The sequence below is a fragment of the Apteryx rowi genome, unplaced genomic scaffold (genome assembly GCF_003343035.1).
Source record: "Apteryx rowi isolate R43461 unplaced genomic scaffold, aptRow1 scaffold_52, whole genome shotgun sequence".
NCBI lineage: Eukaryota > Metazoa > Chordata > Aves > Apterygiformes > Apterygidae > Apteryx > Apteryx rowi.
Genome location: NW_020450783.1, coordinates 3568100 through 3640188, shown reverse-complemented (window position 1 = coordinate 3640188; position 72089 = coordinate 3568100). Strand labels below are relative to the sequence as shown.

At 41.2% G+C, this 72089-nt stretch overlaps 1 protein-coding gene and 3 long non-coding RNA genes across 6 annotated transcripts in view; all 4 read right to left on the bottom strand.

The window, feature by feature from the left end:
* LOC112973061 overlaps window positions 1–7286 on the bottom strand; it is a 7289-nt gene extending 3 nt beyond the window's left edge. The window contains exons 1-3 of the long non-coding RNA XR_003255874.1: window positions 7088–7286; window positions 6480–6687; window positions 1–621 (exon numbers count right to left, since the gene is read on the bottom strand). The exon at window positions 1–621 is cut by the window's left edge and continues 3 nt beyond it. This is a non-coding gene — a long non-coding RNA (uncharacterized LOC112973061). The remainder of the gene's footprint in view (window positions 622–6479; window positions 6688–7087) is intronic.
* Window positions 7287–13061: 5775 nt separating this feature from the next.
* Window positions 13062–15461, bottom strand: LOC112973059. Its single transcript, XR_003255871.1, has 2 exons — window positions 15379–15461; window positions 13062–15272 (listed from the first exon to the last, which is right to left on the bottom strand). It is a non-coding gene; the product is annotated as an uncharacterized LOC112973059 (long non-coding RNA).
* Window positions 15462–15503: 42 nt separating this feature from the next.
* On the bottom strand, window positions 15504–33218 carry LOC112973060. Its single transcript, XR_003255872.1, has 3 exons — window positions 21787–33218; window positions 18956–19018; window positions 15504–15531 (listed from the first exon to the last, which is right to left on the bottom strand). It is a non-coding gene; the product is annotated as an uncharacterized LOC112973060 (long non-coding RNA).
* A 3279-nt stretch (window positions 33219–36497) lies between these two features.
* GHITM (growth hormone inducible transmembrane protein) lies at window positions 36498–49360 on the bottom strand. Of its 3 annotated transcripts, none has more exons than XM_026080431.1 (9): window positions 49261–49360; window positions 47457–47615; window positions 45672–45771; window positions 44540–44651; window positions 43032–43173; window positions 41158–41266; window positions 39371–39559; window positions 38645–38816; window positions 36498–37800 (listed from the first exon to the last, which is right to left on the bottom strand). In XM_026080431.1, the coding sequence occupies exons 2-9, from the start codon at window positions 47583–47585 to the stop codon at window positions 37713–37715; spliced, it is 1041 nt and encodes a 346-aa protein (XP_025936216.1). In that variant the 5' UTR covers window positions 47586–47615; window positions 49261–49360; the 3' UTR covers window positions 36498–37712. The 3 variants fall into 3 exon arrangements, with proteins under 3 accessions (XP_025936216.1, XP_025936217.1, XP_025936218.1); XM_026080432.1 differs by having other exon boundaries at window positions 49245–49305; XM_026080433.1 differs by lacking the exon at window positions 49261–49360 and adding an exon at window positions 48945–49145.
* Between the last annotated feature and the right edge of the window lie 22729 nt (window positions 49361–72089).

Sequence of the window (72089 nt, the reverse complement as noted above, 5' to 3'; positions counted from 1 at the left end):
AGATTAAAAAAACAGCCACTCTGGGAAAACATTCACATACAAAGCTTTTGGCTGCTTAAAAGGAACCTGATCAGTGGTAATAACTAGACTCTGTAAGGGAGATGTATACACAGTGTTTTAGCTGTTTAAACGTGATCTGAGGCAAAGTAGCACAGGCTACTTAAAGTAGCCTTTAAGGCTGTGCTAATGGAGTTTTCATTTCTGGTTTTAATTAACAGAGTGCACGGAAGAAACATTCAAGAAATCAATCGAAGAAAGAGTTCTCTATTGCAATGCTTTTAAATGGGATAGAAGCTACACTTTCCTCCTGGCAGATATAATCTCTTTACACTGGTGCTGAATGCACACACAGGGGGTGCAGGCGAGATGGGTGCAATTGCCCGGCAGCCCTGCGCTCACACCCAGGCTCCACAGCAYAGAAGGCCTCAGCAGCCAGAACATGGTGCATATTTATAGCATACCTTATCCACCGGTCACCGAAACTGCAGCGTGAATGAATGACGGAGGAGACCATGGGGAGAGAAGTCTTTGCAGCAGACACACTGCTGCGATGCTCCTGCGCATTTCCCGCATCCCTGTAAGCCCCCAGGATCTACGGTGCTCCTGCGTGGATACGTCTGCCTGCAGAACAAGTTAACTGTAAGGCTCCCTGAAGGGGAAAATGCAAAAGTTTTGTGCAAAATATTAAAAAACTCACCATCCACAGCGGAACTTGCCAGAGGATGGCATAGACAGCAAAAGCTTAAAAAGGCTTCAAAAGGGATTAGACAAATTCATGAAGATTATGTCCAKGAGTGACTATCGAACATGATGATGCTGATGCAAACCTGGGCTCAGGAAGGCACTAAATTATTACCTGCTGGAAGCTGGGAAGTTATACCTGGGGAAGGATCACTGTCTTTGCCCTCCTTCTCTTTTTCCAAGCATCTCCTACAAGACCAGGCCTTTAGTGTGACTCTCTCTGACTATTTTTATACAGCAGCATTTGTGAAAACTCCACGTCTTACCAGCACGGTGACTTCAACAGTGCCCTAGAAACCTCAGGGGAATCTGCAGCAGGCAACTAACAAAACTAAACCTACTGTTAACGCCTTTAAATTCACGATACAGCGATCCAAAGCGGAAAACTGGGTGGGGAGGGATTCACAAATAGAAAACAGATATAAACATAAACCGTGATACAGATTTAACCCTGCCACCGCTGTCAACAGTCATGTTGTACAGCTGGTAAAAGCACAGAAATACACCGGCACGGTGCCCAAGAAGCCACGGTGCTTTACTATCAGCCAGAAGAGGCAGCGGAAACATCAGTCACTTGGGAAGCATGAGGCGTGTGCAACACCTACCCTTCAGGAAAAACCATAAACAGCACCTAAACCTCCTCCCACCTGCCTCCCCAAGCCAGAACTGATAACACATTTTTCTACAGGGTATTTTCCTAGAAGCGGTGGGGAGCCAAAGTCAACAGTCAAAGTCAATACCTGCCCGTTCCCCTCGCTGCAGCCCCAAGGGATCTAAATCTCTAGAGTCAGTATCTCCAAGGAAGCAAAATGTCTGACTCCTCCTGGATTTTAATGAGTTTGAGCTCTTAATCCCCCTAGAGCATGAAAATGCAGCTAGTAYGCCTTTGTGCACTTAGTCATACACCCAGTACAGCTGGGCATCAATATTCTGACAGATTTTTTTTTTTTCCTCACAGAAAATACTCCTTCATCAAAGCTAATAGGGTTGATGAAACCCAACTGATTTTTATGATTTTTCCCCCGCCAGCTCCAGCCCTCCTCTCCTCCCTGCACCTTCAAGAATCTTGGAGGAACCTGCACCCAAACATGTTTACTTTTCGTAATCCAAAACCCAGACTTGAGCCTAGAACTAGTCTCCATTAATCAAGCATACCTGACAAAAAAATGGGCTTCCACCAGTACTGACAGCTGCCCTTCTCCTGCCTCTGCCTCCCTGAAGGAATATGGGAATCCTGGGCCCCTCCAAGGCTTAAGTTCAATCCCAAAGCCCAACCCAAAATCTGTGCCAAACAAGACCTGGCAACAGATGCCAACCCTAGAAATAAACACGTGGCCTTGAGCTGTTATCTACACCAGCCCTCACTCAGGCTACCAAGCTTGAATAAAATGCCAGCATTAAAACAGTCATCGGTACAGCACCAGCCCCCCAGGGTTGGGTGCTGAGGTGCAAGACCTGGGAAGGGGCGACAGCGGCACATGACACTGGGAACAGCTGCTCCTGACAGTCTTAGCCTGGAACAAAAAGTACCGTACGACCACAGCCCCTCACGCTATGCAACACGTACAAGGAAGTTCTCGCCAGCAGAAGGGGCAGGTGCACTCCCAAGGGTATCTACCTCTAGGACAGCAATATCAACACTGAGCTCAGTGGTGCCTCCGCGGGGAGAGTTGGAGGAGGCCTGTTCACAGCTGGCAGTTTGCAAATGCCCTTATCCAGTCACCAGCATCCCAGCTGGCACTAATTTCCACCCAGGCTGGCAGTCTGAGCAGAGCGGGTGGACAGAGCAGGCATGGCRATAAACTGTGCTTTCCACAGTGTGGGTGGCCCTTCCACCTCAGAGCAATCATATTAGAGYTGCCTACCTGGGGAGCGCCTGCCTGGCATGTAAATGCCAGATTCTGACTGTGTTGCATTTCAATCAGTTTTCTTACGCTTACATATGCACACAATTTAAAAATAGAGAGCAGAATAAAATTAAAGGAATAACAACAGAGAGATTAAATTATCTTCCACTCTCCTGCTCTGCTTTGTATTTACTAGGTATGCTCTTCAGATCTTATGCCTGTCTCCATTTGAGTTAAAAAACCCCTCTGTTTTAGACTCTGGACAGTTTTGATAAGTAACCAAGTTTACATTCATGTAGTAACAACTCAAGCCATTCTCCTTCCTGTGCTCCTCCTCCTCTGCTGGGTACATATGACATAAAGAGTTATTCTGGAAAAGAATATTCAGCATTTTTCGTGTGCATGTATGTGTGTAAATAAAGTCAATATAAAAAGTGCTCTACACTTCACGGAAACCAGCATGTGCAGAAAGAGTCCAAATCACACTGTGGTTTTCCCTCTCTAAATTACATGCTGACTAAAAGGAGCAGTAAGAGAGGTCAGTGATACCTGGAGGCACTCTGCACAGAGCAATTTACTCAGAATTGCTAGATGCAATAGCCACAAAGGAGAGAACTGGAGTCGGAGTCATTTTTAAGACCCTTCTCCTTCAAATAGGACAGGGGAGTTCCTACTTATGTATAATAAGTAACTTAGAACATAATAAGAACTTAGAACAGAATAAGTAAGAATTTACTTGCTATGGGACGTGGGCAAAGGCAGGGCAGAAGGGTGGGCCCGAGACATGCGTAACAGGTAAGGTAGATGTACGCCCCACATGCCCCGAATTTGATGGAGCTGCGGCTGCAGCCGAGCCGTTCTTTGCCCTCTGGAGTCAGGTCACCAGCAAGTCTCACAGCGTCGCGCAAGCGAGAATTGTTCAAGCTGTTCTCCAAATATTTTATCAGCAGCAGGATGTACGAAAATACAGTAAATGCAACAAATCCACTTTGTTGTTGGATGTTAGCTTTTTGACCAGGACCTGGGCAGGTAATAGTGCTCTTCATTTCAGCAAAGCTGAGCCAGTATAAGCAGACAGTTAAGATAAAGTTAAATGTGCAGTTCCCTTCCAACAAAACCTCATTAAAAAACCTTGCCTGTCCAGCCCACATCATCCCTCCCCCTCAAAATCTCCCCCGCAAGACAGGGAGATGATTTGTACTGGGGCACAGCATCATCACTGTCCACCAACTTCCATTACTACAGAGCATAAATGATGGTGTAAATCCAAGAACAACCGTCAATGACTATTTCAGATGACTGTTTTCACATTTTAATTGTGAAGAATTTTATGCAAAYTTCCCTTTGCATTTTCCTAACACAGCACAACAGAAATACAGTTTCTGTCTGGCTTCTGAGAGCGAGGCGCTGCGCCAATTTGATGGCAGGAGAGCAGAGCCTAAAGTCCCTTAGATCTCGTCACCTTCTGCCACTAGCTCTATGTTTTGAATTGCCACCTATAGGAGGGAGGCAGACTCACAATACAATTTCACAGCAGGAATAGCAAAAGAGAAATAGTCCCGTGTTTATAGTGGTTAAATCTAATCACAGACACAAGCCCGAGACCCTGACAGTTTGAGACCTTGGCCATGATCACCAAACTCTGAATCCTTCCTGCTGCCAGAACAAAAATGCTACCTCCTATACAAAACTGTACGCATTTCTCCAGTCTGCTCCCACTCTTTTTGTGCTATCTGTTAGCTTTTCCACTTAGAACAAACTGATCTATACAGACCTTTTAAGAGGATTATTATCTACTAAACTACATTAGATTCTAGCTGGCATGCAAGCCATTTAGAAATAGGCTAGAGCTCTCTTTGTTTTGTTTGGCAAGCCCTTGGTGAAGGACCTGTGTGCACTGCCTGTATTTAGATTAGACTCTAAATAGCACAAGCAATGCCTGCTCTTTACAGCGGGAAGAACAGAGGAAGTTTTATGACAGATGTATACAGCAGATGAAGGGCCTGGTCCATCGACACAATCAGCAGAACACCTAATCGTTAAGCACGCTGTTGTCCGCTGCGGTGCTTTCTGTCTGAGTTGTTGTGAGGTTGTGATGAGTAGGGCTGACACGAATATGCCAAACTGTTAACATGACTTGGAATTTTTGATAGCCCTGTAAGATTCAAATGTAAGCCAATAAAGACCTCTTTCTCTCTCTCACCACCTTATTCTCTTGGTACTAACTGAATGAGTTTAACACTTTTACATCTGAAAGGTAAAATGATCTCATAGATAGTTTTGACTTCATGGGGTCTAAGTCCAGTTTTCATCTCTACCACCGACAATCTATAAATAATCAGCCCAAGATCATTAAATTCACATTAAAGACATCAAAAGACAGTGACTGTCTGTCATTAATGATCTTGGACAAATTTATAAACCTCTCTCAGCTCAGCAGTAAAAACTGAAAGAAAAGAAAAATTAAGAATGCAGCAACCCACAGAAAGCAATACGTACAGTTTGGTTTGAAAAGTAGAACAACTGGAGTCATAACTCAGTTGTTTACACACCTTTTTTGTATTACAGTTCCACTGGGCAACTACACTAAATCTCAGTAGTATACAGGAGAAAGGTAAAAGCCTGAATAAAACACATATCCTGAAGAAAACTGGTAACTCAACCGATTCAGGAAGCCATTCCCTCCTCTGTGTCCTGTCCCCCCACCCCCCTCCCAAAAAAAAAAGAAAAAAAAGGGCAGAAGAAGAAAAAGTTTATTCGTTCTTGGGAAGAAAACAAAAGATTTTTAGAGGTGACTACAAGGGTCAAGTGTTATTTCTACTTGAACCCCCTTGAAGTGTCCCAGATTGGATAACAAAAATGGGAGCACTCAAAATGGCTGCCTCCTTTACAAATTCTTGGACAAAGTTTGGGCAAAAAAATAATTAAACTCACAATTGAATTGCAATTTCTTCAAAAGGACATAGCCTGTTACCTTCCTCCTTGATACAGAAAATCATGGCAACAAAAGCCACGGCATGAGAAGGCTTAATTTCCTCTCAAAAGCCAGGTTTTCTGGAAGTTGCTTAATTCTTGGTGTCAGAAGTCCTTTGTTTTTTGTCTTTTTCTTTGTTTTTGAGAATTGCATAGACCGTGGTCTACTTTTGATCCATTCTGTCTATTAATAAACCAGAAAGCTTATAAATTAAAAAGACTGGCACATTAAAACTTTTGTCTTGGGCTTTGGCAAAGTGTCTTAACTATTATTACCAGTCAAAAATTTCCAGTCATCATTTGCTTCTTTTTCTAATATGGAAATCACCTTTTGACCTTAAACATGTCTGTCTTCTTTCTTTGGAAAACGTTCATATTGCATTGAAACCATACTGTGATTGGAAATATTTTGGTATTTTACATAAATATTTTGCTGAACATTTTTCCATAAAGAAACTGAAAATTTCAGGGGAAACGCAAACATGGATCCCCTCCAATCCTCCCTAGGGAGAAAAACTTTGTTTTTCATCCTGCTCTACTGACTCTAAAAAAATGAGAGCCCCTGCCCCTGCCCCTGCTCCAGCCATTAGTAAGGAGCGGGCATGCTCTTCGTGCAGCTCTCTTACAGCCCTGACGCAACGCAAGCAGAGGGGGAAGGAGAGAAAGGGATGTCTTTGGTGGGAACAAACAGGAAAGCCAGAGAGATCAAAATTGCAAACCTCCTCCCAGCTCTGCACTGAATTCTGTTTGCTGCACACAAATTTCGCTTTACACACACCCTCCAGCCTCACGGTGCTGATCCCATATCCGATCCAGAGCAAAGTTAGTCTCTCTCATCCTTTGGGATTCACCTTTTTTCCCCCTGGCAAGCACTTCTCATTACCCCTCCGATTACGCACGGTTACAGCCTGGACACACCTGGTCAAGCACAATTATGCGAAAACCTCTTGCAGGAGGGGAGCAGCTCACGAGGCCCCGCGGAGGTCTCGCACCACCGGCATGCCACGGACGTGCAAGGGCAGGCGTGCCTTTCCCAGCCCGCGCAGCCGGCGTTCCCCAGCAGCGCCGTGCCTAGCTCTCCATACGCCGAGAAAGCTTCACGTTGTCAGACACTTGTGAAGGATTGCTGGAATAAATTAATAGAAAGAAAGCATGTCCCTGAATAATCACAGTTCCCCTGCCACCAGCTGTTTCAGAGCAGTCCCACTGTTAAACGTGGGATACCCATGCACAGCTCTAGAGATATGTAAAGTTCCTGTGCTAGGTTTTAAACTTCTTTCAGGTTATTTTTATGTATCCCATATAAGCTTGACAGATATAGCAAAAAATATACGAGGAAACTTCTCATATTTTCCAAATGGATAGTGAGGCTTTCTAAGAGAACAACAAGGTACACAGCCATAGAGCTCCTCTCACACCCAGTGAAAATGTTCTTTATAATCATGACGAACTCTGGGGTAACAGGTTTAAAAAGCAAACAAAAAAAGAACCAAAACTGGAAGTCTACCTGCAGTAAAAACATTCACCTGTGTTGGCTGCCACTGCCATGAAAAGGTAGAAGGAAGCCAGAAGTCTCATTCCAACAACGGCCAGTGAACTGTTCTCGTGAGGTTACAAGCCAGAGCTTGAAGGAGGAAATACTCGCTTTATTGTTTAAACACACAGATCAAGGTCAGGTTATGGAGGTATGTACAGTCAGTATTTCAGAAGGCACAAAATAAAGCTATTTTTTCCTGCTTCTAACTCCTCAAATTGCCTGATGTAGCTGGGTCAGAACAGAATGTTCCCCTGCTGGGGGAATATTTCAAAGGCCAAACTCTACACATATACCTAAATGTAAAACCCATTTTCTTTCTCTGCAGGCCCCAATTTACTGGACTTTTGATAGCATTTCTGCTCGGCACAAACTGAGAGAAATGACTCATCGTACTGCATCAGGAACCAACAGAAGTTACCAGGTAGCAGAGCAAACATGCCAAGGTAATAGTCTAGGAACAGGAGGTACCGGAGGCTCCTTAGGGCAAACTGTCAGTCACCTTGAAAACACAGTATCACTATTTTGCGTGGTCAGATAGCCCCGCTATTTCACAAATTGCACTACAGGCCATGACACAGTTTTAGACAGAGCTGCTGGAGGTCATTAGGGAAGCACAGACGTCATGTCCCTATCTCCAAAGAAACTAAGAAACATCAATGGGAAGAAAACAGAGGGAGAGCAGACAGCAAATACCTAGCAATCTTAGCATTACCCTAGCGACTTTCACACAGACACAGATATCAAAGTGCTTCCCAGCAGACCAGATTTTTTTCCAAGTAGGTGAATTTGGGAAAAAGAGATATTGCATTCTTTCTATTGGAAAAAATGCTAATTTGCGAAACAAAAATCTCAGATTCAGACTTGCCTGCATGATTTATTGTGAATTATACAATCATTTACTGTGGGTGGCAACAAAGAAGGTCTGGGGGAATTCCTGGGAAGGAAAAGAAACTCTCCCAGTGCTTCATCTCAGATATGCCTCCTCCTGATTGCAGCTTGCCAAAGGGTTGCAAAGAGTTTGCAAAACAGGCTCTGTGGGCAATGGGGGAAGGGAGAACATTTGCCAGAGCAGCTCAGTAATGAAAGTTCCTGCCAAGCCACCTTACTAGCTTAGAGAATACTGAAGACCACTGCAAAAATCCACTTACAATTCAGTAACCTTGGTCCTTTGGAAGCTATGTATCATTGACAAAGATGACTCTACTCATTTTGTTTTTTCAGGGAAAATAAACAGAGAACAGTTCCTAGACTATGCTGGTATATTTATACGCCCCATATTCACTCTGGCAGCATGACCACTGATAGATGTGGTGCCACGGAGCACGACACAGACCTGTTTGAAAGAGGCCATTTAACAGCAGACAGACAGTCCAAGGTATTTATGGAAGAACTACTATTACTCATTGTTTTGCCTGTAGAAATAGCACATATATGTCATAGTCCATGCAGTTGGGGTATGAATAATGAACAAATCAAGATTTTATAATTTAGTCAGTGTAGCTGAGAAAAGTAACGGGACTTGTCAAGGCAGGGCAATAAAAAACTTATGTTATCTCTGTAAGTCTTCTGGCTAGTGCACGTGCCATGGACATCACTGTACAGACACTGCTTACAAGGTAGTAATATGATTTGCTGAATGAGAGAATGTATGAAAATTAAACATGCTCCTTTCATTGCCACACATAACCAAGGTCAGCAGTTAAGCACAGGAACGGCACAAATGCAAAGATAACAGGTGAACTACAGCCCTGGCCAGAGGATCAGCTCTAGACAGAAGCACCACTTCAGTCTCAGTGGCGGAGGGAAGGATGTGCAGACCCTGGATTTTATACAGGTAAATGTGTGGCATCATGGTTGCAGAGGGGTCTGCCTATGGCCCCTCTTGCTAAGAACCAAGGCATATGCCTCCACCGTTCTCACCGGGGAGTCCCACCAAGCAACAGCTCTCAGACTGGGCCCCGGGGAACTTACCAAGGTACRTACCTGGTGAGGACCGGGAGGTCCAACCGGCTGAGGTAACCCTCCACCTTTGCTTAGGAACTCAGCAACAAGAGGAAATCTGAGTAACTCGAGAGCCTCTTATACCAAAGTAACGCTTGTCTTTAACCTAGGAAACAAAGTACATTTCAACAAACTTAATTTATAACAAGAGGACTAAATATTCAGTTTTGAAGTAATCCTCAAAAACACATAGGACTATTACCAATACTTTCCAGCAACTATCTAGCCTTTGATTGGACAGACTTTTATAAGATCAATAGTCTGTAAGTATATTGGTTCTCAGAGTTGTCAAAACAAGTAGTTTAACCTGGCTAGAGCCCAAAGCCAACTTCATGCCTACTAGCTCTGCCTATGAGCAGCGTGCCATTACCTTCTCCTCCCCACCCTCTTCACGTACTTATCTCAAGGCACTGTTATCATTTTTTACAACAACTTGTTAATAAAATAAATCAATAGAACTATATAGGAAGAATCCCAACAACATGCGTTAATCTAAGGAATGGATAAAATATCAGGGAACAGCCTTCCACATGCGGTAATTGCAGGATTCAGATTGTGATTACGTGATTTAGCAGATCCGGAAGTTATCACAGTGAAGGCTAAAATCCAGACTAAATGACAGAAAAATCCCTATTCATACTGTGACTTTGAGATGATTATATGGTGCTTTTAAACAGAGATGCTTGCATCCTGTAACTGAAACTGTCCTTAGCACAAAAAAGATGCCTGGAAATAACAAATACAATGCCCCACTATTTTATAACTGGTCTTTCTAACAGTCTGGAGTCTGGTCTGTCTTACAGACTGAAATTCCTGGAGTCAAATTAAAATATTTCAGCACAAGGAGAAAAACTTGAGGAAATTCAGAGAGTAGAGGAATTGCTCTGAGATGGGATCCCATATAGATAAGGAATAGGTGGGGGACAGTGAAGCCAAGAAATGTAAGATGACTTTTCCAGTTGGTGAGAACAGACAATGAGGAAGACCTTGAACCAGAAATTGTAAAAACATGTCAAGAAACAGAAAAAAGCATGTAAAGAAAGTTGGGGAAGGGAGCAGAGAGAAAGCAGTTTTGTGCAATAGACAGAAAAAAGTGCAAAGCGCATTTTAAAATAAAATTACAATGAACCAGTTGACTTAATTTCTCAGACTTCAGGATCTGTTTTCAAAACTGGTCAGTCTTGACTTATCTCTATGGAAGACTAGGGGAGTTCCTTTCAAAGATCATCAAAGACCGAGTTTACAAGGTTAAGGTCAACCTTATACATATTGCTTTGCTAGACATGACTTCATTTCAGATTTTTTTATCTCTTTTCATCTTCCACTCATCTGGAGATTTTTATGGAAGAAATAAGAGGAATTGGTACATGTTTAACTAAGTCAAAGGATAGGGCTTAATTGTTAACCTTGGTAAATTTGAAGAACTTCAAGATAAGAGCCTAGTGACATTGCCATCATTTGTTGTCTCCCAAGTAACGTAAAGTTGACTGAAGAGTTAGTAAGTTAAAAGCATTTTATAGAGGGACTTGCAGACACTACTGCATTATCTTTCATCTCATTCGGAGCTTTGTTTTGTTTCAAACCATCACACTGCTTCTCTAAGAGCATTTGTAAGCTGACGGAGCTCTTCATGCTTTTTTGTATGTAAGCATCTTCCTTCCCAGGCATATTAATCTCCTGTGAAAGCTTCCAAGATGCAAATAGGTTTTAGCATTTCTCAGTGCACACAGCACGCCTGCACCACATCGTCACCACTGATCGTGACACAGGGCTCTGCAACAACGCAAACRAGAACTTTTGGCTCAGGAGCCCATGTAGCAAACATGGTATTTTCCAGTATGCTCCAGGCTTGGGAGCTGATTCTGAAAGCATGTTATAGAGATTGGATTTTCAGAAATCAGGGCAAGCTATATTAGCTGAAGACTAACCAAAAAGCACCTCAAGAATATCTTTCCCCTGCTACAGTTGGGATCACCACTGATGACCAAATGACATCACTGAATCCAGCAGCACTTCACTGAAGGACCTCCAAGTGTCACCTTGCCTGTCAGGTCAGGCAAGCCCTGCCGCTATTTAACTTCYGGACTTAGAGGTCCTACTACCCCAGGAAATATTAGTTACTTTGACTGCACTACACTTATCACAAAGGCATATGCACATTGGTGTTGCTCGTGGACTGTACTTGTGCCTCATGCGCAGCTGATCACAACCAGCCCCTGAGCAGGCATTTTTAGGTGCACTGAACTTCTGAATGTTTGGATTTGGATGTCTCCCATGCAAGCTTTAAGTCTTCTTCTGTGAGCACCTGTGCTGTACTGCCAGCTGAGGCTAACCAGCTCTTGAACTAACATGCCAGGAACACAGTTTGAGTYTCTGACAGAAACTGGGCTTGGTTTGACAATTTCTTGTAATCATAGAAATTTGAGTGTGTCGGGCTGCAAAAGATGGACAAACCACGTTCAGTTTAGCATCTCTCAGACACAGTGACCTGATTTCTCTTATGCTTTGGGAGGCTGGCCAGATGGCATTATGACAGTAAGGAGCTTATCCTACAGCAAATCCCTTTCCTTATCCATTTCCTCATGGAAGAAGCATYAGACTGAAAATGTGGAATTAATCCCCCACACCTGAAGATATTCACAGGCAATGTCTCTGAAACACAGACACATACTGGCATAAGGGATGAGTGATGAATTGGCCAAATACACTTCCAGACAACTGCTCTTTCTGCAGAGAGACTCCTGCCACGAACACACTGAAAACACATAAGTCACTCCTTCTGCGCCCATAGCCTGGTTCCAGGCTCATAGGCCGAAGTATGATGAAACGATTCCAGTGTTTCCAAAATCAGCGTAGCTGGTCAACGAAGCAATGCCTGCCCTCCTATAATACTGAAGGGCTACCGAGAACCAGTGACACAAGTGGACTGGAATTAACACTCTTTCTTGCGTCACTTAATTTGCACAGGCAAGAAGCTCTCTTTGCTTCCCACTAGTACTTAAACAGTTGATGAGCTCTGCAGAAGAACTGGTTGTGATGGAGACAACTGCTCAGATCTAAGGGGAAGAGGTGGCTGCTTTGAGGCAAAAGACTGATCCATAAGAGGGTTTTCCCCTCACCTTCTTCAGGTGAGGAGAGAAAGTCATTGCAAAGCTTTGGACAAATTCTTCTTGGAATAAACTTCAGTCAGGAGTGGACAGGAAATCCAATCTGCATTCACCATCTGGCAATACTTTGCTGTGAAGTGGCAGTTAGCTATAATGACAGATGGGATGGTATCAGACAAGACATCTCCAAACTTGATCCAACGACCACTTAAGTCTCGAGGAGTTTGGAGAGCAACAGTTATCCTGCAAGAGTACTTTCATGAGAAAACTACAACAGAAAGGGTTTAGCCCTCTGCTTTTATGTTTCACATGAACAAGCCTATTATTTGAGATTGGAGGTTGTTTTTCCTTAGCAAATGTAATCACAAGAAGTTGCCATCCTGGCCCACACTTGGGCTTGGCAGAAATTCTCCAGAGAAAATCTTGCATTCTTCAACTGGAGACAGACTTTGACATCATTTGTGGGCCAAAGTCTAGAGGGTTGAACAGATAAGAACCCCATTATAACTGGGCTCATTTTGTACAAAAGAATGGGCAATTATTTCTAATAGCCACTTTGAAGGAATGAAAAACCTCAAAACTGCCCGTGCCCCCAATAGTGCCTGTCAGCAGCAACTGTTCTTCCTGTGCTCCTGACAATTCCCAGTCACAGGGCCATATCAAACAGACTAATTTGGTGCCAGTTGGTGGAATAAGGGTCACATGGCTCACTCAGTTGAAAAGGGCAGATCAGGATCCATCATCTATGCTGGCAGGCACAGAGATGCTTCAAAAATATCTTTATTGGAAGTTGAAAACTGTGCAATTCTCATGCTCAACAGCTGAATGCACACAAGAACACAAGATACAGACAAATGCATCTGTCAGCTTGGACAAGCTTGATTTACTTCTTTATATAAACATACAGCTTTATACTTTGAAAAGCCACTGAGTAAATATATTTTCTCCTCAGGTAGTGCCAGACATACACAGAAGTGAAAGGAAAGCAAAAAGGAAGAACAGGCATGTTTTAAGTGAAGCCATGATCAGACTGTAGCTCTGTTCTACCACATGGGGAAAATACTTCAGGAAATGAGAGTCAAACTTCTGTTGAGGAATCACCTTCAGGTGCTGACACATGAGCTCCAGGTTCCTCCAGGCCAGGCAAAAAGCCTGCTTAAGCAGCAGTCACATCCATGCCGAAATAGCTTGATTGTTCCTGCTTTAGTTTGTTCAGTCAAGACTAGGGCCTCACACAAGTAATATTTTTCATTTGAATAGCCCTTTTACCTTATATTGAGGCTAGTCTGGTAACTAGGTGAGTAAAAATAYGAGTGCATCAGATGATGTCCCTGAATCCAAGAGGCCCAGAGTATTTCTGTAGTACTGCTGATATTCTCTCTCAGATAGCAATAGCATAAGCCCCAGAGAACATTTTGCCTGAAGAAACTGATGTTTGTGGGGCAGGGAGAGAAACATATAGCATTTTTCAGATCTAAAACAAATGTGTTTAACTTCACATTAGAGAAGAGAATCCCCATACCTGTTAGCAATTCTTTATACAGATCTGTAAACACACATGGCCATATCTTATACAGTAAAACCCTGCTCCCAATCCATTTACTACACAAAATACATTCTACATTTACTTGTCATTTGTATTCTACAGATTCCTTCTGTGAACTACAAAAGATGAAACAGAAATAAATGTGTTTGCCYAAAGATCAGCAGCAGAATATTCAAACACAGCTCTTTCACCAACCTCCTGACTGAAATCTTACAAGCACTTGCAGCTCTTTTTTTGATATAAATGCTTTGCAGGGACAGCTCTTCAAAATTAGGAAACTGATGGTCAGATCTAATCTCAAAAGCAATAGAAGTAATAACAAAGGAATAGCAGAGCCAGAAATCGGTGCAATTGCTCACTAAAATAGAAACACTGTCAGTAAGAAAGTGCAGCCACACATAAATGCCCATTAACTTTAGTCTTGGGAATTGCATTTGCCTGTGGGGGTTATAACAGGCCCCTGACTTTCCCCATTTAACTCCCTCAAATTACTGAGGGACACTGAGACCATTGCTATCACACAGGAAATTATCTTAGGGAAACAGCAGTACTCTGAGTACTGAGAGTGCAAAGAGCTTTCCACACCTCAGTCACTACAAGGAAAGCCAGGTTTATTAGCATCCAAATAATTCTGGTTCAGGAACTCACCACAGGCATAGAAGTAGAAGCACATAGAAGGGAAAGGGCAGGAGACATGAATGAAGATCTCTGTGACTGCTTATGATGTTAGCAGAAGGAGCTTCTGTTGCTCTTACTCAGACCTTTGGTATCAGTCTTAGCATTTGTTTTATTTCATGCTCCAGCTTCAGTTTTGTTTACTCTGAGGTGATATCACAATTCAGGTGCCTTAGAAGAACAGATGCCCTCTAGCTTCAGGAGAAGAAAAGATTTAATCTAATAAGCCCTAAGACCTTCTCAGAATGCTGTTTAATAACCACCTGGTAACATTCTTCTGAGAAGCTAAGGACAGACACCCTTGCTTTTAGGGCTTGATTTAAACCCCAGGGCAGATACTGGAAAAAAATTTACCACCATACTTGGATCTGGCCCTCCAACACTATGTTAACTAAATGCTAACCCAGTTTTTTTAGCTCTGTCTAAAGTATGAGCTCTTTCCCACTTCCTAGAATTCCACTTCCAAGTGGATTCCAAGCACTGAGAGCAAAGGATTCAGAAACAAGTTCATCATGCACCTAGCTACAACTAAAATCCTTTTGTCAATATAAAATCATTACAAAGGTTAAATATACATGAAAAAGGTTAGATATACATATATACTGTATATATTGATAACTAGAAACAAAAACATCAGCCCTTTCCACCCTTTAGGCAATCCACAAACACACAAAGCGATTCTGAGGAAAGCTCTTCAGCTACCTTTTCTCTCCCCCTTGTTTGAGGAGCAAAACACCCGACTGATGCAGATGAATGATATGCAACTGACACAAGGTCCAGTGGCAGCCAGACAGCTTTGCCTGACCCTTTAGCTGCCAGGGCTAATGTTAAAAAGATGAAGGCACCTGAGGGAAAGAATAAACATTACACCAACTGAAGCTTTTCCCAAACAAAAATAATATACACTCATGACCAATCTGTGAAAGGAGAACCCTCAACCAAATAAAGCACCGTGAAACGCGTTGGCAAGCAGATGCCCTTCACTCTGCTCTGAGTCTGCTCATTTCAACTGCGGAAGAGGTCCAGGAATCCCTAGAGGGACTGGGTGAGGACAAGGCTTGCAATATTTCCTTATTTCCATCAGAGTCATTTTGGGATTCACACCTGTAAAACAAGGATGGAAAGAAGAGAAAACAAGATGTTTAATCAGGAGTGCTTAGAATGGCACAAAACATCAATACGTGGAGCTGTCCCTTGTTTGTATGGGCAGGCTTAGGTGACTGGTGAGCTGAAAACAAAAGGGATATGAGGCAATCTTCTCTTCATTAGATTGCTGGAGATGACTCAATCCTAGCAGCTTCTCTTCCTGTGCAGAGGATGCACAATCACTGAAGGTACCATGATACTTGCTGCTGCTKTTGGCAGTGTCTACAAGACAGGTGAAGGTCTTCAGACAAAGTGGCAGAACTATACTCTCCCAAGTTCCAGTCTTAGTGTCAAGACTTTACACAGCTAATGTATTACACTACATAGCAGCTTTTCTGGAAAGAAACCATAGGCTGACATTTGCACCAAACATTTGCTTTCTGGGGCAGCAATTATTTTTGCTTYGGAGAAAGAACTAAGTTTTAGGAAACAAGGGTTTTTGTTTCAGAAGTAGTAGCCAGTATGGTTGGATTATCCCTCTCTTTAAGCCACACTGAGTTAACCTTTAAGCAGCTTTGCAACCACTTTTGCATAGGTCTAGCAGGAAGAACAGAGCAACACTTAAAAACATTGTGCTTGCCTACAGAGTGTAGGAAGCAAGTAACACTCCTTCCCCTAGAAAAAGCAGCAACATGGAAATAAACATCACCCAGAATTCTAATACTACTACAAAATGCAAGCCTACATCGTTCAGTTCCARTCCAGAACTGAATATGAAACAAAACACTGCTGTGTTTAGCTTTTGGCAGTTGCTGCATTAGGCCTGTTTTTAGGTCTGTCTCAGTAGAAGTCAAACAGATTCAGATCAAGCATTTTCATATAAGCAGATCTGTAACTGAGGGACGAGCAGTAGCGCGCAGCAGACCAATAGGCACTGTACAGAAGCAAAAAAATGGCAATACTGATTTAGAGAAGACTTGGCTGCATCCGGGGACAAGAGACAGTTATAGGAGGTAGGCTAGGTGCTCACAGGGAACCAGAGAGCAGTCAAACAGGGTACAAAGATCATCAGGTATTATTGCAGCAGAGGACAGCACTTTGGATTCTAAGAGATCTTTGTGGTGAATTTACAGGTTTTAACAGGTTTCTTCACACATTTTTCCCCCACCTCACAAGAGCACTAAACACTGTCCTGGGAGACCAGTGTCATTGTGTTTTACCCATGGGAAACAGCTGGCCTGTTTTCAAGGAGATATTCTAGTTTAGAAGCACTTCTAATCAGGAAGGGCTCACGCCCATTGCACAAGAAGGCCTGAAACACCTGTTACATTGTCGGACAGTGGAAGGTCCCTCAGATCGAAAAGTAATTGCTATGCTTATCTCATGAAAGCTCAGTATTTTGGAAAGGTGATAGGTTCAGCCCAGATAAGACACGGTCTGTCTCCAGCCAAGAGTCACCTCTGTGTATGCAGTATTGTAATCCAGTGACATTGCAGCTGGGTTGGGAATACACTGCCCTTGCTGTAAGACATAATACATAGCTGAATAAGCCCTCAGTTGCTATTCCATCTGCCAAATAAAGAAAAGAGGACAAAACTATACACCCCTGACCACAGGCATAATCCTGTGGAGTGTTCACTGCCCCGATATCAATGGGACTCTGCTTTTCATAAAATAAAGCCCATGATACGGAGAGAAGCACTGGCAGGCTGCAAGGGAATGATCATAGTCACCACCTAAAGGAAGCCTGTAAGAACTTTTTCTGTAGAGAAACGTGGATTTCAGCTAGGTTAGGCAAATACAAAAAGGAATAAAGAACTGAAGGTATTTTAGAACCAAWATTATTTCACTGGAAGTTTCAAAATTAATAGTTCTATGATTAAGGGCTGAAAGAGGGTAAATAAGTCAATGGGAAATAAGCTATTTCCAATCAAATATTATATTTTTAAAGTTTAATAAAAGTTACCAGCTAACTCTTTTTAATGAAGTTAGAAACTTTCTAAAATTTAAAATATTATTACTCTGCAAAACATACATGGTATCCATGTATAAATGCTACTGTAATATTTAATGATATCTAAAGAGCATATCTAATATTTTAATATTAGACTTACTCATGGTTTAGCTTTTTACCAGGGTCACTGAAGCCAGGGAAACTACAGACATACAGAAAGAAGCAATCTGAGTGTTTTCAGACTACTGCAGGTGTTGAATCATCTTGGTAAGATATATGAGAATTAACACTACTTAGGAAACTGTCATTTATTCAGCGGAAGCACTGATGTGATGACAGGAGTTCCAGTAACTGCTTAAAAAAATGCATGCAATTCTTTCTGCAAAGTATTTCTTTTGCTATCAAAAGTAGCCCTAACTAGAAACTGGGCAAGTAGATCTAGTTCTTCTACTGTCCTTCTGAACAAGAAGCTAAGTTAAGTCCCAAATGACTTACCTTGCTTCCTTGCTTTTGCTTTCTACAGAGCCAGGCAAATGGAGCTGTTTGCAGGCCTGTGCAGGTACCCAGAATGTTTTATGTAAACAAAAGAAGGTACACAAAGAGCGAACCCTGAGCCTGTAGTTGGAAGTATTTGCATCAAACTCCCAGCTCTCAGTGAGGCACCAGTCAGGTAGGAAACAAGGAAAAAAGTGAACTATGATCAAGGCTTTATGAAAGCACAAATGCACCATCTGAAGTTCCTACCAAAAATGAGGCTACTTAGAAAGCAAAATACTTTGCCCTCACTTTAAAGACTATGGCTTTTCTGCATTCCCCATTAAGAACAGGTGGTCTTGAAAGACTAGAGGGTGGCCCTTGCCTTTCACTCACTCAAGCCAGGGAACACAGCCTAAAAATAGCTCCAAAGTACTTGAATGCAAGTGTACTCTTACTTGTGTAGTCCTTAGAGTCTGTCCTGAGCAGGGGTGTCTACCTCAGGCAGTTCTTGAACCCTGAACAAACTTTGATTTTTTTTTTTTTCTTTTGAATTTACAGAATCACACTTTGGTTGTTCTCTCATAAGATATGGAGACGGATGCAGTCACAAATAGATGGTGACATAAAGGAGCAAGGAAAGCCACCACAAAGCTCTTCACTTTTGCGGGTTCTCCTTATTCTTTTGAATAAGGAACCACAGTATGATATTATTTTTCCTGCCCTCAAAAGAAAAGCAATATCTTCTACAAAGCAGGAACTGATATGAACAGTATGTTTTCAGACTATCAGGCTTCTCTGATTGTTTTACATGGTGAGCATTAAACGGTTTCCCTACTYGCATTTCTTCCCAATCCAAACACTGATGCATCGGATGATTGAGAAAAAGTTATTTTTGTGGTACAACGAAGGTAATTCTCACCAATGTGGAAAATTCTGTGAAGTTTACAGATGAAAAAACAAAGTAACATCAAATTTTTACCATTATAGATGAATCAAAAATGTGGATATTACCTTTCTGTGCTTTTTTGTTGAGTTTGGTTAGTTTTGAGCAGCAGATTTTTCTAACCTTCCGACCTAAGGGTGAAAAATAATATATTACCAATGGAGACAGAGGATGCAGTTATCTGTGTGCATTCACCAAGCAGGTTAAACTCCTCAGACATTTTGGCTATTGCTTTACATTTGAAATCCTTGAACAGAGATCTGCAAAACAAAGGATCATCATGACTGATTTTTCATTACTGCATATAGCCTTATCCGTAGGACAGAACAGGAATGAATTTTTCTTTCCCATCATTGCTAGTGGATACACTACATTAGACAAATTGTGGAGATTTTCACAGTCGATGAATTTCAACTGCCTTAACCCAATAAACAGACTTTGCACTGTTTTTATAGTTAATTACTTAATGAAAAGTATAAAAATTATTGAGAGAGAGACTGTGTAGCCACATGCACAGGGGTGTAGAATAGGTTACTATCCCCTGCCTACTAGATCTAAATAAGAGACTTTGATTGCATACTGAACGCTGGATACAGAGTGTTGGCTACATTAGAAAAGAAAGGTCAGTTCTAAAGCGACCATGGAGCAGAAAGGACTGCGAGCAGTGAATCCTCACATAGGCTCAGTGTTTCCAGTAATCTTGGTGGCATGGCTCTACAGCTGCRGCTAGCGATGGCAGCTGCTCTAGCATCCTAGGAGGTTGGGGTTTCTTACCAGTGTTGCTTCCTTCCGATCTAACAGGTTTCAAATGACAAGACRCACAGCCAGGCACTTCTACCGCAGCTAGAGCGGGTAACGCTGCACTGAGGCAAGAGAGAACTACACAGACGAGAAGAGAAGGACAGACGCTGGGCAATGCCTTCAACTGCAGGCATAAGTAGGTTTGGGTGAGGGTGCTTGGCTGAGTGTTAAAGGGTTGATTTATCTTAGCCAACCCCAATCGGAATAGGGGTATTTTTCTCAAGGAGCAGTAAGAGGTGGCTAAAGCTTCTCCCAGGCTGTTCCCTCACACTTCTGCTCCAGCTGCACTCAAGCACACTCACATGCTTAAGAGGCTTTGGCAACCTCACGCACATTACTGAAACTGTGTTCCAGTCAGTGTGTTTGCAGATAGTGTCCTTTGCACATTTCCTCTCCCCTTTCTGACACAGGGAAGGGCTAAACCTCTAGGATGCACACTAACAGAAGGGAACATCATTGCAGGAACCTGCATGTTTTGATTTGGGTTTTTAATCAGGGGTGGTTTTCTCCTATCCTTCCTTCTGTGCTCCTGAAGACTCATCTAGCTATCCTTCTCCAACTCCCTTTGCACCATTTCTTCTCAAGTTCCCCATAAGGGGCCTGGGAAGCCTGAATAGAAGTAAAAAATGCAAAGGGGGCAGAAACACTTCAGGTATATACATACACACTGATATTTCCCTAGTTTTCACTCACCCTCACCACAGCTCTAGCCAATAGCTCTAACAGGATAGATAAAAAGACTGGGCTGCTCATCTGACCAGTCTTAAAGACAGCTTCTACATGTTTCTCCTCAGTCACATGCACACTTAAAATGATTCCTATGAGGTTTCTAGAAAATATGAAGCACAACAAATCTGCTGCCCCTGACCTTTGGACACTTAGCTTATTTGTCTTTCCTTATCTCATATTCATTCTCTACATCTATGTAAAAGCTAAACACCATGGAACAATCATGCCATCTGAGATTTACAACATCAAACATTAAAAAGCTGAACAGATAGCTACAGAAGTTAACACCTTTCAGATCAAAAATCTGCTACATTGCCCCCTTCAAATCCAGAATGACATCTCCAGATGCGTTGCAGTAGAAAGACAAAACTCCACTTTTAAAATTTAAACTGCTTTGTGAAGCTCTGTGCATTCAAATACTGCAAAATGCTGAGTGGCACAAAGTAATACAGTAATTAAAACATGTAGCATCGGGGGGTGGGGGGGGCAACAGTTTTTCTGACTGAGGGTCAGAAGAGCTGTTCCCACACGCTCTTCAGCAAAGAACTCATTTACTCCAGTTCTGGGTATCTGACTTAGCTTCATACTCTCTTGTTCCACAAGGACAGCAACTTTATCCATTAAGGTATTTCCTGATTAGCAAGAAATATTTTTATATTGTCAAATGGATATCTACTGAAAAAATAACAGGAATTCTTTTCAGGGGAGGGATTATTTCAGGGAAATTAATCATGCTGAACTACATGCAACAGGTAGTAACAGAGGCCTCTGCAAGGCAGAGGAAACACTACTGTGAAAGCCAAATGAAGCTTTGATACACAACCACATTCGGCAACTCTAGATTCTTTTCCAAGTTAATTTTGCCCTTCCATCTCTATTGCCAAGTTCTGTTTTCTAGAATTAAATCAGCATACAGTTAGAGAATAAGCATTTTTATATCACAAGAGGAAAGAACAGGAAAAGAAACAAGGCAGTTGTGTTAGAAGAAAGTACTGTACCTTCTRCCATAAAGGTGCTGAAGCACAGAAGTAAGACAAACAAGAAGCTACAGAGTGCCAGCAGCTTCATCCTTTCAGCTAGTCAGGAGGCTTCTCCAATGAGACCGAAAGCAGCGTTCTGGTCTGCCTCCAGCATAACCTTACGTTTTTATAAGGTAGATCGGAAGGAATGCTGTGTTCAGGATGGGTGGAGATTTGGCCTTTGTATTGCACTTCAAGGGATGGAAAGAAACAGCCCTCCCTACTAGAAGAAACAGTTGACTCACAAATCAAGCAGCAATTAACTTACATTAGAGAGGGTCCTTCCAGTTAATGTGGAGAGCCCGGCTTTGAGTATCAGAGTAAAGGGATGCTCTGAGGCACAGTCTCACCTTACAGCCGGGTCCTGTGGTTCTACAGCAGCTTCCTTAGGTCACCTCATGTGCTCTTTTGAGTGCTTGCAAAGGCAGAAAGCACTATGAAAAATGAAGCTGTGTGGACAGGTAACTGGAAAAGGCAAAACAAACCCGTAGTTTATTATTAACTTCTCAGTATCTATCATACCTGGATAATGAAGTCTCTTAGAGACTCCTTTTAACAGTCAAGATAAAGAAGTCCACCAAATTCGACACAGTACCAAGGTTCAGAGAGAATGTATTAAAAAACTCTTTCAAGCAGGGATGAGCTGCAGAGCTGACAGTCTCCTACATCAGGCAGGAATTTAGGTTTGGCACCACCAGCTTATTCTGAAAAGATTTGGTTCCCAACTGGGAGAATAAGCTATGAGAGTCAGGCAGCCTCTGAGGTACAAGCGGTATCTGCAAGCTGCTCATGCTTGAAATGGCAGTGGGAAAGGAGGTTTCACGCTAGCATATAGCATGCAGGTACACCCCCACCACACACGTACTGAAATTCAGAGGTTTCACATTTGAGGTTCTGGATTTGGTTTCCTTCTTGTGCCGGACTGCCAACCTTCCAATCAGGTCATCCCTTTATCTACCAGTTTTAGCTAAAAACACCCTTGTATTTCTACATTGCTACCTTGTGATGTCCAAATATTGTGAGATTTGCTAATGCCCAATAGTCTTTTTTGCCAAAGCTGACATTACCAAGCCTGTAAGATGAAAATTAGTAACAACACGTGCTACAGATAGCATTATCTTCAAAGCACTTTATGAACAGTCCTGCCTTACCATTAGCACACCTCAGAACATGGTATGGTTTCCAGTTCATAACACTGCTAAGCCTCTCAGAAAGTACTCTTACAGTTCAGTCAATAAAAAGGAAAAAAAAAAAGGACAAGACAGCTTTAGTGCTGCTTTTGTTCTTGGGTTTCTTATCAGGAGTACAAACATACAGACATAAGCCTAATCTTGCACTTTTAAAAATCAGCAAAATATTTGCCAGTTAATAGAGAATCAATCCTATAATTTGTAGAGAATTTTTATACTCCCCTCTAATGGTAGAACAGTCATTAGCATAGCCAAATTTGATTTGTTTTTATGTTTTTAAAATATAAATAGTTATATTTAAACCAGAAGTACTATAGGAAGTGTTTTTGACTTGGAAACATCTAGAAAATCCATTTTATTAACTAAATCAAATTTAGGACTTCGGCGCACCAACAGAAACATTAAATTACTTCAGATGTACTCTGAACTGGGAAGAATATTTGAGCCATAAGCTTAGAATACAGGATGAAATCTAAGTTGATTACAGCTGAATCTCTTCTGAATGGCTTTCCTGGAACAATCTTTTCAGTTCCATCAGTAAACTTCTATTTTAACAGACAGCTTGATTTGTGGCTAAAGCATTGCAAACATGCATTTGTGGAAGTTGTGGCACAGTCCTTCCCACCTCAAATTAGGAAAAGCCTTGAGTGCCTTTTTTTGTCCATTCTTGTTCAGGAAAGTACTCACCTGATTTTAACAGGGTGGCAAATGACTCTCCTGYATAGGGAACTACACCACACAAAATCAAGACTGAAATTCTCAGTTTTCTAGGCTAAATGATACTCTCATCAAGACAATGATAGTTACCTCTTCTTCCTGTACAACCCTGACAGCAAAGCTGCAGATAGGGAGAGGAAAAGAAAATGAGATTTTAAATAGGATACGTGACCTGCCAAGCTATTTAAATTCTTCCAGATATTAAGTCAAGTTTTATTAACTAAAAAGAAAAGCCGGCTAGGTGGTATTCACTGTCAGCAAAGGCACTAGGAACACAAGAAGGGATAGTACAGGTAGTCAAATTTTGCTGAGGGTGTAGTTCAGCACGCAGCCCTTGCAATTGTCTCCTTACTAGCAATTAAATTAAGAGGACAGAAACAACGCAGTTTTCTGCCATTTGTTTCATCTTTTCCTTCAGAATCTCCAGTATACAGAAACTTTCTCACTGGATAAGCCAAATCTTTGCACAGACAGAGCAAGTAGACATGATCTTTTTCCAAGAAAACAAAAAACCAAAAAATTCAGCCTAAACTGAGCATGTAGAACATGCTGGGAAACATCACAGGCTAGTCATCCTAGTTGCTAAGATCAGCAGAACATCCAACATGTTCAAAGGCAGGAGAGAGGACAGGTGGGAGAGTCATTTCTCTGCAACATTCGATCAGGCTGCTTGAATAATGGTAGTGCTCAGGCAGGTAAGTACCTCAAACTACAGTATTTTATCTCCATCGCACTGGGAAAATTCCAGGCAAGCTCATGTATATAAGAGGACATTGCACAATACAGGGAGATAATTAACACTGCAAAAGGAGCCTAGCTGTTAGCAGTAAGACATTTTCAATATATCTGAGAGCTAAAGTAAAACAAACAAAACAAAACAAAACCCCCCACTAATTCCACAGAGTKTAGTCTACTACCCCATGAATTTGAATCAGATCTCACTTAAATCTGGAAGTGTTTAATTACTATATGTAATTGTTATCCCTGTAAAAGCTAAGAAATCACATCTTGTTTTAAATTTTGGTCTTGTCAAAGTCAGTGAGGACTTTTCTACTGAGTGGACTCAGGCCAAATTTTTTTGTTTGTTTTTTGAAACTGAAATCCTCCCAAAATGTCTGGGAAAGATGGGGCAGCAGGGATAGTGCATGGAGTCTGAAAGCTAGAGAGGGAATAACTGTGGTGATTATTCCATGTGTTTTGTGATGTATCACTACATATACTTGTAGTTCAATTAACTCTGCTTTATCTGTTAGGGATAAAAACTGTACACTGAACAGAAGACTGAAAGATATTTTTCAAGAGCTGTATTGCTTTGGTTTGCTGGAAGAAAAAGGTAAAAAAATCCTGATTTACTGGCAAAAAAGTTAACTTCGTTACTTAGCATAATCATATGTAGGTAATAATCATGTGAACAGAATGCTTTAACAGTAACCCACAAAATAAATATTGGAAATCAAAGTGTAGCCTCTCTAATGAGAAATGGTCAAAATTCTCATGTTAAAACTTGTTACCTATTCTGATCTATTAAAGCCATCTTTTTTTTTAAATCTCAAAAATAATTTTAGTTTCACTGACTCTAAGGTGGTTATTTCTGAAACTCACTGACACTCAAATCTTCCCATTCTTCTCTGCCAAGAACGAACTATTATCTTTTTTTCCTTAAGAATGACTCTGTTGATATCAGGAAGACAACAGAAAAGAAATTCAAGTCACATCTCAGCTCTGCCTCTTAAAATGGCAGCTGCCTCACCCAAACAGCTTTCTTCCTTAAACATGAAAGTGAAGTACAGATGAAAGAAATCTCATAGAAGGTACATATTAACTCAAACCTACCACGACTTTATCCCCAAGGAATACAGGTCTTTAAAACATTGAATAACACCGCTGCCTTCCTTTCCTGCGTACAAAAAAAATAGCTTAATATAGAAAAGGAAGTTAGCAGGTAATACTGGATATCAGTTACAGAAGAGAATCTCATCACAAGATGGCTATTGACACTTCCAGTTACATTCATTTAATTAAACTGGACGATTGCTGGAATGTTAAATGCATTACAGCTGCTGCCAGCATCTACCTCAAAGAAAAAAAATATTTTTCTTCTGAAATATTTACAACAGAACATTGGCAATAGGAGTGTTTACAACGACTTGTTTTCCTAAATAGAAATGACTAGACCGCAACTTTACCATCTGCCCTGAGCAAGAAGCGAGCAAGCGCTACTTGAGGGTCCCCTTTGTCTTCCGAGCAGAAGACACAGGCTGCTGCTAGGTCTCCCCTTCTGCAGCAACCAAAGCCTGCCAGCTACCGTGATTGAACCTGCCTCCTTTCCTTATCCCTGCACACCCAGCTACGCCACAGGGGGGAAAAAGAGCAGGCGGCAGGAAGCTGTGCTATCTGCCCAGGAGAGCAGTTTTAAACTGCTCACCCCTCTTCTGCCCGTAAAGCCTGCTCTTGCATTTCTTGTTCTGTTTTTAGAGAAGCCAGTCAACCACTTGTCTAAAACCTTTTGTCCCAGAAGAGCGCAAAGGACTTTGGCAGACGAGTCCAAAAATTGCCCACGAACCTCCAAGTCCGCTTGCCAGTAAGGGAGGCTGCCACTACAACTAAGGTGCACACAAGAACGAGCAGTAGGACTTTATCTGCAAAGCATTAGCTGCCCTCCGACCAGAGGGGATCAGCAACCTCTTTCAAAGCACAGTAGAACAGCCAGCTTCTTTATTTTCTCTTCTCCAGCATGTCCAGCAACTACAGCCTTCTCCATTCTGCTGAAAACACATCACCTTTTCCAAGATAAGTTATCCTTAGGCTTATACAGTTGGATCCTTCACCTTTACTTCACACAGTCTGCCTGTAACCTTTGCCATCGCTGAGCGCCCGCATCCCCTAGTCCTCACGGGAGAGGAAGTTCAAGCAGGAAGTTTCCTGTTCATTGAATGGCCACACTATCCATTCAAGCTACGTCTCATGAAACACTGTGGTTAGAAACCCTACCGATGCATATAGCAACTCAGCAAGGAGGCTGCTATGGGGCAAAAAGCAACGAACACGCTGTCAGGTGGAAAGCTCGGCCAGCCAGGAAAATGGAGGCAAGGGGCAGAACAGTAGCATTCCCAAGTTAAAGCATATGGTTTCTAACTTGACACTAGCTGAGCATTTCTGGCTTGGAGCTGGACTCAGTTAGCTTTTGAATTTTTATAAGCCAAAAGCTTTCCCTTGTGAGTAAGAAATGTCTGCTCTCATCAGCTCTAATCTTGCCATCAAGCTGAACTTGCTCTCTCCAGAACTGCACTCGCCTTCCCCCCAGGAAACCCACGCTTTCCCCACGGCAGCTCTCTCCTGTGTCCCAGCACGGCCCACCATCCGCCCAACCTACTGCAACAGCATTCACCTGCCTGTAACCACACCAATTCCCATGAAGTGCCTTGCTGAAAACCATAAACTCCAGGACCCACAGCTGCGATTTTATTTTTAAATGGGCCTTGTGTTTGCTCTGTATATACCAATGAATACATCCAAATATTTCACAGTATGCCTAATTATGAGTGGAAAGGTCAAGAGTGCTCTAAGGTGGTGGGGGATTTTTTTGTTTGTTTTTTAAAGAAACTAGTATCTACTCACCCTTTTGTTAAAAGCTCCCTGCTCTTCAACAGGGCTTTGTCATGATATATACGCTAAGGAACAATACGGCTGTGGCAGAGGTTGAGCCTGTAACTAAGTTACCCTCTTATCATAGGCCAGGACTACAACTGACTGTGCCATGTCCCACGCACTATGGACGACATTTATTTGAAGCACTTTAAGTCATCATTTTAAAATCATAAGTTAGAACAGCAGCAGATGTTAATACCTGCTGTTAATCCTGTTTCAATCCATACACATTTGTTATTTTTCTAAGGAAAGGTTCACCACAGCTGGTTAATATAACCATAATTGTCAGGTCAGTTTTCACAAAATATGGCCTTTGGCCACAATCCACTACTTTTTTGCATAGCCGGAGGAGGTATAAACACTTATTTTAACATTTACTGAGCTCAGTATATGCTTATTCTGCTTTTCAATGTTTATATTTTTAGTATGGCAGATTAATGTACTAAATTTTTCACTTATGATTTTTGCAAGACTGTTCTGCTAACTCCTTTCTTTACAGCTGGAAGTCTCCCCATTTTCCAGCATTCATAATTCCTTGCTGCTCTGGTAGGATGAGTTATTCCTGGATTCACTAGCTCTGCCCTTTCTTCTTCCCTCCATTGCTAAGGTTCCACGCAGGTCTTGGTTAGATAAACCCTTGTCATTATCATAAGGGTTTAACTTTACTCCTTCCAATATTTATCCCTATCGTTCCTTCTTAAAGGGCAGCAGCTGAGGGATTCTTTATTCTTTGTTCCTGTCAGAGCTTCTCTTCTCTGCCTTACACCCTTGATTACRTTGCTTTCTTTCAAGGGACATTCATTCAGTTTGCCAAACATGCTCTAGCTGGTCCTATAATTTCTGTTCTTTAAAACATATTTCAGCTCATTTCTTACCCTGCTAGTTTTCCTTTCTCTTCCTATTTGATATTATAGTGCAACATCTGGTGCTTGTTTAGTGTTACATATGTACATATAAATAGGACAAATGGCATACCTAATTATGACCATAAAGCTCTGTGGCATTATATGCTGCTCCAGACACGACTCAATTATACACAAACAGAAGTCTGCTAAAAATTCCCCACCTTTTACGGGAATTCCTTGTTCCGCTGGGTATGCCAAAGAACAAACAGGGCATATGCTTACCCTGTAACTAAATTAAAATCTGATCCTAAGTACTGACTACAGTTGATATTTCTAAGGACTCCCATGATGTTTCAAGTAATTCTACTTTAAGTCATGATCTAAATAAGCAGTTGGAAAACACTATTAATAATTGATTTTCACTTTTTTTTTTTGCAACCATACACAGTTATTTTCATAAGAAAGCGTTCTTTACAAGTGGCTGGTATAAGCAAGAAAGCCAGACCTATCTCATAGATACATTTTCAGTCTGCACAGCAGAAAAGACCATGAAATTTGACTATTTTTGTAAGGTAAGGTCCAATGTAATAAGCATTGTACCTTTCATCCAACTTGGCCTTTGCCCTAAATCCAGCACTGTTGTAAACCATGAGGTAATATGCTCTGGCCTTCAAACCTATAAAATAACATATCTATAAAACAATAACACTTAGCATACCTGCTGCCTTTATAAAACTTGAATTGCTCTCCAAAAGACAAAGATGATTCCTTCCTACTTCTGCCTACATTAAAAAACAAAATTAACTCTTTAATATTTGAAGAGTTTGATAAGGCAGGTTGTTTATAAATGATCTTCAGTTGTAGCAAACAATCTAAAAATAGTTGCCATAGATTCACTTTTAATTTTGAAAGGACCTTGCTTTGAAAAATGAAAAAAAATGCATTCAAATACCCCTTCCACCCAGTATTTCAGTAAGAACTGGGGTTTTATTTCAACACTTGGCCGTCTCAGCGACCTTCAGACATCAAAACAGGGAGGGGGCTCTTACAACACAGGAAACTGAGTAAATCAGTCTGTGGAAACTCTTGGTGAGGACAGCTGTTCAAACCTGTAGTCTGGCGCTGGAATACCAATTGCTATGACGGTAAATAACCTGCCAGTGCAAGGCCTGAGATCAGTCAGTAACCCAACATTCGCCCACCCCCATTTTACCATGCAAAGAACATTCTCTGATCAGAATTATAATGTAGAGCTGACACACTCCAGGAAAGCAAAACGTGATTCATATAGTCTCACCTGCCATGTCTCCGACTGATTACGTTTAGATCCTTTGCCACACTGCTTTTAGAGCCAAAGATGAAGGGGAATGTGTTCAAAAAGACACGTTGTCTTCATTAATTCCCCTCACCCCTTGATTTTAATACTTCAAGCCCAGAAACAGTACTATTAATGCTTACCAAGGCATGAGTTACTACCTTAGATGTTCTTTTTTTCCTCCACGTAAACATGACAAGCAACATTAGTGGTACTTTACCAGCAAATGCAAGCTAGTTGTCGCACGTGTCTGTGTTAAGTTTCTGAACAATTCTTTAGGCCTACTGTAAAGCATTTTTTTTTAGTAACTTGCACGCAGAAGCTAAACTTCAAATGAAAGACGGGGAGCAGGTTGTATGAAAGAGACATCTGTTAATAAGTTATGTGTTGCCGCTTCCTGATAGTGGTCCTGACACCAGTAAAAGTTATTGCAAATTTTTAATTACCAGAGTTGTATTTAAAGAAATAGCATGACAACATTGTCTTCCTGGAAACAGAGTTGGCCAACAGAGAATATGCCAGGAGCAGAAAAAAACCTGGAGCTTCTGACCATTATCTGCAACAAACAGCTAAACACTTAACCGGAAAAGTCTTTTAAGATTGAATGCAACTGCATGAAACATACTAGATTTCCATTCTCTAAATGTTAACGTGGTCTAGGTATCTGCAGAAGTACTAGAATCCTTCCTAGATGCTAACTCATCACCACTGCAATGGTGAGACAGCAGAGGCACGATATCTGCATTAAGGTAATGGCTGTTGAATTGCAGGTCTTCATGTACTAAGTGCAAGTCTAAAAATCACTACACCATCCCACCTAGACCAGACACAGGATGGCACCAATCTACCATCACTGTTAATTCACTTCACTGATGGTCCAGAAAGGAAGACGTTCCGTTTTTCCTCCTGGATAATACAACACATCCTCTCCCATCACCATCTTTTTCTGAGAAAAATATCACAAGAAAAGTTTGAATAACAACTGCAAAACCAAACAACTGCATTTCTTAGAACATTGCTTCCTTCAGGATTTTTGAATAACTTGTAGAAGTAATTTAACTTTTTTTCCCCCAAGACAATTTAATGAAACAAAATTCCAGGTATGTTGGCTAATTCTATTTGTGCCCCAAGGGAATGAGAAATACAAGCTGAATAGAAATGCAAAAAGCCCACTATCCCATGACTTACATCTCTTACTGAGATCGATTCAGACAAAACTTCGGCTCCCAATAAAAGCTTTGCTGCAGTTTTGCTAGCCCATCAAATTTCTGGCTAAAAGTAAAGTCATTTTTCATGAACTGCGCATTTTCTTCTATTCCTGCGCAGCCACATAAATACAACTGAGATGACCATAAATGCTTTGGGGAACAGACTGTGTTCATTGCATTGAAATGGTGCCCAGTGAACTGGATCATGGGATTTTTATCTCCTGCAAGCTAACACAAGTAATTACCACTAAATCAAAGGATGGAACATTATTCTCAGACAACTGTCTCTCGGTAGGAGCTGGGGGAAGGTGGAGGAGTTAAGATTCATACCATTCTAGAAGTGCAGACAGCCTTAGCCTTTGCTTCTAAAGGTCTTAGTTCAAATTCATTTTGGTTGTGTGGAATGATCAGCGTACCCGCAATCCACAGAAGAACCAGTAAAAGAGCCATAGCCGCTGAGCAACAGCATTTATGCCAATTCAGAAGGACACAAACTTCCTCTGCTGTCCCTGCCTCAAGGCACTGCTACCAACTCCTGTCTGATCAGTACAGACAGTTTATCTACATTTTTAAGTAAAAGATCAATATACAGATTAATCACAAAGTCTTCCTGGAAGCCCTAGAGGCTGACAGCTGCACAGTATTTTCTCCTTTGGAGGCTTGCCAGCTGAATTAAATGGCTTATCTATTCAGGAAAAGAAGAGTGCAATGTCTGCCAAGACATTTGTCATTGTACCACTTCGTTTTCTCATATTAAATTTTCTAGAATTAAGCATTAGATAACCAGACTAGTTATTTTGTACAAAATACCTGATGAAGTGTCTTGTATTCTCCTACTATCTTTCTGAAGAAAAAAGAAAAAGTATTTTCTTAAGCAGCAGCTGAGAGCAAAACAGAGTGGAATCTTTTAGAGCAAAGGTTAATAGAAATAAGGATAATCTTTCCCCTTTCGGTGCCTGCATTTTCCCCCACTCTGCAGAACAACTGACATGCAGCAGGAACAGAACTGCTGTCRCAACCAGAAGGTTTTGCAGCTCCTCTGGTCATCTTGTCAGAGAGATGTGAAGCTCTGGCACATTAGCTGTCCATACCAGCTTACTAACTTACATCTTGCTTAAGCAACTGAGCCAGAGTACTAGTAGTGCAATAAGAAAATGTTATTTCTCTCACATGTAGCACTGCATCCAACATCAGTATTTTTGGACTGAGGCCTTGGCTCATTTTGGTACACCTTCAGAGGCCAACAGCTACCATGATAAACTGGCCTTCATCCCACCTAAGGCCTTGAAGGATGAGAGAGAACGGAAATCACACACAAAAACACAGGGGAAGCAGGGACAAAGCTGTTACTACAACTTTGCCACCTTGCCTGTAGGGGGAAAGTTATAAACAAGCAAAATAAATGCAGCTACAAACCTCACCTAATAGTGCAAAGCCATCCAAAAGAGTGACCTGTTACAAGAGAAGAGCGAATACGCACAGCTTGCAACAGCGAACAAAGCATACAAGTCTCACAGGCGCATCAGATGCTGGTTTTACAGCAGGATTACTTGCAAGGCACAAACTCAGGAAGTTACTAGAGATTTGCTGTAAAAGCTCTGTGGAAAAGAGAAATTATTACTTCAGTTTTGCTCTTTACTCCAGTTTTTACTAGTTACTATATCCCAGACACTGTCATTATTACCTCTTTCTAATACAGAGAGTAAATACAACTCCAGTAAAACCATGCAGTCTGCAGTTTCTACAGTTCATACCCTTCTTTGAAAAGGAAGGCCAGTGTATACTCCAATAGAACCACAGTGATTCATAATTAGTCTAACCTGAATTAAGTGAACTTTGTATCCTGGAATTTCTTAATGCTTCATGCTTTCCCACAACTCCAAAGTTAGAGCTTTCATTTATCACCAAATTTAACAAGACCTTTTTCTCCAATTGTTTTATTTTCCTTATGCTACAAGCACCTGCTTCAACCTGGTTAGAGGAAGTTCTCATATGTGAAGCACAGATTTTCCTTATAATGGCATGAGCTTCTATCATTAGAACCATACTACCATACCATACAAGATTCATTAATCTTGTAATATTTTAGCATACCACCTCCAGAAAAAATGAGTACACAAAAATTAGAATTTTCAGAGTCCATCCAGCCTCTTACCAATGCAACTGCTAGGAAAAGAAAGCCTTGAACACATCTGAATTTAACCATAAGAGCTCAAACTACCTTTTTACATGACAGAGACATGCTTTGACTTTTGAACATAAAGTATTAGCAACATGAACCTAAGGATACATTCCTTATCTCCCTGGATGACCGAGAAATATTTCCCTTTGTACTTACTTTCCAGCCCCATACTCACCTTGAAAATAGCAGCAACCTCTTTTCAACTGCAAAGGTATAATAAAACATTTGCTACTCCTTTTGTAAAATAAAGGCTTCAAACAAAAAGGCTATTGTGTCTCAGACTTCTAGGTAACAGACTCTGAAGTCAGATTTGCTTGCTTTACAGTAATTTGTGTTTTCATTGAATCTCCTGTTCCCAATCCCTCTCCTGATGCACTTTTAAACTTATATATTCTTTGACCTTGTTACACTTTTCCCTCTTCTTAGCGAGTCTGGAGATGACACTAGTTCATTGCTTCTAGTCTTCCATTTGCAGTTGGCTCAACAATGTTTTCTGCCTTTCTGCTTCTCCCGTCTTATCTTAGATTGAATTTACAATGGACTTTTAATTCTCTTCAATTCCCCAAACCACAGATGGAACCTTACAAGGAAGGAGGTCCTCACTCTTCCCAACCTGTGTCTGCTGGAAATACTGCACTTTTAGCAGGTTGTTTCCGTGGAGCTTCCTAGCTTCGCCACCGCCTGTCCGACCTGCATGCCCCCCACCAAGGCAGGTGCTGCCCCCCACCAAGGCAGGTGCTGCCCCCCACCAACACCCACCTCCACCCCGCTGCCCAGACAAGCAACACCCACAAACACACACTCCTATGCCAAAGGGCACATGCAGGATGCACTGCACAAAGCCTCAATTAACTTCAGTAGACAGCACTCCTACACTCTTACCCTAGGATATATATATTTTTAAAACATGCTTCTAATTACATGGAAGTCCCTTTGAAAACCAGGAGGCTACAGACAAAATTTATGCAGACATTGCGGACAGGATTCACTCAAGAAATCAGTGTTTTGGAAGCAGTCTGGCCACATAAGCCTCCATTTGCCATTAAGAACCCGAGGATGGATGAATCCCAACATCCTTCAACTGCCACCTCCAAATCGAGGGCAGATTATCCACCCTGTTTGAATTCAGCACCAGGCCGTTCAGGTGCCATCATGGACAGTGGAACTAATGAGAAAATAAGTTACAATGGGTCTAGCCATAAACTCGATGTCGCTGTATGTTAAGAGTAACATAACAGGCAAAACAACCCTCCAAACAAATGAAAACTCCACATGTTGCTCCTGACACAGTTCTTACCACCTTGGACTAACCAAGCTGGAATCACAGCACACTTCTCTGTCCACCTTCATGCTGGTATGAGCTACTAATGTGATTGAATTCACTGTAGCCAAACAGCACAAATTCCCACTTTCGTTGCCTTTAGAGGAGAGAAAACAAGCAAACAAACCAAAGAAAAAAACCCAGTCTTTTCCTCCTCTCCCTGTTCTTCCCTTGTAACTCATGGATGAAACTCCAGTCCAAGCCAACAAGTGGTTCTGACAGATGTTGCTTCAGTTAAGAGATGAAATAGACCCTCAAGTGCTGCTGCTTTGTAGTTTCTATAAAGAGTTTTACATTTCAAGCTTAAGAAAGGCTGTAACTCGAACATCCAGTACAAACTGCTGGGTAACTCCTGCAAAAAAAGCTGCCCCGTAACCACTGTACCTCCCACTTTACTATGAAGTCCAAACTTGACTTAAAGTCTTCCAGCAACAGGGAACCAACTGTATTTCCTGTTAACATACAGTTACTTTTGAAGGCCCCCTGCCCCAGCAATGTCCCCAAGTTCTGCCCTATTTTATTGTGATTTTAATAAACTACTTCTGGTTAATGAAACTTTTTTGCTATACTTATATAAAAATACATATAATTTTCTCCTGTATTTGTTGACAGCTAAGCTTAAACTTTTAAAAAAGTTTAATTTAAACTGCTTAAATTTTTTCCTCTCTAAACTATATTAAGCTTTTAAAACTCAAACATGAAAACTGTGTTTTAACTATAGTCATAGTTTGTTATTTACTTGAAACAGAGGAAGCCATGAAAATATTCAACCTCGCTTGCTTTTGTAACTGATTTCTCTCACTCCCCTTAAACTTAAGGCAATCATTTAAAAAAATCCCTGCAAAAATCTTCAATATAGGTTTCTACTAGTAGTCAATAAGGGAATAGTTATACATAATCTTCTTCAATCTGAGGCAAGAGACTGAATCAAAGGGCAAAAAGAAACTCCTGTGACTTTATAACCATCAAAAAAGTGAACAAGAACATCCCAAGGGCAAAAAAAAAAAAAAAAAGTAACATCCTTCATCCAAGAAGATATTAAGATTTACTCCCCAGACAGCTTTGATTTCTGAATTTATACCTACTGTTGACAAACATTTTTCCCCTTCCCTATTTATAGGGCCACGTGTAATAGGGCATTAAAATAAGAGGGTCTAACCATAGAGGTGATTTTTTACAGATCAGATGTTTAAGGTCTGAAACATCTAACTTCCTTCTGAAAGTACTCAGTGGTTGGGAGGAAGGCTGAAGAGATGGAAACAAACAGTGGAGTTCTTCCTCAGCTGCATTTTCTGCCCAAATTTCTCAGTAAGACATACTTCATGGATCTTAATACAATGTTAAAAGACTCTCCCAAGTTAAAATTCAGTTTTACAATTATAACTCCTCATTCTTCAGGAAGAAACACAAAATAAAGTTCCTAAAATAACAGTGACCTAGCAAGGTCTAATTGATAAAGCTTTAGAAAATTTCACTTTTTTCAGAGTTTACATTCCAAGAGAGTAGCACTGAGTAGAACAGCACAACAGCAAGCTCTCAGACAGATGCGCTCTCTCATCTTTCACCATTAGGAAAAACAGGCATCTGTTCTTGTGCTCATCACAAAGCACCACATTTTGGATTTTGATCACTCCTTAAGTCAGAGCTGTTTTAATTGAGAAAATAAACCTTAATTCTTCACTTAGGACTTTATGCGTAAAGAAATAATTCTTAAGACTGTTTTTCTCTTTGGAGACCCCCACTAAATAGCACCAACACAACTTCCTGCTGATACAATCTCATCCACAGGAGTCAAAACACATCTTTTCAAAGTATCAAGCACACACATTAGTGCTAGTGCTTTTTCAGACACTATTTAGCTTATTAGTCTCTCAAAAGGCACTAGACCTTCCTGTTGCTTTTACTTTCCACCAAACATCTCCCTAAAGCAGTTCTACACCTCACTGTTTCAAATAACCCAGGACCCCCCTCTTGGTTCACACAGTCAATCTCTGAAAGCTTTGCCATCAAAATTCAGAAAAGAGTACCTTTCCCAGATCTTCTTTCATTATCTGCACAGATATGAGAATTTTGTTGCAAGACAGGATTTGAGGACAAGCGCACTGCTGTGTTCAGTTAAAACAACAGTATGTGGAATTTGAGTACGCATTACAAAATTGCTTAGCAAGATAAAACCCTTTAAACAGTCTACTTACACTTGACATGATCCAGAAACATCTTCCTCCTAAGTACTACAGATTCCTTCAGCTGTAAAAGTGCTGGAAGTTAGACTGTGCAATGGACACAAAAAAGGAGTTGTCACAAGGTTCTTCGCAATTCATTGTTCCTTCCCTATTACCCAAGATTGTAAAAATACTGCAGCATACTACAGACAAGAAAAAAAAAAAAGTAGCATTGGCTGTACTCGGTAGCCAACAAGTCACACTTACTGGGCCACTTCAAGAGAGTGTAGATCAGCATCCTTGTCTGGGAAACATCCCAAAAAGCCACTGAAACTGGAAACTATCTTTGTGGATTCTTTAGAGGCATATGCATTAGTGCTCTCACAAAGGAAGAGGCAGCCAACAAAATATTTACAGTGCTCTYAACCAAGTTATTTGTGCAGGGTAATAAAATATTTCCATTAACACAGAAGTGAGCAGTAAACTTGTGAGGCTAGAATTTTATTGTTCCACAAGTCAATACATGAGCATAGCATATTTATCAGAAAAATGAAAGTTTGAGTTGTTGACATTTGCTCAAAGCTTCCTTGTGCCCAAGAACTCACCTCTTATTCCAACWTATAGCAATGGAGTTTGGCAAGTATGCATTTGTTAATGTCAAGTCAACATCACTGACAGGGAACATTTTAGACTGAGCTAAACATACCAATTTGGAGAAGAGTTAAAAACGGAGGAAAAAAGATACAAAAGCATGGTAAATTTATGATACTTGGGTTTACAGCAGGACATCCTCAATTGCCTCTTTCAGTGCCAACTGCACAAGCTTGTAAGAGAAGCTGAGCACTGGGAGTTCTTCCAAAAGACTGTGCTTCACCTGCAGCACTGAAATTTAATCACTAGGGAAAAAAAAAGACACACCCCTATCATTATTCAGTGATTGACGATTCTAGTATCAGAAGAGCCTAGTTGCTATTATACCCAGTCAACTTGAAAACTCGTGTCTAGTTTCCAGTGCTTTAATATATGCTCCAGAAAGAGACTGAAGTTTTCATACGGAACAGATGCTGCATAGCTTCCTCTTCTTGTCCCCTTTCTATTTTTGGTCACCTCATCCATCCAGGCCAAGGTATTTCTAACAGTTACCTAAGCGTTTCTGAAGCTTCTGCCCAGGTAACAGAAGGCATCGACTGCAGTTAGTGCTGTATCCAATTTGTTCAGTTCTTCATGTGTCACTAGATCATTTTACACAATCTTTACTGAAAACTGTTTTATCTCAACAACATTTCCTGAAGTAGCTTGTATCCCTATTTGCATAAGGGATACCCACTTTACAGATTACCTCCTTTACTATGCAGTTATGTCAAAAAGGAAACAACAGAAACTGCTGTCAAGCCCATTAAAATGTTGACCAATTATTTTACTCAATATATTAAAGATAACTTACTTTCCCAGAATAATGTACAACTAGAAGCAGTTCACACTATTTTAAACACAGAACTGGAAAGCGTTTGAGGAAAAACTATTAAGTCTGAATCACATTGCACTGAACCAAGAGTAATTTGCTGAAATGCTTTAAACTTCTGACTCCTGCAGCAAAGCTGCTTGTACCCATGAGTTTTTATTTAGTATATGCACTAGGCAGACAACCTAGAAGTTTGATCTATCAGACAGTTGCAGAGAGTCTTGGTTTACTTTCTCCTGGCACTTCCACCAGTGGCAAGCATGGTGGCCACCCGAATGAAGATGTTTAGTGTATCTGTGTAGATGCGCAGGCACCTAGGAAACAGGAAATCAAAGTTAATCTAGTTGAACAGAAGTAGCATTTGGTGTCTCACACCATTGTACTTCATTTTTAAAAGCCTCCCTTAAGGGCCTGTGACAAAACTCAAGTATATTGTGTCCTCTGCACTTGGTATGTACAAAACCTATACCTTGTTTTAATCAGAAATTTGCCAGCAAAAGGTATTTGCTAAAGCCTTGACAGACATCATACTGTTCTCAAATAGTAGCCCTCAGCTTTTATGCTGTACTTCTGTTTGCTCACCTCCAAGTATTTTTAAAGATCAAGAGTATTACTCTACTTTAGAAATCAGAGGAAGGAAGTAAACAATTCACCTAAGATCAGAAAGACAACACAGCAAGGAAGCTACTTGCTTAATCAGACTTGTATTTACTGAGGGTCAATTAATCCTTCTTTCTATACCTATTATGCTGTTAAAGCTTTTTTATTTAGTGATAAAGACTTACAAATATAAGGTAACTACAAAAGAGTTAATGTGCCTTGTCTGAGGTGATATTGACAGATATTTTCAGAGAGTAGCTATAAAAACTCTCCCTTCTGAGTAAAAGAATGCTTTCTGAAAAAGTTAGTATTGTTGGAAGCATGTAACATTTAATCATGTTTCTCTAGGCAGATGCTTTCAGTTTTAACCCCAGGCAGCTATTTTCACATTGTATTTCAAAACCCCATGATTTTTCACATTTTACAGCAATACACTTTTGGACAGTAAACAAAGGGTTTTGTTTGTTTGTTTTTTTTGGAAAGCATACTTCCATATCATTTGAAGCAAATTCTTACACAGACATTGTGATCAGCTTTGTGCTAACACAGAATACTTACGCATTGATTGGATCATATTTAGCTACTCCATAGTATGGAATAGTCTCTGCACGCTTGATAACATGCTGTGTATCATACAGCAGGAACATGCCGAAGAGTACCAATCCACCATAAACAGCTACTGAATACAAGCCAGCACCAAAAGCTGATGTAGGAGGCAAGAACATGGATCCTAAAAAGACACGTACAAGAGTGTTAAATGAAAGCTACTGAAAGCATCTCTGCTACTCTGGATAAGGTCAAACTTCAGTTACTATTGCAAATATTTTTCAAGCAGTACTCAAAAATTCTCATCAGTTTGTAGTGCATTTGCATACCAGCTGCTTTCATATACCAGCATACAACAGCTGGAGATGATGCATATACGAGTTGATGCAGTAATTTTAAGCACACTAGGGAATCATGTACTTTTCTTTATATGAAAGTAGTTCTGCCCCTGTGACTTGTACAACAATGCCCAGAAACACAGAAGGGAGAAGAATGAGTGGATCAGAAGCTAAGCTCATKCTTACCATCTCCCTAGTCACCCACCGACAGTAGCCAAAAATAGAAGCCACCACTATCAGCCATTTGTCAAATTAACACTGGCCAGAATTGTAATTTTATGTTTTCAACTACAGTTTGTTTCCAACACAAAATTTAACATAGTACCTTCTGCTGTGCTAGAGTTACAAGTGCTACTTAAGGCAAATCTTAACTGGAGACAGTATCAAAACAGTATTTTACCAATTGAAGAGGCAAGAACAAAGCCTAAGCCTATTCCAAGTGGTCCTCCCATATTCAGAAATTTTTCGCTCGGGGCACACATGGCCACAGTCGAGAGCCCTCCAACGATTCCAGCTGTATACCAGGCAGCTCTGATCAGCAGAGGACCACCCAAGAAGGCTAGCGGAGCCACCACTGCACCCATCACACCTGGACAAAGGAAAACAAAACAAAACTCATTAGAAACAGTTCTGCTGAAGACTCCACCTGCCARAATCATGTTTTTTTCAGCCAGATAATGTGGCTCAGACTATACCACTTACATGACAAGATTACCATCGCGCTTGACTGTATCTATCTGGAAGGCATAAAGGCATGACAGACTGGTAATCTTAAAATAAGTGACCTACTTTCATCTAGCTTTAGGGAATACTCCAGGGAGGTGGTCTGTGGAAGAAAGCTTTAGTACCAGACAGCATATTGATCTATTCAAAACACAGCTGGTGAAYAGATACTTTACATAGACTTATCAGCTACATAATAGCCAGAGGAACACTCAAAACTGAAAAGCAGGACAGATTTCTGCTACAAGAAATAGTTAAGCAAAGCAGTCGGACTTTTCCCTGGAGTCTTGTATGAAACCTCCATCTGTTCCATTAATATTGGATTAAGTTTGTTAATAACAATCACTGAAATAAATTTCATTTCCTCTTAGTTGATAAAAATCTTTAGCTCCAGAGAGACAAGTATGATTTCAGTGCCTAACATTTGTCATTCCCGAACCATAAATTGTTTCTGGCAAAACAGTTTAGAAATATGAAAGCCACTGTTACTTGAAGTAGCCAATACCTTCAGTGAGAAACTCATCTGTAATCCTGTCTTACATACCTGATAGAAATAGGCATGCAAGAAGCTGCAGTTTAAATACTAAAGTCCCATGTTTCTGGTCATTTTTCAAATATTCTTCTATCCAGTACATAGAAGAGATTCATCACAAGATCAAGAACAAACATTCTTTCATATCTATAGTAAATAGTAGAATTTCCTGCTGAAAAATGCAGCCCTTCTTCTTAAAAGGCTTTAGAAAACAAGTCCCCTTTTCCAGGAAAGTTGCTAGGAATAAAACCAATTCACAACATTGCAGGGGTGGGAGGATGGAGGACGACAATGACACTTCACACAACAGCAAAAATAGCTGCTAGCTCATCTTAGCATAAAGTTAATTCAGCACCTTCCTCACTGCTTTATTAAGCCTAGAAGCTTACTGGAAAGATTGAACAAACAACTTGAAGGTAGGCCAGAAAAAAAAATTACAATAAGTGCAGAACTATTGCTAAATATTAGTGGTAATAGCACGTTTTTGTGGAAAAACTTGATCCAAACAATACTTGACTTTCACACTGCAGCAATTCTTGTAATTGAGAACACCAATGTTCGAACAATTTCATTGTACAAAAGAGGTGATATGGTAAGTGTACACAACAATGCTTGCAGAAGCTACGGTCCTATAAAGTGGTCAGTAAACCAAAACAATTATGAAACTATTTAATTCTACCCACCAGGGCATATTTGTACCTCAAGTTTAACTTGAGCATGGCTTTTTACAAGATTATGAAGTATCAGAGTTTTGTGAAGGACACTTAAGAAAGCTCACTGACATTCAGGAGTTCTCACAGGTCYCTCTGAAAACTGTAACTCTTCTAAAACAGTATCTAAAGTTTACTTTAAAAGTCAAAGCTTTGTTAGAGTAAATGAACATAATTACATTGAAACAAACATCTCTATAATGAAAAGTAAAAATAACATACCTGAATGCATCATCCAGGCAAGATGTTTAGCTGCAGGACTATCTTCATAGGATATAGACCTGACCAACATTCCAGCACCAATCATAGCTGCAAAAGTTGCACCTATTGCCTGTAAAAACACAGCATTACATAGCTCAATTTGGCATTAAGACATATGGTCTCTGCTCTCTCCCAAAGTCTGTTCTAACTTGTGGTCTAGAAATTAACAGTGTAATTCTGAAAGAAGAGCAAAACCTTGTTTGCAGTAACTTCTGTTTTACTTTTACTCAGTCTTTTAGAAATCTGAGTTCAGTGATAAGTTAGCAACAATCTCCTACTKGCGCAAGACGGAAAGAAAACATATAGTACCCCCCCTTACTCATCTTCATAAAGGTACCTGAAATGTAAACATCATTTTTCTTGTACATTTCTCCACCCAAAGCCAACATTCAGTTCATGTGCTTTTGCTGCCACTGGTTTTTAAACCTCATTGCCTCCCCTTACTGCTGCTTCTGAATGGAACCTTCCAGCTGTAACAAACTGGTCAGAAAGGTTCGCCTTCTAGTTAACCACCAAGGATGCATTATTAAACTAATCTCTGCAGAATTATATTGATGCCGGCATTTAACTATCATTATTCCACCACACTTATCACACATGTACTCAGCAGACACATCTTATAAACAGTTTGCCTGTGTGATTTGACTACCAGTATCATTTTAGCCTTGGCAAACAGAAGACAGCTTTCAAAGAGGTATTGAGAAGGGCACAGGGTGGAGTAAGAATGCATAAGAATGTGTCCAGTTTTAGAAAATGATGGAAGTAGTACCATTAACCTCTGATGGCTACTTATAACAGGTTCTTACTTGCAGATAGCTAGCTAGTCAAGATAGCATAGAATTTGTGTAAACAGTTTTTCAAAGATAAGCTATCAAAGGAACATACAAGGTGCAAGTCAGCAATGTAATCAGATACCATACAGAGGTTGAAAAGTACCGTCTTTAGTATGTCAGTGCTCCTGTCTTAGGAAGCAATTGTTCTTAAAATCCAAACAAGCAAGAAGTAAAGCCATAATATTTGCAGTTTTACTACTCAAAGCTACCAAATCATATAAGACAGAAGATCAATATTGCTCACGCCACTTTACATCTAAGGCATCTAGACCCACTTGGATAAACTTTTGACCCTACTCAGTATTCACAAAGATGAAATTATAAATCACACTCTTAAGAGCCAACAGCTTTGAAAGATGTGTACTGCTCTTAAGAACTCAAGTCTCTAAAAAGTAACTCCACCTACTGAAAGCAACWTCTACTTCTCTCCGAGGAATCCAACAATGCCTGCACCCATATTCTCTTTGGATCTATGAGGAGTCACTACTTCACAAGTTTAATACTTACATAGGGTGGCGATGTATTTCAAAAGCCTCAATGTATTCTTCTATAAGCCTTTCAGCACATTTCCCACCGAGCACAGCACATTAATAATACTTTATAAAGCCAGCTAGCAGGGTGCATTCTAGTTTTATGGAGTTTAAGCTTTCGACAAGTCTGCCAAAGCTGTGTAATGAAACTACTATGATTGTCACCGCCCACCTTGACTGATGCATGCCTGTGAGACCCAGTTCCCATTGCTTTTATCACTGCAGTTCACACCAAGACTTGTAGCTACCAAGGCTTTCATGATGCCTGCTGAAGGAAAATTGGAACATCACCTTGAGAGCTCGGGGGTCCCTTGCTCAGCTGAATTCTTCCAAGTCTCTGGACTGCCGAGTTTAGTACCTCAAATTTTGCCTTACCTTTCACAGAGGAGTTTATATTTTGCATTTTTGATACCAATTGTCACACCTGGGGTCAGCTTCTCAGTAAATATCTTTAGATTTAAGATGAGCTTACCAACCAAGAGCCTCTTGTCATAAGACTCATGAGTGCCGGAGACCTGCTCACTGCTACAGCAGACAGTGCTGTCAAGCCGATGCTTCCCGCAAAGTACATGTAAGTAGAGCGAATTCTGTCTTTCACATACTGTGGCCAAATACTGAAAAATAAGCAGTAATGCATAGTTGTGCAATTATCAGTACCAGAACGAAGACTAACCAAAAACATGATCAAAGCTATTAAGTACATTATTAGATACAGATATCAGGGAGGTTTCATAATAATGGTGTGGTTTAGCCACTTCTACCATGGGTTTACCCGGGGGGGGTGGCAGGGACAGGCTAAAAACTTTTACTTTTAAGTCTTTCCCCAGTACATACTGGCATACCATAATCAACTCTTTGGAAATATTGCAAATTATAAATAACACTAGCTATGAATCAACTCTATGGAGGAAGCATATGTGGGAAACAAAATAACAAATGTTTTAACTACAAAAAAACCAAACAAGAAACCCAAACAATGTATATATAAACTGGTTTAAAAAATGTCACAGAATGTGTATCAAGCATTAAGTACCCTGCTGAGCCGCTCACAAAATGCTGAGTCATAACATACAAGTTTATCTGGCATCACAAGTAACACATCATTTTGAGAGCTCTCTAACAGCAACAGAACTCGACTTTTAGAGTCTCTCCACTATGCTTCAATCATACTGTGGACAGGAAGCTTACCCAGCTAACACCAGGAATAAACAGGCTGTACCCATTTTCTACCATTTTACTCTTTTAACCCATTACTTCAATGCTTGCAGAAGAATAAAAAAAATTATGAACAGCAGTTTTTAGATGAATGACTTCACACAGCTGCAAGCAGAAAGCATTAAATATGAATATTGATGATCACTTCCAACTATGTGTGGAGAAAGCAAAACAAAGTGTCTCCAACACTCAGTTGTCCCAAGCCCCAGCTTATCACTGTCTAAAGTTTAAAAGCTATAGCTTTTTCTTGCAGTTTGTTTTTGTTAGCCAAGAAGTAATCCATCCAAGTTTTAAGCACAACAGAAATTCATTATGAGCACTGCTAACATAAGCAGTGTGTTCAGAGGAAACTCTCTCCTCAACCTTCCTCACAGAATGTTGAAGTTGAACGAACAAAGTCTCACAGGAATACTAGGCAATGTATTCTTAACCAATGTTTACAGAAGACTGAGCACCCTTCCTAAATTATCTGTGGCACTCCTCATGAAAAGTATTTACATAGCCTTTGCAATGAAGTTTCAAATTGGGCAATACAAAAGAACTCAAGTCAGTCAATATGCATACAAGCTTGAGTTACCCAAGTTTTGCTTTCGATTTTATGCTTAAAAATTTTGCATGCCCAGAAGTGAGGGCTTTTTGTTCAGAGCTTAAAAAGGGTAAGCCATATGCATATTGAGGACACCAAGCAGAGAAAAGGCAGATGCAAGCACGGGAGGGCGTCATTTCATGTAGTCTTTACTTAAGAGAATAAGCCATCTTACTTACACAGCTTTTTCAATAGCTCCAATCTCAGTGGACATGCCCATTCCATAATAACACAGAGCGCCCAGGCCAACAGCAGCCCCTCCAGCAACAACTAATCTTCCCAGGCGATCAGCTGCATAAAGAAAAAAGATTCATGCTCTCATGAATGCTTTTTCTTGTATAGTTAAAAGCATTTTTTGCATATTAGTTTAGTTAAAGCAGTGATAACTGATCCAAAGTGGGCTTCTTAAAGCTTCACTTAACTTCAGTAGTTATTCAAGAGTCACTGTGTTACCAGTTCTTAAAAAGACTGGATTTGAARCACTCTAGATAGCTTGCCAACACAATATAACTTCATAAAACAGAGCAAGAAACAGGAGACTAGCCAGTCACAAAGTTTATTGACTTTCATTGCTATAACAGACAGGAATCCCAACATACACTAGTTAATAAGTTTTCCAGTAGAAAAATTGGACCTCTGTGTCTTTTCCTCTCATTGATCTGCCCTTAATGTTTGCTCCCTCAAGAGCTCTTTGGTAACAATTAGATCCAAATCAGTTCAAAAAGTGATTTCCAAAGCTCACAGGCAACAATGTATGTTCCCTATCAGTTTCTACTGATTCTTTAGACATATTGCCTGAGTCACAGGCATCAGATTATGGCTACAATTAAAAATATTAGTCATACGGTGTTGGTATAACTGAAGTAAGAACAGCTGAGACCAAATATAGTCTTAAAAGAATTTTACAGCTGAAAGTGTTTTTCCTAACATGTTAGACAAGATTTTATCTAGTGAATCTAGATAAATGCTATTTATCAATTCAATTCCATTGCAGAAGATTTGCAAATCTATTTCGCAGAACACTGCTATTTATACAATCCCTTTGTGATCCACCAAAAGAAAGTTTTTCTCAACAGAAGCTCAAAGAGGAGACAGCAGCAAACTTCTCTGTACCATGCAGTATTCGCAACTTTAAACATTACAAGAAAAGACAAGCAGATAAACCAACTCCAGACACTTGAGAGAGGTCACTAGCAAACGTTAACATTAAACAGTTGTTTTTCAGTTTATTTAATAGCTTGAATGAAAAGGTTTCCCTCAAATAAGTTTAGATTTCAAACGTATTCATTATTTAAAGTGGAGCTACTCTACCTTTAAGTGCAGTTTCTGCAGATGGCTCGAATGCTGCTTCTTTGATTTCTTGGCCAATTTTTCCACGCTTTATACCCRTTCTTACTCTTGTGGCATAAGACTGTTAGATTCAGAGGTAACATAAGAAGGATTCAGTGAGACAAAAGAGAAGACATTTCTTATTAATAAGCTGTATTTACAGACTAATGACAAACCACTTTTGAGGAAAAGCAATTTATTCTTAACACACTGAAATACTGTCATTTACTTGCTACACTTAAAATTGCTAGTTGGTCTCTTACTCATCTGTCCATACCTCCTAAGACATGCAACAATTGTGCTAAAGGAAGACAGTTTAAGATGAAAGTTTAAGAGCCTTTGTGAACAAGTAGGGAGTTGTTCTATGTATTTACACATTCTGAAAGCATAGAACCAATGCTGTGAATTTCCAAAGTATTTAGTTCAGCTAAAAAACAAGATTAAACATTTATTTTTCTTCTACTCTATTCCCACAGTACTAAACAAGGCCTTAAGTTTTTATTTTGCCTTTTTATGGGAAAACAACTACATGCTGCTGCTCTCTGTACTAAGTAGACATGAACTCTAATTTATAGTTATATTTACAGGTGCTRTATTTGAGAGCAGCATAAATTCTCCATTTTCACACATGTAAGCTTGATTTAGAGAACAAAACTTGAATGAAGGCCTATGAAATAAAAAATTAAGGCTGACATGCTCCAAACAATTACAGTATGCTGCTCTATCAAATTCTTAGTATAAGCTGCAAGAACAATCAAGAACAAATTCATAATTAAGTTCAGAAACAGCTTTTTAAGCTGAGAAATTTCCAAAATCATTATGCAGGCACCTAACCAATGGAGGGCTAGCTACAAGCTTATGTTTTAATACTAAAAATGGAAATATACACATATCATTAGAATCAGCAGTTAAGAGTGATAAAATACAATGTACTTCAGTTTTGTTGTGTTTTGCATCTAACAACATCTAGCTCTAACACTAAAATTACACAGCACTCCTCAAATTTTTAAGAAAAACCTGTAAGCTTAGGATGCTTTAAAAAGCATATATAAGACAAAGACAGAAAGGAAGCAGGAGAATTTGCCAAAGGTACTTTCCACAAGTTCATGGCAAAAGAGCAATGCCTCCACACAGTGCAACAGCCCACTAACAAGGTTAACTTTGAAGAAACTCTTCGAGGGAAGTTGAGAGTTATCTGTGCAGACAGCAAAAACGAAACATTTTCCCTTCACTGAAGGATAAACAGACAGTGTTTCTTAGAACAATAACAGTTGACTTTTGACACCACTGATGAGACTAGAAGTAGTCTGCCAGAGTTCAGAAATTACYCTAACCTGGGCTAGAGCTCTAAACACATATTGTGACCAAAGTCCCTGAAGGTAAATTAGGTTCATACCTTAACAAAATATTTAGATTTTTACTCAGAAACAGGAAACAGGTGGAGGAGGGGGAAAGAGGGGGTGTCAGACAAGAATTCCCACCCATCTTACCTTAGTAATGGACAAGCCTCATTAGATAATTACCTCCTGTTATTTTTCTAAGAATTTTGACAGGGGAACAGAAAATACCACTTGAATTGCTCTTAAAACCTCTGTTTTGTAATTAAGTAAATAACACTTCCTTCATTAAGTCAGCGCTGGAACCCCATAAACAAGTAGAAGACTCATGTTCATTCACAAGAAATAGTACCTGCAAAATGATTCTTTTGGAAAGAGATTTAACCCTTTAATACATAAGCAATCAGAAACATTAGAAAAATTACCTTACCTGGCTAGGCTGCCACAGCTTGTATGCTTTTATATTGGTGTTCCTCAAAGCTGGGGAAGCCTGAATAATAGCAGGGCGGAAAGCCTGGCATGATAACGTCCTCAGGCATACTAGCCTTGCAGCCAGCATGGTTGCTTAAATGGTTAATATTCAATATTCCTGCAAGTGCACAAAGAAAATATACTTTATTATTTGGTTACACGGCTTTCAGACAAAAAGGTATACTTAGTACTCATGCCTGACCATACTGCACTATATAATAGAAATGGTACTAATGCTGAAGTACTGTAACTCAAGAACACTCTAGCTCTTTTTAAGTACACAATTTAACTCTGTTCTACCTACTTTTGTCTCCCATTTCAGTCAGCAACTTATCTCCCACAACAGGGCATGTACCAAAAAAACAGAAGAACACTACAACTTCTCATACATATGGGTTACACCTTTATGAACATCATTATGTGCTCATAAAGGCTATCCACTTACAGGTTTGAGTTACTTTGGCAACTAGTTTCTATTTTGAGAAACAACACTGCATCAACATTCTGCCCTCCAAATAGCACAAAGTGTCCCAAATTTACACAACCTTCAGCTAAGCATAAAGCCAAACGAGCACACAGCATAATATGTGTGGCAGAAAAAGTTCCAGACTTTTTTTTTTATCATCTCTTTGAAGAATTAGTTAGCTTTATAGACAAGACCTTTAGTTAAGGTCACAAACCTGAGCAGATCCCTAGGACAAGTAGAGACCAGCCTGAATATCCTACAGGTGCTATTCTAACTGCTAACTTACTTGTATAAACACTGCATATGTCATTTATTAAAAAAAAAAAGTCCTTGTAGTTTCACATACTTTAATTATATCTACATATAACCTCTTCTTTCAAAAAAACACCCCAACTACCAGTATACTTATTCTAACAACTGTTCATAGCTTACATATAGTGTCAAATATAATTTAAGAGTACAATGAACAAAGATAACTTTAAACTTGAATGAAAAGTAAGCACCCCCAGCATTGAACACTTCAGRTCAACTGCAGAGAAATGAAAAATGAGAATAATTTTGCCACTGCAAAAAAAAATCACTTTGCTTTGAAGCTCAGTTATGAAATCCTATTTACACTTATATGGGGCAAGTATTTTCAGATACGCATCCCGTTTGTTTTACTAAACCTCAATACCCCTCTCAGATAATTGTTTCCACAACTTACAGTAACTGCTCTTGTGATTTTTTTTTTTAAGACGCTAATATTTTCAAATACTAGATTAACAACAAAAATGGATAACGGCAGAAGATTAAAAAGATAAAACACTATCAACATTTCAGTACTCCTACTAGGAAACACAGCAGCAAGACTGTGACATTACTGCTGCCCCATACTATAAGGAAACTAGTTGCACTCCAGGGAGGCCTACCAGACCTGTACCTTGAGGAAAAAGGGATCAGCCCCGTAAGCTATGTCACCCAAAGCGCCTGTGTACATACAATAACTGGTTAGGCTTTACTGTCACTGCCGTGCACAAAACTCCCAGCAGGCCTTCGCAAAGGCAGACAGTGCAACGAGGCGCGCACGAGGGGCCCAGCCCCGACGCGTGAAGCGGCCTTTATTTCTCTTTAACTTCGCCAGGGCACCCTCAGCCCCGCCTGGGCGCCCTGCCGTGCGGCCCAGCCGAGGCGATGGGGGCGCAGAGCAGGCCCGCTCCCCCCACCCCCTCTCCCCGGCTCCGCGGAGGCAGGCCGCGGCCCTGAACAAGCCCCCCTCCCCGCACCGCCGCCGCCGCGCACCCCCGCTCAGCCCCACCGAGCCCGCTCCACCGCCGCACACCCCAGCCGGAAGGACGCCTCGGTAGCGGAAGTCACGTGTAGCGGCTGCCCGAGCCGCCGGTGACTGGCTCGCTCGTCCCACGTGAGCCCCGAGCACGCAAGCGCCATTGGCTCGAGGCGGCCGGGCGAAGCGTCATTCGCAGTCGTCAGGGAAGGCGCAGGAGCCATCTTTAATGTGGCCAGGGAAGCTTCTGGAAGTCTTCTTCGATAGGGCTCTGCGCTGTTTACTGTTCAGTTCGTGTCGTGCCCACAACAGCTGGGGCCCTGCGCCCGGCGAGGCCTTTCGGCGGTGCTTGCCCTCTCGAGCGAGGAGGCAGAGCCCAGCCGTTGCTATCTCGACGGGCGGCAGCGCTCGCTAGCCGCCATTTTAGGCGCGGCGGCCGAGCCCCGGCGCCGCCATTTTGAGTGGGGGCGGGGAAGCGCTGGGGGCTCGTTGCGGGGCCCCTCGCACGGCGCCCCGCAGCCCGCAGGGGAGGCAGGCGCGGGCAGACTTGCTTCCAGTTCCCCGTCTGCCCCCTTCGCGGGTCACACTCAGCAATTAAGATGCTCTCCAGTGCATCTTTGGAGAATGCTCAGCACACGTGTATCACTGCCCTTACCGGGCCCGTGCCACGCGGGCTCCTGCGTGTTGTGTGTGCTCTGGCTTGTGAAGGAGTTGCTCCTTTTTTCCAGCAGATGGCATTAGCTGTGTGAAAATAAATGAGAGTAAGGCTATAAAAGTTAACTTTACCTTCAGGGAGTGTAATAATCCGAGTTGTTCTGTGTGTTTTTGCCCTCCATTTTGTCAGCGGCTGGGTTTGCTGACGCAGAYGTTAAAATGGCAGGGAGCAGAGGCTTCCCCGCCAACGCAAGCAGGCGCCGGCTGGCCACCGCGAGGGTTGCGCGACTGCTGCGGCCTGCCGGCCACGGCCGAGGGGACGCCAAGCCGCTGCTGGTGCCTGGGGTGCTCCTCTGGGGCTTGGCCTGCGGTCACTGTTGCCGCTTTCTGTGTGTGAGCTGAAGCCTTGCTCTTCTCAGGGTGCCAAAAAGCTCAGGACCTTTCCATTTGCTTCCCTTTACAGCTGAGCAGGTTACTCAGAGCTGGGAGGCAACTCTTCCCCCTTTTTTAACTCCTTCTTCTTGGGGGTTATACCTGTCTTCGTGTGGATATATTATCTGCTGTGGGGCAGGGGCACTCGGGTGTGCAGATGCCAGATAAGCACAAAATACAGCGCTGTACCTGCAGCTGCGAGGGAGGTATGACTCCAGCAGCAGCAACCCTGGCGAGCCCAGCCCTCATCCTGGCCCTGCTGGGGCAGGGCCTTCRCAGGCTGCTGCAGCCCTTCCAGAGCCTAACCGATCCCCGGGGAGAAACCTTTCGTCATCATCGATTCTGCACCAGCAGCTTCTTTCCAGCCTCACTCCAACTGGAGCGCTGGGCTTTATTCTGTTTGTTAACGCTAACCCTAAGTTGAGCGGCAGACAAGGCACTGCACCGCCTCCCTGCTCTGTGACTTTCTCAGGAGGATGTCCTTTCCGCAGCCGTCGTTTTCCTGCGGCAGCTCCTTTCCAGCCCCACTCCAACTGTACTCCTGGCTTTTTCTTTCCACCAACCCTAATGCTAAGCCCAAGTCAAAGGCTAGTGACACTGCTCAGTCCAGAGACTTAGCATTACTGCGAGGAGGATTGTTTCAGCAGCCCCGTTGCTCCTTGGTCAGCTCTTCTCCAGCCCCACTCCAGCTGCACTTCTGCCTGTCTCTCAGCATTAAGCCTAACCCCAGTCTGAGCCCCGAGCCAGGACTGACTATTCAGAAACGCAGTATTCTTGAGAGGAGAACTGTTTTGGCAGCCCTAAGTTTGCTTTGGCAGCCCCTTTCCAGCCCCACTCCAGCTACGGCTCTGTAGTTTCTTTCAGCCTTAACACTACATATGGGCATGGTTCTTTAGAGCCAGCTGAAACAGACTGCGTGAGCCTTGAGGCCGAGATCAAAGACAAATATAACAGAAAAGGTGTGGAATAAAGAATGAAGTACAGAAATAGAATGAGAGTTAGAGAAAAACTGTTAAGGATCATGAGATTAGCCTCCCTATACTTTGGAGTTTCCTTTTTTAAACTGTAAGAAATGGAATATACTGACCTGCTAGTATGCAAAATGAAAGACAGATGAGACAGATCAGATGTGGAAGAGGTCTAGAAATGCAACAGCACATAGGATCTTGGAGAAGAATTTTAATGAAGGGACTGAGGCAGAAAAATGCACTATATCAGTGAGGAAATTCCATATGAGGGGGCCAAATCCAATGGGATCCAAGGTCTGATTCTTATTTTCTCTGAAGCTTATTTACTTTATTTGTAGTAAATGAAAATCCAGGGCTTTGAAGTCTGTAGCCCCAAGGTCCTCTGCAACTGCAAAAAAATTGCCAGTTTCAGGCCACAAATATGTTGTTTATTTAGAGGCTTATAGTGTTTATTTCAGAGTTTGTAACACTCTATAATTGTTATGTACTAAAGGATTCATTATAATAATTAGTATTTAAATTTATAATTCAGTTATTAATAGTAATAATTTATGCAAGGAATCAAACTTATCTCTCTCACTACAGCATCATAATCATGTAAAAAAATCTCCTGGGACTTTCAAATAAGATCATCAATCCAGCTCTGTGCCAAATTGTTTCTTTAATAAATAGTTTTGCCAGAAGCTACCAAATTCACAAAGGGCCCACAGTGCAGAAAATTCAGCGGTTGAGGCTTTTTCATAGAAATTTAGCTGCTAGATGATGCTCCTTTTCCACTAGATGGTCAACAATTTTAAATGCTCTAGCCAGCTAAATCATTGATTGTGCACAAGTGGGAAAACAGTGGCCTCTTAAGTAAGGAAGTCCCAAACCATCTAAGAGCTTTTGAGTTAAAACCAGCAGGCTGAAGCCTMTCTGTTGGTGTCACTGTAAAATTATTGTTTTTCTCAGACAGGAAGGCAATAGCTTCAGTCACCATGAAGCCTCATGTTACTGCAGAGCTTCAAAGCAGCTGGCTGTGCTTTTGCAGTAGTTCAAGCTCATGCTGACAAAAGCATGGGTAACAGCGTGATAGCAAGGCTCATTGGTGCAATGGCAGCCAAATGCACACATAAAAATTTGTTTTTCAACTCTGATGCACTGTTCCTTTATGGCATTGTGTTCAAATGCACTGTGCATCCAGCACCTGGATCAGGGTCCAGCACTATTAATGACCTAGATGATGCACAGAGTGCACCCTTAGAAGATTTGCAGATGATACAAGACTGGTGGTTGTGCTGCCGTTCAGAGGGACCTCGACAGGCTGGAGAAATGGGCAGACAGGAATTTCAAGAATTTCAACAAAGGGAAGTGCAGAGTCCTGCACCTGGGGAGGGATAACCCCATGCACCAGTACAGGCTGGGGCTCACCAGCTGGAAAGCAGCATTCCCAGAAAGGGCCCCATGATCCTGGTGGACACCAAGTTGAACACGGGCCAGCGACATGCCCTTGCAGCAAAGAAGGCCAATGGCATCCAGGGCTGCATTAGAAGGAGTATTGCCAGCAGATCAAGGAAGGTGACAGACAGACATGGAGCTACTGGAACGAGTCCAGTGAAAGGCTACTAAGATGATTAAGGGACTGGAGCATCTCTCATAGGAGGAAAGGCTGAGAGAGCAGGGACTGTTCAGCCTGGAAAAACGAAGACTCGGGTGGATCTTATCAATGTGTATAAATATCTGATGGGAAGGAGTAAAGGAGATGGAGCCAGGTTCTCCTCAGTGGTGCCCAGCGATGGGACAAGAGGCAATGAGTACAAACAGAAATACAAGAAATTCCATTTAAACATAAGAAAAAACTTTTTTATTTTGAGGGTGATCGAACACTGGAAGAGGTTGCCCAGAAACGTAGTGGAGTCTCCATCCTTAGAGATATCCAAAACCTGACTGGACATGGTCCTGGGCAACTGCTCTAGCTGGCCCTGCTTTGAGCAGGGGCCTGGACCAGATGATCTCCAGAGGCGCCTGCCAACCTCAACCATTCTATGGCTCTATGAAATGTGGACATAAAGATGATTCCTAAAGGCCCCACTTTTTTGAGGGGGGCTGATATGCACCAGTAAGAAGTGCTTGGAAAATATTAAACATTTTCTTTAGGCAGTATGTATGGAAATGATGACATTTCTGAAGAAACAAAAATATTCAAAAAATAAAAATCACAAACATACTTTGAAAAGGGTGAACATTTYTTCAGAAATCAAAAGGATAAACAAGAACTTTTAGTGATATACAATTTCCTGTAATTTTAATGGGCCATGTTTTCACGTGCAACAGGTTTTGCATTTGCTGGAAATTTTGTAATTATCTAGGCAGGATCAAACACAGTTCGATACTAAAGGGTTAATGTGCAATTATATATTTTGCAGCAGCAAGAAGCACCACTGTGAAGGGAGCTGAGCGTCCCTGAAGCCTGCCGGATGCGTGAGGGTTGCATGGCAGCTGGGAGGCAGCAGGGCAGACCCCATGCCCTGCTGCTCAGCGGGGCAGGAGCCAGGGGAGGAGGGTGAGAGTGCAGCGGTTCGCCTGCTTCTCCAGCCTTGCTGCTTCCCGCGAGTGAAATCTCCCAAACTCTGCTGCTGCCATGGCATTAGGGAGGGAGGTCCCTGGCTGCCGTGTCTTGGCGGGGCTGGACTAAATGCCAGCAGCCCCGAAGGGACCGGTCCAAGCTCCCGCTCAGCTCCCGTGCCGCAGTGAGCGCGTGCACAGAGCTGCAGTCCCCCTCAGGTCTGCTGTGAGAGACGTCACCTATTTCCAGACAGTGTAGTCAGTCTGTTCACACTGATAGCTGGTTTGTTAAGGGGTTTTGTTGTCTTGACAGAAAAGTGCAGATGGCCAGTAATGCAGTCATCTTCCAGGAAACACTATGTGACGTATTTTCAGCTATGCACTCTGCCTGGCCAGTCACCCTAAGCAGGACCGTGAAAAATCCTTACGTTTAGCCCAGTGCAATCCTGGAAAGCAGCATGAGCCACAACAACCCCATAACTGTGTTAATAAATAGGGTCACTGTGAATTTTGAAGTTTCAGCTTATARCTCTGCAGCTCTGACATCCTCTTGCAGAGAGACAACTTGATCAAAATGTTCACGTGGCTGTGTTCATCAGCAGAAAAGGAATGAGTCTGTGGTTAGCACAATTTCTCCTTAGGGTGAACTTTGTCACGGAAGTTTTTCAAAGTAGAGCTGATGAAAAATATTTTGAATGCTTTTTGGCTGTGTTGACTCTAGCGTTCCAGATAGCTCTCACAGCATGTTACAGGGGACTTTCGGACTTAATCTGTAGCTCCTGTTTGTGTTACAAATGCACATTCAATAAGCATCATGTTCTTATTTTAGATTAGATATCATTAAATGGTGTAGTGCAGTAGAGGGAATTTGTAGAGACAGTACTGATGTCTTTCTCAAGGCCGGGCAAGAGAAAATACTATTAAACAGAGTATCTCTTTGCCATGGAAGAATAAGGGATTTGGACATCACTGCTTCCATGCTGGGAATTGAACAGCAAGAGCAGGTTGGGATGTTCCCAAAGCGATGTGGCATCAATATTTTTGACAAGTTGGAGAATTTTTGAGCTCTTGGTTTATTTAGCTACATCTCAAAACACAAATAAGACAGTTACTTCATTACAGTGACACTGAACTTTGCTCACACTGAGGTTAGGGTCTTTACTCAGTTTATTACAAAGTTTGCACCTTGTAAGTTTTAAAAAGCACTGTACTGAAATTCAGACACTTGCGTGTGTATTTTATATCAAAGTAAAGTAACTTTAATGTAGTAATATGGCTGGAGTTAGAGGAAAAGAGAGTGAGTGTTTGTGAGAAAACATAATAGCTGCTGTCAAAAAAGCACCATCTTTAAAGAATTTCATGTTTTATCTATCTTGCTAAAACAAAATAAATGCATTGTGGCAGGCACATCTGGTGTATAGTAGTGTTTTCTGTGTTGTTATTTTTAAGAGATGGCTGGATTTTTCTGCATGTAAAAATGTGTTTTGGGCAAAACAAAATTAGAAAGCCTTCTAGATAGCTATTGTAGACATTTTGTGTTTTTAAAATAAATATATACGCATTTGTGTAAAAGATCCACTTAAAATAGAAAACAAACAATATGACTGCAACTTCTGAAACAGTCTGGAGAACAAAACAATACATCTCGAAGAACAAGAATATCGGTTTTGTTTTAAATGACTATTTTTATACTGCTTGAGGTGTTCTGCCCTTAGTCATTCATTTCCATGAAAACACTGCTATGACTGCGCATCAGAGTTTGCTCTGTGAGTACTTTGCAAACTTCTAATTTCCAAAGGAAAAAAGTCCTTCAGGTACAATTTAGGGAAACATGCATTTTATATGGAGTAACAGCTTTAAGTTAACTTAGGAACAGGTTCTGTTGTTGGGTTTTTTTTTTTCAGTCAATATGACAACATTTGTCTTCTTAGGCACAGTAAAGACAGGAGCTTTGTATCATGTGGTGATAAAGAAGCTTTGCTCTTCAAAGCCCCAAGAGGAAAAAAAGATTCTAGCTAGGAAGATCTACTAAGAAATTCCTGTTTCCATTTCTTGATCATTCGTATTTAGGCTCTATTTTGTAGAAATGACTTTGTTTTTATACTATAGGAGAGGAAATGTCACCCAGGTTATATTCACTGTTTTTATAGGTTGGATTCCCTATGGCCCTACCAATAATCCTGATGACCTTGTCTCCAATCTTTATCGGTTTTCTTAGGGAACGGCAGCACTGCCTGGCGTTGCTACAGTCTTCTCAGGATGACTCGCTTGTTTGAGCACAACCATTTTCTCTCACTTACTCCAGGTCCTTCTCTGTTCCCTACAAGCACCCAGGCCTTTTCTCTCTGCTTCAGGTTTTCCTCCAGGCTTCTCGTGGTCACAGTTCCCACGCTTTTCTCTCTGCTTCCAAGCCTGCTTTGTCTCATCTTTGCTTTCTCCCCGACCTTCTTCAGTCCCCCCTTCCGTTCCCTCTCCCATACCAACTGCTAAATCTAATCAACTCTTGGTTATAGGGAGTTGCAATCCCTCCATTGATTTCCTTAACAAGAAGTGCATGTACTTTTTTATCCATTAAATGGGGATTTTGACATTAAAGAACATTTTCTTTTAAAACATATTGTGGGATTTATTTTGCCTTAGGTAGTCTGCAGCCATTTAAACATATTCCTTTGCCCTACCAAATGTTAATGATAAACTACTACTACTATTATCTGCTACTAAAACTCAGAAAAACTCAAAAAATTCAGAAATCAGAGAGAATTTTGATAAAAAGTCTTACACATTCCATTAGTTACTTATTTTATATCTGATTTGAAAAACTGGGGGCTATCGCTGGCAAGTATATAAGTTGGGATGTCAACCCCCTGGTTCAGTAAATCACTTAAGCTTGTGAGTAACTATGATTCTAATAGGAACAGCACTCTAATGTATTTAACGTAAAGCACATGCTCAGAACTGTCGCTTTAGTTACTGAAGAATACTGCTTTGGTTACTCAGGTGCTCAAAGATAAAGGAAGATAAGTGCTTTGGTGAACAAGGACCTGACATTGTACGGTTATAAATGAATACATAGAACATTTTGTTCACTGAAGAGTCTATTTGAATAAATTGTACATAACAGGACATTTCTTCTTCTTGATCCATGTTTTGGAGTCTATAGCATGAAATATGTATTTGCATCCAATGATGAGAAAAGCTCACAGTTTTAAAATATTTTTCTATGAAAAGGTGAAATCTACACTGACAGCATGAAACCTCTCAACCTTCAGGAAATTGCTATTCATTTTGTTTAAATACAACAAATAGTCAATTCCCTAAATGCCTGTGAACTTTATACTGCAGCAAAAAATGATCTGAGGCTTTTTCTGAAATTGCTGTTTGTGCTTTCTAATTACTTTTAATGTGCAGGGCACCATTCTTCTGCAACTTCTTGAAAAAATATAATACCCTGATATTCACTAAGCTTTGATTTAGAGTGATTGGCTTTCACCTGGATGGAGGGAAATTTTCTTCTCAGGAAGTTTATTAGTACATTAAAAGATGCAAATTAATTCGTAATTCTTTTCAGTTCATTCTCTTGGGAACAATTACACAAGGAAATTATTAACATACAAGAAAACAACAGTTAAAAATCTCAAAGGGCAATAGTGATGTGGAATATATGAAAACATTTAAACCTATCTAATAGCAGAACTTGGTTATAATAATAACAGTTCATGAAGCAATTTTAATTGTTCTTTATTTGTAGTCTGATTGCAGCCACAAGGTGCACATAAGGAATCAAAGACCGTGGCAAAATGAGTTGATAGTTGAAGGCCCAGATCTCAGTGAAGTGCTATGGAAGCTCAGTGTGAAAGTTGAGCACACGCTACCAGGGTTTTGAGGATCACAAAATATGCAGCTTTGATCAGTTCACCAGTTTCGATGTTTCTGATGTATACTGTTCCATGATGATCACGTACAAGATTATTCATTTCAATGTAAGCCTCTGAACTTGAGCCTCTGATAAATAAGCCAAATATTTTGATGCAGATAATGAAAATCCCTCAGGATCCAGTTAATATTTGATGAAAAAACAGCACACACACTTGCTTTTTGGGCTTCTTTTGATGGGCTTGTTTTTTCTCCTTTTAGTTTAAACAACTCAACAGCTTCCCTTTTCAGCTATCCTTTCATAATTTATCTTACATGCTTTTAATGTTACATGTCTGATGAAAATTTTAAATATTTTTACAATCAGAGTCATAAGACAGGGTATCACCAGGACACCTGTAATTACTCTTGGATATCTGCTTTCAGCACTCCCTGACATCTGGCTATCAGTGAAAAAGACTGAGAGGGAAACACCTAATACCAACTCAGTGAAAAACATATGCTCTCAAAACACTGTATAACAAGCATCACTTACTGAGGGAAGTTTGCCCACCACGTGGACGTTATCCTATGTTAAAGAACTTCACCTTTCTTACACTTTAAGCACAGCCACATGAACGTAACAAACACAGATTCAGCTTCTGTTGTTGGCTAATATGAATTTCCTTGAGGTCACCACATGGAAAGTCTGACTGTAGCTTAATACACTGGGACAAGGTAATAGACAGGGACATCACTTGAACTCACAGCAAGATTAGGTTATGGATACGCAGGTATAAAATAACTTGTATTATAGACACACTCACATACGGCTTTCTCTAAAGAGTCTAAGGAGCACTGTTCACAAACCAACAAGGTTTAAATCTAGAAAATAAAATGTTCTACAAATATTTCTCTCAGTTCTCAGAATAGCATAAGAATTAAAGTACTAAAAACTAAATAACATGGATTGACAACAATAAATCCTCAAGAAGAGAAGTGGATGCAGTAGGACATACAAATCATCCAGGCAGAAATCAAGTTCTTGAACACAGTTATATTTCTTGTCTTGTTTTCTCGTGACAGTGGGCCACTTCCAAAACTCCCTCCCTCAGAAATATTCCAAATCCCCAAACTAGAGCCATTATTTTGATGAGGTACAGAAAGGAAGAAGAGAAGTTCCTACATGTGAAAAAATAGTACTGTTGAAAGTACGGGTCAAATTCCTGTTCTGTCCTGCTCCTACAGTTGCCTGATTGCATAAAAACATTTCCTTTTGCCAACCTAAAATAGGCAGTTTGCTTCCAGAGGAGCAATTCTGTCTAGTCTTTCTCACAGTTCAATTAAGGTTACTGAGAGAAATCAAGGATTATTACCTATCTAATGCCATCATTGTGTATATTTAAAAGAACATATGGACTTACTGGAAAAAAATGGAGAGGACACTTTATGCATAATTAATTTAATATCCCTGTGCAAGTCAAATAAATTCCACTGTCTCTTTTAGCTAGTTTGTCCCCTGTTGGTTTCCACTAGGGACAGAGAGCCCCAAGACCTCCTAGAGAAATCGGTGCCAAGGAGCTAGAAGGACATTTCTGAGTGGGAATTCTGACAAGGGGCCATTATAGCTAAACTGTTTTCAAATGCAATTTTAATTACATGAAAATACCAGCAAAAGTTTTTGCTGAGGGCAGCAGAGTAACATGATATAAAAAACCCCGTTATTTTTGCCATTAAAAAAAAAATGATATAATTTTAGAAGACTTCAGAGAAAGGATATGAAACCTCACCGGACTGGATATCTGAGGAGGACTGTGATATGCTGTGGCCAAGGAGAGGGTGAGGCCAGACCAGGCCGTTTGTAACCAGGATGTTCACTCTCTAACACTGTGCTTCAGGCTGTTAAGTGTGAAAAAAGCTGATGGCATCAATTTGATTTTGAAGGGTCATGTGCCTTTATAAGAAAACTCTCATTTAACCTAACCTGGACTAGCATTTCTCTAACTTTAAGGACAGAATGCACAGAGATATTCCACGTCACCAGCAAAGTGATTTCTTACAAGGCCAGCACCAAGGTTCAATGGCAGAGATCCCTAAGCTGTGATATGCCTCTTTGGCAGCAAACCAACAACGTCAGCCTAGCGTAAATTTAAGTGTCAGATCCATTTTTTTCCTTTGAAGTGCACAGTCAGGATAGAGCCCTGGAGAAAACGATATTCAAGTTAAATATCATCATTGTTCTGGAGAATTGACTTCAGTAGCTATTCTAATTAATCATGGTCATTCCCTATCCATATAGACAGCAGACAGAAAAAGGTGTCATCTAAGGACAGCCTTTCAGAAAGAGCTCCCACCGCTTTAAACACAAGCGCAGAGGCCTGGGCTAACGTAAGGGCTCAGCATGTGTGAGAGAAAAGAGGTGAGCTCTTCTAAAAATCAGGCTCCAGGTTTAGTTACAGTATTTCGGGGAATTTGGCCCTTAGCACTGTAGGCTTTTGAAAGCTAGCTTCTAGTTATCACCACCGCAAAAGTTCTGACACAGTTGTGTGAAACCATGAAACACTGAAGCAGCAAATCATTGCGAAAATGCAGTGATGCCTCATTGACCCAGCAAATTCACTTAAGCCACGGAAGTATCCCAAGCCCAAGTGGGGCGCGTCGAGCTGAAGTGGCTGAGGCGGCAGGATACCTCTGGCGGTGCAATCTCCTCCCCAGAAACCAGCAAGCAAATGGACGGGAATTTGGAATCTCAGCATGAAAAAGTCTTTTCTTCTTTGTAATGGATAGCGTTTCATCTGTGATCGTAAATAAGCATGAGGTGAGCAAGTGCCATGAAAACACATTGGTTTAGTTTTAAAGATATTTATGGGAAGACTCACTGATTGCTAAATGATGGAGAACAGTTATAATCCGTTATAGTTAATTTACTACTACATAAGTAAAAATGTGCTAAGAACAGCACACTTTTTAAATTAAAGCCCACTTAATGATTACACAGCAGTCGGGAATAACATCCAGTCAAGGAGTAAGCAGTAAATGGATGTTTTCTTTAGAATCATTCATTTTAGGAAAATAAGATGACAGAGGCCCTTTACATTTTTTGCTAGTTATAAAAAGAAACAAAAGAGCAAAACGTAGACTAGGAGGAATTTCTTTAAAATGTTAATTTGTGGTGGATACTGGAGTACTTATTGCTGCTGATGCAGCTTCCAAGGGAAGGTTACTGGATCTAATTCTCTACACATTACAGCAGGTTGAGCTGAAGTCTGTAGTGTTACCTCGGTATATAACTCTTATAACAGACTGAAAAAATCAGATAAAATACTGTTCTGGATATGATCTAGTTTAGGCTCTTAGTTGTTTGTTTCCCATCACCACAGTATCTGCAAATGTGATGCATAAAATCAATAGTAATAGCAAAGTCTCAAGCCTCAGATAAAGGATAATGTTTTCCTCTTTATGAGAATCAGGATCTTGGGTGTATTAGGGTTATTTGGAGGGGCTGGGAGTACCTTTGGTAGTCCTGGGATGGTGATGAGAATGAGAAGGATATGGGAATAAAGTGTTCATATTGTAAAGTCCTTTCGGATGGAAAGGTCTTCTCCAAGGGTCAGGCTTTGGAGTGTTTCATCAGGAAACTGGAAGGTGATTTGTCTTACCTCTTCTGAAAGATCATCACCAGAAAATACTTCCCTTCTCCCACATGCTTCAACCTGGGCTTTTCACTTGTTCAAAGCTATGTCTGACCCAAACATACTAAGAAGAAGGGACACTAAGGCTAAATAATCTGTAATTTAAAGGCTAAAAATTTTGCAGGATTTCTGTGGTATRTATGGTTGGATATACTGGAAAAAATACTTTAATTTCAAAAGAAATCACAAAATTAATTGCTAAAGTTATATTTAAAAGCAACCCAATCATTTCTAAGTATGCAAATGGCCCTCTGTAGACTGTACCCTCATTTTCTCTTTTTATCCATAATGCACCTTTCAATAAAATATAGCATTTTTACACTGAGTACTTCTGTGAAAGGATTTGCATAATTTTTTCAATCTTAAATGTGAAAAACACTCTACAGCAATCCCAATACAACAATTCTGGATCATGTTTTGTCACCGTCCTTTCACGTGGGAGCCTTATGGAGGTAATTCTTTAGTGGTTCAGGGGCCACGCTGTGGCCCCCCCATGCCAGCGTGAAGGCATGGTGACGGTGACGGTGACGGTTCAAAGCTCGGCCCCTTTGGGCGTCTCTGGCAGAACCTGCTGTACGCCAGCTTTGCACGGATACGGGTGCAAGGAAAAGGATCGTCTGGGACTGGCATCCCCACGGGTGCCGACGCAGGATGAAGCAGGCTGATGGCTGTGAAGCGGTCCTCATCCGCCGCCAGCCTGGCAGAGCAGCGCTCCCCGAGAGGCACCCAGAGGACGGGGATGGTTTCCCGTGGCAGGTGACAAGCTGCTAAGTTATCCTGACTGAGCGCTTTGAACCAGGGCTCCCTTTTGGTCTCTAGCTGGCAGCACACCCCTCCCCACGCATCCAGGCTTCACATTTATTCTGAACGGAACAATGACAACCTGTAAAATGGATCACTGCTTTGATAACTCACTTCATACATGCCTATCTTCAATACTGAGGTGATGCTTCATCCTCAGATCGTTGTTTTTCTTTTTATATACACGTTGTAATTTCATGATACTGGACAAGGGGATTTGCAAATGTAGATGTATTTGCTCATTGTTTAATGACGCTTGCATAATTGGTGGCATGTGGGATCTTAATGAAGGCTACATGCAGTATGCTGTTTGTCTAGTAAGAACTTTAAAACTACATCTTTTGGTGATTTGTGTAAGATCATTAAGAAGGCTGGAATTAGTGAAATTACAATATGATTAAGAAAAAGGCATTCTAGTATTTTCTGCCTATTGATAAAGGAAGACTGTCTGCATGTACAGCAAGATAGATTTAAACTTTATATTTCTTCCCATGGAGACACCATAGGTAAGGACTCAGAAAAGCACTCAGCATTGATCAAAATGAGAGCCACTAAAAGTCCAGAAATCATTGTCTTGCAGAGAGAAGAACCTTTCATCTGTGATAAATCATAAATATTGAAAACTTGCACTGGGTGTGCAAAGAGGAATTGAATTCTTAATGGTGCCTGTCTGTTCAGCACCCATGTAAATCTATGTCAACACTTTTAATTGCACATTTTTCCTCAGACATGTAGGCATATACTGGCTATATTTGCTATATTCTGAAGTTCTTAGGACTCACTGTAGACTTCTGCAAATAAGATAAGGTCCATGGAAGTCAAAGAGCCCCCGTTCTGTCCCAAGTCCTATGGGTTTTTAACCTTCTTYGAGTCCACTGGGATAAAAATTTTGCCTTGTTTGGTGAGGAGTGGAGAAAGAGATAATGTTTAATAGCATAGCCTGTCAGATGCTGCCTGCATCCTTAAAACAGCAGTCTGGAAAAAATGTCTTTGTGTTTTTTCAGCTGCAATCATTATTCGTTTCTTTCTTAGCATTCCTCAATGGAAAAGGCAAGAAAGGCAGGCTTCCTTTGCTAACAACAACTTAGGAATCTAAAGTCAGTTGATGGCCATCTTCTTTTAGAGTTGCCCTAAAGTAAACCCCCTTTAAGTCATCTCCACAGACGTTTTCAGAAGAACTCCACTTTAAATTAAGTCATGAGGAAAGAACATTTAAAAACATAACTGATTTTGAGTTTTGGTCCTATCTCTTGAAAAGCATTTTGCCAGAAGTGATTAAACTTTGGCCAAAAAGTGTTAACTAATCAGAGAACACTGAAGCATAACTTGAAGTGGAAAGAGCTTTTTTTGAGAATATAAATGGAGTTAGGCTTATTTGGCTTATGATGGAAAGCAAGGCTCACCCTTAACTGTGGAGCAAATACAACCTCTGCATAATAATGCTACTACGTATTTTATTCATCTGAAATGCTCCATCTTACTACAGATACCCATAAAATCATATTGGTGAATTCACAAATACTTTAGGCTCTGAAGGGCATATTGTATAGAAAAGCAGCAGAAGCTGCTGCCCATGAAGACTTAACATAACTAGATAATTTTACAAGTGCTTAATAGTATTTATTTGTAAAAGGCAAGTCATTAAAGCTCTGCTCTGCAATTTGGATCTTATGAATCATTTAGCATGCGCTCAGGAAAGTTGAGATGTCCTAATAAAAAATAAATACTCAGAAAACTCAGATACGTAATGCCCACATTCCTGAACAGAAAGTAAATGCCAACATGCAACTTTTAAATAAGCTGTCCATACCTTCTCCATCTGTTTTATAAAAGTTTTTTTTTCCTCTTCCTAAAACCTGACCTACCCTTTCAGCAAAAACCCACAATAGACTGGCAAAGGGTGGCAAGTTTTTAAACTGGAAACAAATCAAAAGCATATATGGATAACCATCTTACACAGATGCATTGAATTTTAACCCAGAGAGAACTTCTGTACAACACAGGCTCTAATGTCTCAAATGATTCCTGCCTCAACTCTAGGACTTCTGAACGAGGTGAAACTCAGCATTTTACCTTAGGAAGACACCCATTCTGTAAAGGGTAGGGGGGCCACATCCAGGTGGAATCTGGTTCTGTGGCTAGAAATCCTGAGTGTGAAAAATGTATGTGTTATTTCCAGTCTGCATGTCCCTAGTTTGTGTGGGAGAAACCATGCTCCCACCAGAGCATCTCGGCCATCGGCACAGGAGAGCTGGAACAGTGCCGCCAGCCTGCCTCTAATCCATCCTGTGGGCACGGCAGGAGTGTAGCTACATTCGTCTCAATCTCCCAGAGGTTAACCTGGTCCACAAAAGGATTTAGACTTAGAATGCCTGGAAGATACCCCATTAAAACTCGCTTTCTCTTTCCCTAGTCACAAATGCCAAAGGCGCCTTGTAAGTACTTGATGCTGTATCCTTAGGACCCCAGGTATAATATGGAGTAATTCTAGACAAAGCTACTGAACTTCAGTTGGGTTAGCAAAAGGTTCCTGATTTCTATTACAGTCTTCCAGAGTAAAACTGAGCCAATCACTCGAGGATGGGATCTACAAAAGAAAGCCAAAGGAATCAGCAGCTATTAAAAACCAGGGCAATCTGGGTATTTACTTCCTTTGGCTGCCTTATTTTCTCTGTATCTCACTGTCCACCACAGTAAAAATGGTGATTCAGTGATACTTCCTTTTAGCAAGAATAGAACTAGTTGATTGTGAAAACAAACCCAATGAAATATTCAGTAATAAAATGGTCAAGTCACTAAATAATGCATTCAGCTGGCTCTAGTGGTTGACCTTTGCAAAGTTCCTTGGAGGTGAAGTGCAAACTATTATTTTTTCTATAGTCTATTCTGGGGAAAACGTTGCTATGAGAGCTCTATATTTCACAAAGAAAGCAGCTCATTTTTTAGCTTTAATTATGCATATTCTTCAGTAGGTGGCCTTCTTCCTTCTTAGAAGGTACTGAATCAATAACCTGGCATAGTGCTAATAGGCACTGTGCTGCTTGAGGTGCCATCTTTCAGAAGAGATGCTGATAGCAAGGTCTCTTTTCTTTGTGATTTTGATGTCTCTTGTGGCACTTTTTCCTTTTTTTTTTTAATAATAGAAGTGTTAGCATCAGTGTCTTGGCCAAGTTAGGTAATTACATTCTGTCTCCCTAAATTTTCCTTTGTGCAGTTTTAATTTAATATGGTGTTCTTCTGTTTCTGCCCTAGGTTGTTTGTGTCATTGCTGGGCACTCTTAAATAACCGGAGACAGTCGCATTTCAGCTGCTTTCTGCCTCACAGACGGCTGCATTTCAGCTGCAGGTGAGGCAACTCCTGCACACGGAATTTGTGAACCATTCCCAGAGAAGGAACCACAAAATCACTTGCAATTATTACACACCAGTATTTACCTGGACAAACTCCAGCTTCTCTGCTCCCCTCCAGTAGTTTGCTCTGGTTTGGGATTTAACCACCCAACTGAAAACARGCAGCGGAGGGGAACACCACCCCTTCTCAGGAGGTCACAAGGCTCATGCTTGGGAGGCCCTTTTGGGCAAGCCAAAGGACTTTATCCTTTTTCTGAGAAGGTAAGCTGCGACAAGCAGCCTCCCTCTGCAACAAAATGCAGTATTTAACCTCAGAATTTAACACATTAATCCCCATAAAGGGATGCGGGAGCAGAGCTACCTGTCCCAATGAGGGGTGTTCCCAAACCAGTCTGTCTCGGGCTCCCTTCCCACCCACCTCTTCCCTCTTTGGGGGCAGCCTGTGCCCCTGGGGCCACAGAGGGGGCTGTGAGCTCCCTCCTGCCCAGCCGTCTGGAGCAAGAGTTCCCCTTATACAACGTCCTCCCCTTGGCCACCCCTTCAACACACAAATTCAAATAGGCTCTGCTTGAGGCTGGAAATGAAGCTAATATCAGAGGAGACATGCAGTAGACTATTAATCCAGAGAAGCAAAAGGCTTGAAGCCCTGTGTAGACCCTGCTGCTGCTTGGGAGCCAGGGGAATCAGCTGAGCATCACTCTCCTGAGTTTCTCCACATGCACATGCTTTTAGGTGCTTTAAGAAGGAGAGAGAAAAAAAAGCGAGAGAATCGCGTCTTACAACACAGAGCACGCTGCTCTCATGGGGCATATCCTCCTGAGGGTATAAATCAAGGTAATCAAGTTTTCATCAGCTTGACTGAAAAGTAGGCTAAAAATAAATATTAAAAAATTGCAAAACAGAGGTGCACTTCAGATGCAAACTGTGTAACCAGAGGCCATCCAAAATAGGCTTATGGCTATATCTCCTTTGTATCTCCTTATAGTTCTCAAAACAGTTCATGTATTCAAAGCCTTAACTTGAAAATAAAATCATAGAAGCAAAACTTCCATTGCTGTAAATCAGAAAGACTCCACTGATTTTCCAATTTACTCTGTTTGAGTAATCATAACTATGTATTGTCTCACTTTTCTTTAAAACCAGAACTTCAGGCTTTGAGGCTTTTCATATTGATAGTTTTGTCACTCTTACTTCCATCACTCTTGCTATTTTTAAAAAAATGCAGCATGCTTTTAATGGTTAATTTAAATCTATTCAACCTTTCCTCCTGCTACCCACAGATATTTTGCATGTGAAAATAACAATTTGGACCCCAAATCACCACCATCTGCTCATTTGTGGCAAGATCCAACTTCCATTGCAGTGAAAGGGAGTCTTTATTAAGCACTCAATGGGAGCTGGATCTTGCCATTAGTCATGCGACCATGCGATATACTTGGTTCTCATTTTCCTGATAAAAATGAGAGAATTCCTTTATCCATCACTATTATTGTTTTGTGATGTTCTCCAGTGAAAAAAACTAAAAGAACCTCCATTTTTTGAGATTTATGCCCTGTACCTAAAGCAGCTGTTGTTTCCCAGATATATGAGGTGTGTCCCCTGTCCTGGCATGTCATCACATGCCAGAATTAAATATCATTATAGGTTTGATTTTCTTCATTCAGTGTCTGGAGGGGAGGCTGAGCTGGTAAGTGTGTTGTTTTTTGAAACTGCTGAGCTCTCCTTAGTGTGGCCCTCAGAAAAAATATGCTGCAATACCGGGGTTTTAGCTGGGTAACAGAACCAAGCAACTTAAGAAAAAAATGAAGTCAGTCATCAGCAGAAAGTGGAGATTAAATAATTGAAGCAACCTGCCTTGTGTAAGTATCAGCAGCAAGAAAAGACTCAAATGGGTTTTAAAATTGCATGAAGTTTCTCATAAACTATGATCCTGAGGGATTTTGATAATAATAATAATAAAAAAAAAACCCTCTGTTCAAAGATGAATATGTGGGAAAGAGGAAAGTTGTTAAGATGACATCCTACTTTGGATGGATCGCTTTTCCTTCTAATGAGGACACACACCAGTCACTGCGCGGCACAAAGGCAGACTGCTGCTGCTCTCTAAGTTCACTTCTGACCCTTAAAATACAGTGCGTGGGGGTAGGAAGTTGCTTCTTGCTTCAAAATGTTTCTGAAAATCTCATTGCCACAGTCAAAACCATCCCAATGCACTTTTGCAGACACGGCTCATTGCACTACAAAGATATTTCATTTTTCTAACTTAGATCCAAAAGATATTTTATTGACTTTCTCTGAGAAGTATGACAAGTGCTCCAAGTTCACAGCCCCAAACTCTGACACATCCCATACTAAAACCACAGAGTTCCTAGCAATTACTGCTTCAGATAGACACATGCTCTTATACTAGTGGATAAACTGAGAAAAACTAGGGCTTTTAACATGCATAGTAGAAATTACTTCTATTATAATTCCATAGATAATTTGATCATAAAATTGTTCAAGTCTGCAGGGTTATGAGCTAGGATTTTGCCTGACATATCCCACTTGCCACTATGGCCCAGTATTGAGAAATCATGATACTCCAGAGCAAGTTAGCATGAATGCAAGAGGGGAAAATTTCGAGTATTTTCAAAGCTGGCAGCGATTGGAGGAAGGGGCTTTATTCCTGCTATGCAGATACGAGCTGGGATTTGTCTGTCTGAATTACAGGTCTACAATACAAATATCTGTATCTGAACTATTTAGCTAGGCTCCCTTTTCAACCAAGGAGAGAAATTAGCAATTCTAGGTTTCCTCTCCTCCTAAGGTAGAAAGCGAACAAGCACAGATGAATTATGCTATAGAAATAACTAATTTTGTCCCATGGCTATACGAGAGCATACACCTCTAGCTCTGACGTAGAGATGCTGAAAGTTTGGTGAACTGCAACCGACCCTTAATCTCTACCTGAATTCCTCATCACCTAGAAATTGATGGCTCCCAGGCACTGCTCTTTCTAGCTGATGCTAAATGTAGCCTCTGCCTAACCCTGCATAAAACTACTGAGTATGAAGGCAACTAGGTGTTGTCTGAGTATGAGGAGGAAACCAGACAAATTTGTACAAAATGCAATGTATGAAAAATTCCAGCCCTGCTCCAAAAAGGAGGCATCATGCCTTACGTCATTCTGGTGGTGGTGACCTCAGTTACCTTGCAGGGAAAGTGAGATATAGAGAGACATAGCTGTAGACTGATTTGAGTGAAATCCTCATTCCACTGAAATGAAATGCAAAGCATGCAATCCTGAAGGGGCTCCGGATTTCAGCCCTTGTCTGAAGCAACAGCACATTTCTAGCACAACTACTGAAAAGGAAAGCACTCTCTGGAGTCTGCCCAGCCTCTGGGATGCATTTCAAGAAATGTCAAGAGGTTTAAGTCCATCTTGATGAGTTTACTGAAGGTGAGGTTCAGCCTGCAGAATACAGTGGGGACAGCAGGCTGAGGCTGATGAGCCAGAGTTATTCCCAGATTACCCTCGGTCATGGGCCCATAATAAGCGTGAATGTTCCAGCGAGGGAATTGCTGCAAGCAGCTCTCCCTTGTATCTCCAGAAAAATGGAGAGAAAACAAACAGCAATTTTTGCACTGCCTCCCAAGGAAAGCAGCAGATGCTTTCTTATTCAGGCCACCTTGTTCAAGCCCAACTACTTCACACTGGCCCTCCTCCAGCCCCAGCTCAGCCGCTGCCTACGAACATCTGGACAATTCTGTCTGAATCCAATAATAGCCAGTGGTGGTGGAGAGCCCAGAAGAAAAATCAGGTCATACCCTTTTATCTAGGCAGCTAATTTGGAGCTCAGCAACAGTCAGTGGGAGGAACTTGAGTGGTATGCGAGAATACAGATGTCAAAGGTAGGGGATCTGTGTGCAGATTGTAGCTGACACAGCACAAAGAGCTTATGACCTTTACCTCCACGAAATACCTGTCAGGCAGCTGCGCTAAACAAGAATCTACCTGCAGTGTCGTAATACACTGATCCTCTTTTCAGGCCAACCAGGCTTTGTATCTTTTTTCCTAAACATTAGAAAATGRATTGATTACAACCACAGTATTCATGCAAGAGCAACATATCCGAAATGACTGATGGAGATAACAACACGTTTCATCAAAAGATTCCCATGGGGTACTATGTATCTTATTCACAATAGCTCCAATCCTGTAACAAATTCTTGCTTAAATTTATACACAAGGTGCTCCACTGAAAGCTAATCGCATGCCTAAGTCCTTTCTGAATCAGGCACTAGTAGTGAACAAGAATTATGTTAGTCTCTACCGATAACAAAACTCTCTGTAGGACAAAGTGTAAAAAGAATCTGTGCTAACTGTTTGAATTCCCTGAGGAATTTTAAAAGTCAGGTCTGGATTTTCGAAGTCAGATCTGGGTTTTGGCCAGCACACAAGGACCATCACCCTACTCTGMCTGATGCTACTCCGAGACATTTAATAACAGAAGATAAGCAGGATTTTGTCTCTATCCCTGGTCATGACAGCATCTGAGAAGCTGAATACTCTGCTGGGAAGGTCTGGATTTTTTAAATTAACTTCTTTACCTGGATGACTAACAGTTCAGCAAAGCCAGAAGAGCAATAAAACTGAGGCATTCGAGTGGGAGAACGAGAGCACAAGAGCTCCTAAAGTTCTGGCAGACCCCGTCTTTAGACATCATCCCCAGTGACCCAGGAGACAGAAAACTATTTAATGTGTTACCAAGAAATTACATAACCTCAGCCTCTCCCAGCCTATTTTACTAACCTGCTAGGTCTCAATGTCTGCATTAATACAGATGAAGCCACAAGCAATATATAGCCTTTTACCTTATTACAGAAGGATAACTGCTCTTGTAAACAAATAAATAATGAAAAAACTTTAAATCACATTCTCATACAGATCATCTGACAGCCCCTGTTGCAAGTTGTGATCCCATCAAAACCACCTATCTAAAATGTGCCACAAATTTAAGAACAGTCATACCAAACTATATAACTGGTCTCATTAAACTATTGAGGTGTGCATTTGAATTTCACCAGAATCTAGAGTTTTGGTTTTGGTCAGTGCCATATTTCAGTGAGTGAGGACAAATTTCAGAGAGTTCATTTCAAATGTTACTGCTCTTTATGCTCAGATCCAACAACTGTCACATGGCCACAGACCAACGGTCCATCCTGCTTCTCTACCAGCCATGGTCTCTTGGCAGTGTAGCTCCACCGTAAATAGTGAGGAGTGATGAAAAACAAATGTCAGATCCAACTCTCTCCAGACTTTGGGGAAATGCCAAACCTCTATTTGGACTCAAACGTGACCCTATGCTAGCATCAAACCAAAGCAAAACTTAGCCTGGGATGGGTGTTCCCATTGCTTTGAGAAATCRTGACCAAAATGCAGGTCTGTTTGCACTGTCTCTTGCAACAACCTTTTCTATTGAGCTTCCATTTAGAATCATACTTCTAAATATACAAAATAATAAACACATGATAAAAGCGTTGTCAATGTGCATCCTTTTCCCCTTCCCATGCCTACCCCTTGCAACAGTTTGTAAGAAGCATGAAAACCCCGGGAGCCCTGCGTTCATTGCAGCACTGACCAGAAGGGGAATGCTTCGCGGTGTATCTCCCATGCGGCAAGCCCCAGAGACGCAGAGGGCCCTTTTGTCCCCTGCGCAGGAAGGAGGAGGGCTCGTTTCCACCTCGTAATTCAGTTCAGGTAATGCCTTTTAAATAATACACACTCCCTTCCCACAAGGCAGTCCTTTATCAGTGTTATCAGACAACTGCTCACTTTTAGCTGTTAATGGAAACACAGTTGTCTGCCAAGCATGGAAAAGTTCCTGCCTTCTGGACAAGTGGGATTCAGCAAATCGAAATCAGAGGAAGAGGTCTGGCCTCTCGGGCCCTCACAGGTAACTCTTCCAGCCTTTCCAGAACCAGTGAAAGAGTATGGGTTGTGCCATCTGGCAGCTTAACCTTAGAAGAAGTGAAAAGTAAACATCTTTTAAAGGCAAGTAAGTCCAAAGCCACACCATTGCCAAATCCTCTTCCCCTGGAATAAGCCTTATGTTAGAAATCCAACCTCTACTTTTGTCTATATACACTACAAAAAACAAGCCTATTGATATGGAAATCTTGAAACAGCATGAAATGAAAAATTTTATCAATATTTTACTGAAAGTCTAGACCCACTTTTATGTCACGTAAAGATATTTTAAAGTACCGGGACTGAGGTGGTGAGAGAATAAATGGACCATAATTTAATCTCCTCTCCACCTATCTAGTTGCATTTCAGAAAATTAAACTGTCCTGTTTTACACTGATGGTTTTATGAATCTGTGCTTCTCCGAACTGAAGAGTTTCCCATGTCCTTGGAAAAGACGAAGGCGACACTTTCCCTGCACCGAGCCGGTGAAGCAAACACAGCGCTCCGCAAGCGCCCAGAGCGGCTAGCGCGTGGGCCTGCCGCCCCGTCCCTGCAGGCACACGGGCAGCCCGTGCCCGCGGGGGACGCCAAGGCTGAGGCGCCAGGAGCCGCGGC